This window comes from Cervus canadensis, chromosome 5, assembly GCF_019320065.1.
Source record: "Cervus canadensis isolate Bull #8, Minnesota chromosome 5, ASM1932006v1, whole genome shotgun sequence".
NCBI classification, from domain to species: Eukaryota; Metazoa; Chordata; class Mammalia; order Artiodactyla; family Cervidae; genus Cervus; species Cervus canadensis.
In genome coordinates, this window is record NC_057390.1 from 43,407,154 (window position 1) to 43,479,242 (window position 72,089).

At 41.5% G+C, this 72,089-nt stretch overlaps 1 protein-coding gene and 1 pseudogene across 1 annotated transcript; both read left to right on the plus strand.

The window, feature by feature from the left end:
• The first annotated feature begins 20,279 nt into the window (after nucleotides 1–20,279).
• SUCLG1 (succinate-CoA ligase GDP/ADP-forming subunit alpha) lies at nucleotides 20,280–58,599 on the plus strand. The gene is made up of 9 exons (XM_043468688.1): nucleotides 20,280–20,427; nucleotides 30,586–30,689; nucleotides 35,623–35,739; nucleotides 38,964–39,176; nucleotides 39,320–39,377; nucleotides 46,663–46,746; nucleotides 48,818–48,969; nucleotides 56,702–56,890; nucleotides 58,348–58,599. The coding sequence occupies exons 1-9, from the start codon at nucleotides 20,331–20,333 to the stop codon at nucleotides 58,372–58,374; spliced, it is 1,041 nt and encodes a 346-aa protein (XP_043324623.1). The 5' UTR covers nucleotides 20,280–20,330; the 3' UTR covers nucleotides 58,375–58,599.
• On the plus strand, nucleotides 41,340–46,621 carry LOC122441303 (annotated as a pseudogene).
• Nucleotides 58,600–72,089: the final 13,490 nt, after the last annotated feature.

A 72,089-nucleotide genomic window follows, 5' to 3' on the forward strand; every position in this document is an offset into this window, starting at 1 on the left:
ACAAGCAGAAATGTATGTAAACTCAGCAAACTATATGGAAGAAAAATATAGTAGTTTATGAGATTTGTGGGTATTTTATACTCTTTGCTCTTCTGTATATTTAAAAATAAAAGCTGTATACTGCTTTTGTATACAAAAAAGCAGACGGTGGCTCAGTTGGGAGACCCAGGTTTGATCCCTGGGTCGGGAAGATCCCCTGAAGAAGGGAATGGTTACCCACTCCAGTATTCTTGTCTAGAAAAGTGAGTTATTTTTAAGTTAACAAAGAAAATGTATGAGAGCATAAAATAGAGGGACCATGAATTTGGTGGAGGCCAGGGTGAATGGAGCAGGGACACAGGTGGAGGATTTAGCCATCAGTGTAAACAAGACACACTTTCCTCCATGTGGAGGGAAGGAAGGTGGAAGTAGATTAGACGGATTGGTAGATTCGGGCCAGATTCCTTCTTTTTCCTCTGTGAAGCAGGAAGTAAGCTCAGCCGCAGATAAGGATGGACATGGGGGTGGTCAGGCTCCTTATAATTTATATGGTGTGGTGGGATAACCCATCTTTAATCTTGACTGTTCACAGTTTAGTTTCAGGGTCTGTAAAACTGCTTAAAATTGTGTTCATGGGTGGGAGGAATTGAGAGATTGGGATTGATGTGAATGATACTGTGTATAAAATAGATAACTAATAAGGACCTACTGTATAGCACAGGGGAACGCTACTTAATGCGCTGTGGTGACCGGAACAGGAAGGAAATCAGGAGAGGGGAGATCAGTGTTCAGGTGATTCACTTTGCTAAACAGTAGAAAGTGACACAACTTTGTGTTGCAACTATATTCCAATATAAACTAATTTTAAAAATACCTACAAAAAAATTGTAATCATGTTTTGTTCCCAGCTGTTTGATTTTCAAAGGAGTCTGCGCTCAATCCTGGCTCCGAGTTGGGAACTCTGCCCACTCTAAGTGGTGATGGGGTGGCGGCGGTGATGGTATCATATTCTGTTGCTCTATCGCCACCCTGTGGTCAATTGGATGTACTGCCAAAGGTGGATTTGAAGCCCAGCGTTTGAACTTCCCACGTGGCTCAGGGACAAAGAATCCACCGGCAGGAGTTTGATTTCTGGGTCCCGAAGATCACCTGGAGTAGGAAACGGCAACCCACTGCAATATTCTTGCCTGGGCAATCCCATGGGCAGAGAAGCCTCGTGAGCTACGGGCCATGGGGCTGCAAAGAATCAGACACGACTTTGCCACTAAACAGTAACAGCAGCAACAAAAATAGCTTTTCTTCTTAGATTTGGAAGGGACTTGGGGCATTCTACGATCTAATGTCCCACACATTATGAGATCTAATAATAATAACTACAAAGTTTTCCTCCAAAATGTTGAACCAATGTTAATTATTCATGAATGAGAAGTCCCGCCCAAGCCCAGATAATTATATTCCAATTAAAGATTTTTATAGAAGTGATCTCTGAGCCAGTGTTGAATGTTTCTGAAAGGCCAAAAACATTATGTGTGTGTTGAGACTGACTAAGAGAGTTTTTAAACACCCTGATGCCCAAGCCAGATGCCATGCTAATTAAACTCTCTAAGAGAGAGAGACCCAAGCATCAGGGTTTTATCTAATGACCTCTTCCCTGTGTGATTCCAATGTCCAACCAAGTCCAAGGGCCTCAGTCACAAGTCCTTGCTGTTCAAGGTGTGCTCCACCATGAGCCAGCAGCATTGCCATCCCCCCACACCCCAGGAGCTTGTTAAATTGTGGGATCTCAGGTCCTGCCCCAGATCGCCTGAATCAGTCTGTATTTTAATAATTCTCAGGTGACTCACTGCATATCAAATTAAATTCTGTTAAAGAGATCAGAATGGTTGTCCAGTAGGTCTGCTGGATACACAAGGCAGGAATGGTGTTTAAAAGGTGGGCTTTTCATCTCTGATCACTTCCAGCTACAGAAAATGTGTGACTTCTATGCCACTGCTGAACAGTTCTAGTTGTCTGAAAGATTCTTTTCTTTTGGTAGATGTCAAAATATACTTTCTAGCCAGTTCTTTAAATTGCCCCCATGATCTCTTCTAAAATATTTGAAGGACTTCCCTGGTGGTCTAGTGGTTAAGAATATACTTCCCAATGCAGGGGACACAGATTCTATCTCTGGTCCGGGAAGATTCCACAGGCTAAGGGACAATTAAACCCATGTACCACGACTAGTGAGCCTGAGAGTTGCAACTACTGAAGCTCATGCGCCCTAGAATCCTTGCCCTGAAACAAGAGAAGCCTCTGCAATGAGAAACCTGTGCACCGTTAACTTGAGAGTAGCCACTCACTAGAGATAGCCCACATGCAGCAACAAAGGCCCAGCACAGCCAAAAATAAGTAAATAAAATAGACAAACACCTTGCAAGATTACAAATCTCTCAAATTTAGAATGAAAGCAGTGACACACTTAGATTAAAAAATAAAATTATTTGAGAGCAGAAATGTCTTGCCTTTAATCTTTCTTCTTTGAAACCCCCCCTTTCAACCATCCAGTTTCTTTGGTATGGTATTAATATTTTTGCAGAACTCCTAGTAATTCTACCCTAAAACTGGCTCCCAGAAGTGAAAGTGAGAATGTAGATGAGGTGTGACATAACAAGAATAGTAGGAAAATGACTTTGGTTTCTCAGGAAATTTTACTAAAGCCTCCTTTTTCTTCCTCAAAATAGATATTAGGATCTTTGTCAAATGCGACATTATAAAGAACATGGATTCAGTAAACAAATCAATGCTGATGGTCCCAGAGAGCCTCAGGTCATTCACATGTGACCACTGCTGGTCCCTTGAGCTCAGAGAGACCATAGGAACCTCCAATCTGGGCTTCCCCAGTGGCTCAGCATTTGCACTGCAGGAGACACAGGAGATGTGGGTTTGATCCCTGGGTTGGGAAGATCCCCTGGAGGAGGGCGTGGCAACCCACTCCAGTATTTTTGCCTGACAATCCCATGGACAGAGCAGCCTGCGGTCTACAACCCATAGGGTTACTAAGAGTCAGACACGACTAAAGCAACTTAGCATGTACCCACCAGTGGGCAGAGTGGCAGAGAGGGGGCAGGTTTGTGGGACTGAGCCCTTAACCTGTGGTGTCCAACACTGTCTCCAGGTAAATCTTTGTCAGAACTGAGTTGGATTGTGGAGACTTAGCTGGTGTCTAAGAATTTTCTGTTGGCATGAGAACCACCCCTCCTCCTGCCACATGTTGGATATGAGGTCAGAATCTTAAGAGCATAGAGCAGGGGTTAGCAAGTACCACCCCATGAGGCAAATCCAGACTGTTGCCTGTTTTTGTACACCAAGTTTTACTGGAATACAGCCATGATCATTTACTGACATATTTGTTGTTCAGTCACTCAGTCGCATTTGACTCTTTGCGACCCCATGGACTGCTGCAGCACGCCAGGCTTCCCTGTCCTTTACCATCTCCTGGAGCTTGCTCAAACTCATGTCCATTGAGTCAGTGATGCCATCCAACCACCTTGTCCTCTGTCATCATATTTACATATTTACTATAGCTATTTTTGCACTATACCAGCAGAGTCATATAGTTGTGACAGAGACTATCTGACCCACAAATATTTACTATCTGGTCCTTTAAAGACAAAGTTTGCTGACTCCTGCTACAGTGAATAAATATAATGTAGTAAATAAAAATATAAAAAAGGACTCACCAAGTCAGGACAAACTACAATTCTAACTTCAGTTAGATTAAATCTCCTGGGAAATGTCTCATTGCTGTCAATTTTTTGCCTCTGTAGACATTTTATAGTTTATATCATCATTTTCGGTCTTTAGACAAGTTGGAAATAGGTGAGCTAATACCAGAGTCTAGTAATTGTGTTTGCAAATGGTAAGAAGACAGTGAGTGACATGTAGTAGACAATAGCAGGAAGTTCTGAAACTTACACTTGCCCAAGGCACTGAGATATTTGACTAAAAATTGTTTGAAAAGATTATTCTTATAGACTCTTGGGCAAATGTGGCATTTTGAATATACCCAACTACTTTCATCCCTCCCTACAACTGTACAAAAGATTTTTTAAAGTTATAAACTCAGAGAAATTAGGAGAATGCGAGAAGAGACAATAGGTATAAAAATCTGGATTCTAGAAAGCAGAAATATGAGTGGTAAGTGGTTTTAAACAAACACAAAAATGATAGTCTAAGCTGTTGTGGAGAAGGATAATGTCCAACCTGATGGGCACTAGAGAATCCCCAAAGCCTCTGAAATCAGTGGTATCAGATATCTCTGGAAATAGGGCCTTTAAATAAGGATGTTGGCTGACTGACAAGGAAGTGGTCAGGTCTTCAAATCTGGTCCACCCTCCCCAAACCCAGCAGAAGACTGAAAACTTATACTCTGGAGTGAGTAAAATAGCCTCTAGACTGATATATAATATGCACATTTGAGGGTGGGTCACTATCCATGGGGACACAGGATCCATCGGACACAAATGGAGCGACTTAGCACACACACATGCACACAATACTGAAAATAGTGAGACGACCTGAATATGTGCATACCAAATGAGGAGATCACCCAACCCTCTTTTCCCACTTAATTCCCAGAATAATGGCCTAGGGTGTCCAACCATCTCAGTTTTCTGGGACTGCAGGTGTTTCCAGGGTGGAGACTTGGCGTTTCAAAACCAATGCAGTCCTGAGCAAACCAAGATGTCACCCTAGTCTCAAAACATTAGCAGTTATACCCTTCCGTTCAGGAGACTGGGAGAATCTTCTTTGGGGAATTTTACCAGCCCAAGGGGAACAACCTGAACATATGGGGAGTGGAGGTTCTACATCTTAGTGGTCCAGTCAGATAAACCTTGTAGGGATGGTCTTTGAACACGCTCCAAATGGGCGCGCGGAGGTTCCAGTTGTGTTTTTAGATCCTCTTTCAGAAATAAGCATACAACTAAGAATTATTAGACAATTCAGGGAAAGTCTCACACAAAAGACAGAAGCTAGAACATCCAAACAGGATAAACAACAAGGAGAGGTAAGTACCTGATTCAAGTTGGGATGTCAGAGTCTTTCTCTTGGATCTCAAAAGGTGCACCTGGAGGGAGAATCTTCTCTTCCTCTTTAGCCATGTGCTGTTAGGATGTGTCTGGAGCTCCTGGAGGCCCTATTCTCCTCTGAAAAGGGAAGGCCACAGTTGGCCACACAGAGATGCACTAATGGGACGTGAACTCAGCCTAGCATCTCTGTGGCTTTTCATGTCAAGATCATTATCTCTAAAGCTGTCTTTCTTTTTCCAAAGTTTGGTTGTATGAGTCAATAAATTCCAAGACTTTTCCAAAAAGGCATAAGTTTGAACAGATTTTTTTGTTCTGGTCCTGGTATGCCTCATGAATGGCATTGCCCACTCTACACATCTGCCTTTTTAATCCGTACTCTATATCCAGAAAGTTTCCCAGTCAGCTTTTGCCCCTATTTATTTATTTATTTTTTACCTTTTATTTTTTATTTTTTTTGGGGGGGGGGCTTCTTTTTTTTTTATTTATATTAGTTGGAGGCTAATTACTTTATTTTGCCCCTATTTAAAATAAAGATTGTCCAACTCATGAAGGTAAAAATACATGAGATTTCAGTGAGCACTGGATGCGTTTAGCAAACCCAACACGCACTAACTTTTCATTATCTCTCACGATGACGTCCTCCCCCCCACAAAAACCTAGATAAATGACTGAAATATAGATATCTGGACCGTAAATCAAAAATGAAGAGAAGAAAGAAAACTGCATTAACTCTGCTAGTCTTCCTTGTAGTAGTGAAGGGAAAACGTGGTATCCATAAGAATTGTGTTCAACAGCAAGTAGCAGAACACCCAATTAACAGTGACTTAATTGAACAGGCTTGTTGGGAGTTATTAATGCCATGTGTTCCTATGATTCTCGGCCTTTTCATTACGATGGCAATAGGGTTATTGCAGTCCCAGCCATCATGTGCACATACAAGAGAGAAATAAGGGAATAAAGTCAAAGGATGTATTTACCTCTTTACAGAGGAAGAGCAAAAGCTCTTCCAGAAGCCTCTACATCAGTTTAGATTTCCCCTTTGGGCTTCCCTAGTGGCTCAGATGGTAAAGAATCTGCCTGCAATGCAGGGGACCTGAGTTCAGCCCCTGGGTTGGGAAGATCCCCTGGAGAAGAGAAAGGCAATCCACTCTAACATTCTTGCCTGGAGAATTCCACAGACAGAGGAGCCTGGCCAGCTACAGTCCATGGGGTCACAAAAGAGTTGGACGTGACTAAGTGACTAACAATTTCGCTGTCTATGTGTCTTTGGCTGGAACAGGGTCCAAAGTTTACATCTAGCTGAAAACGAGGCTGAGAAGGAAGGAAACAAGATTGTTGCAAATGACTTGGTACCGTCATGATTCATTACCTAGGGCTAGACACACGTGCCCTCCTCCATGAGGCGGTATTGACACAGAAGGACAGGCAAAGTGATGCTGTGAAGGCATGCCTACCACAGGAACCAAAGTAAGCAGGTTACAGTGTTAAAAATACTGCTGAAACTGAAACTCTCACATATGGAGGGTGGGACTTCAGAATCACTTTGAAAAGCAATTTGGCAGTTTTTTTACCTGCCTAGATGAATTTCACAAATGTGATTAAAGATCTTGAGATGGGGGAAATTATCCTGGATTATCCAGATGGGCCCAATGTAAACTTAAGGGTCTTTACAGGAGGGAGGCAAGAGAATCAAAGGAAAAAAGAAGTGAGAGGAAGGAAGCAGAGTTTGGAGAGATGCACTTTGAAGATGAGGGAAGGGGCCATATGCCAAGGAATGGGGATGGCCTCTAGAAGTTGGAAAAGAAAAGGTTTCTCTTCTAGAGCCTCCAGGAGTGATGCAGCTGTGCCAACTTTGGTTTTAGATTTCTGATCACTTAGAGTCAACTGTATAATATACACACTACCATATATAAAACATGGGCTTCCCCGGCAGCTCACACAGTAAAGAATCTGCCTGCAATGCAGGAGACCCAGGCTCCACCCTGAGTGGGGAAGATTCCCCTGGGGAAGGGAATGGCTACCCACTCCAGTATTCTTTCCTGGAGAATTCCATGGACAGAGGAGTCTGGTGGGCTACAGTTCATGGGGTTGCAATGTCAGATATGACTGAGTGACTAACACTATCTACAGCACTATCTATCTACCCATATATAAAATAGATAATTAGCAAGGACCCACTGTATAGCCCAGAGAACTCTACTCGATATTCTGTAATAATCTATATGGAAAAAGAATCTGAAAAAGAATGGAGATATATATATATATACACATATATATATAACTGAATCACTTTGCTATATATACACCTGAAACTAACACAGCACTGTAAATCAACTATACTTCAATATAAAAATTTATTTTTACAGAGTCAAGCTGTAAATGTAAAACATAGCTTCTGTCCTATAATTAATTGGGAAGGCAGACTAACTTTTTAAAGAACTGTTTAAATAACTAGTCATAGTCACCTGAATTATTTACTTAGGATACTTCTCCTTTCATATCTAAGAATAGAGTACCCAATTTATACTTGCAAATCTGAGTATAAAGGTAGGCTGGAGTCTTAATTATTGCTGGTTGTTCAGTAATTCAGTCAAGTCTGACTCTTTTTGACCCCATGGACTACAGCACACCAGTCTTCCCTGTCCTTCACTGTCTCCCAGAGTTTGTTCAAACTCATGTCCATTGAGTCTATGATGCACCCAACCATCTCTTCCTCTGTCATCCCCTTCTCCTCCTGTCCTCCATATTTCCCAGCATCAAGGTCTTTTTCAATGAGTCAGCTCTTCCATCAGGTGGCCAAAGTATTGGAACTTCAGCTTCAACATCGGTCCTTCCAAAGGATATTCAGGGCTGATTTCCTTTAGGATTGACTGGTTGGATCTCCTTGCTGTCCGAGAGACGCTGAAGAGTCTTCCCCAGCACCACAGTTTGAAAGCAGTGTGTCAATTAATTTAGAAGACAAGAGACAGAACCCTTTAAAAAGACAGCTTCGCCCCACACAAATGTCCCACAGGGTCATGATGTGCCAGAATGGGGTGTTTGTCCCCAGGGATGTTCTTTCCTTTCTTTGGAGCTTTCCTCATAGACAGGGACTTGAGACGAGGTCCAAAGAGTGTTGTCAGCAACTCAGCAAGAGGCTGGCAGTGCTGACTTAGTTCTCCTGTGATCTGGGAAAGTGGACCAGTCCTTGCACTCTGACTGCTTCTTCCACTGGGCCCAAATCATGTTTGCCAAAGTCTAGCTAGTGGTAAATAACCCGCCTGCCAATGTAGGAGACATAAGAGATGCCAGTTCGATCCCTGGGTCAGGAAGATCCCTGAAGAAGGAAATGGCAACCCACTCCAGTATTCTTGCCTGGAGAATCCCATGGACAGAGAAGCCTGTCGATGGGATTGGAAAGAGACAGATACGACTGAAGTGACTTAGCCCTCAGCACAGCAGGAATTTGCCAAGGGCAGGCCCTGAAGGCTCCTAATTCGTAGTCAGCTTCTTTACCATTGCTGACAATCTGCAAGGGCTTGGAATTTAGCAATAAATCTTTCCCATGTCGGGGCTTCCCAGGTGGCGCTACTGCTAAAGAATCTTCCTGCCAGTGAAGGAGATGCAAGACTCATGGGTTCGATCCCTGGGTCAGAAAGACCTCCTGGAGAAGGAAATGGCAACTGACTCCATATTCTTGCCTGGAAAATTCCATGGACAGAGAAGCCTGGTGGGCAACAGTTCATGGACTTGCAGAAAGTCAGGCACGATTCAACACATACACACACAAATAAGTGGATGACACCAAAAGCCAGACTTGGGGACTAGCTGTTCCCTGGCACCCCAGTTGAAGGCCTCTCAGCATCAGGAAGCTTCCTTTGCTCAACACCTTGGGCTGGTCCAGATACATAGGCAATCCTGAATCAATATTTGCTGAGTTGACATGTGATCTATTGGTTCTAATCATTAAATTCCTTCTTAACCACTGAGTGCAGGGAACACTGCAGATAGCCTTGAAGATCAGGTTTCCTTGGGCATCTTTGTCTGTTGCAGATTTTGTTCTTCTATTGCCTTTGCAGTGAAAGCAAGCTCCTCTTTTCTTGCCATGGGAAAGGTCAACAGCTATGCAAACCTGGGCAATAAAGTTAGCTCTTAACCAGTTAGCTATTAACCAGCAGGCAAGATAACTTAACTCCTTATCAAACTCCAGGCACCTCCCTTTCCTAACTTTTTCCAGCCCCAAGTGGAAAAGCAGATTAAGGCCTTGGGCAATCACAGTGTGCGTTTGCCATCAGTTCCTCCCCAAGTTGTATCCGGGTGGCAACAGGTCAGAATCAATAGCTGGCAGCTGAGGGCTTCCCTGGTGGCTCAGACCCCACTCCAGTATTCTTGCCTGGAGAGTCCCATGGACAGAAGAGCCTGGTGGGCTACAGTCCACGGGGTCACAAAGAATCAGACATGACTGAGTGACTAGGTGCACACAGGCTGAGGTGGAGGAAGGCACCGATTGGCAGGCAGTCTGCAGGCTGAGGGGTGGTGAAGCTGCAAAGGGGCAGTGGCCTCAGGAGTTGATGATGGGGTTGGGGGGTGACTTAATAACTTTTTATACTTTCCTGGAACTTTGAATTTATTTTGGACCCATTTAAGTCTTCTTCCCCACTGGGGGCCCCACAAGGCATTGAATCCTTATATTTTATAATTAAAGCAAAGATACAGAATTGTGGAAAATGTTAAGCTATGTTTGAGAAAGCAGTAGTGTAAGGATGTGTGTAGAAAAAGCTAATATCTCTAATAGGAAGTGAGTCAGAAAAGAAGTTTGGGAAGAAGTCCCAGAAGACTTCAGGGATAAGTATTAATGAGCGCGTGTTAAGCTGTGTCCGACTCTTCGCGACCCTATGGACTGTAACCTACCAGGCTCCTCTGGTCATGGGATTCTCCAGGCAAAAATACTGGAGTGGGTTGCCATGTCTCTGCCAGAGGATCTTCCCCACCCAGGGATTAAACTAGCATCTCTTATGTCTCCTGCATTGGCAGGTGGGTTGTTTACCACTAGCACCACATGGGAGAACTAAGTATTAGTAGCCATTAAGATAAAATTCTTTCCACCAGGTCTCACAAAGTTAATATTACTGTGTAAAGTCACAGTTTAACCTCTTTTTATTTTTAAATTAATTAATCTATTTATTTATTATTTTTGGCTGTGCTGGGTCTTCATTGCTCTTTTGAATGAGCAGGGGGATTCTTATTCACTGTATCACCAGGGAAGTCTTAATCTTTTTTTCAAAACTTAGTATCTTGCAAGCATTTATCCTAGGGTGATTGAAGGTTTTTGAACATGAAGACACCTCAGTCTGTGAACCAGGAAGTCTGGATGCACATCAAATACTGAAACTGCCAGTGCCTTGATCTTGGACTTCCCAGCCTCTAGAACTGCAAAAAAGACATTTTTCTTCTTTATAAGCCACCCAGTCTATAGTATTCTTTGGTAGCAGCCTGAATGGACTAAGACACCACCCTACTCCTTCCAAACATCATGGGAAAAACATGACCCTAGCCCCACCCCTGTCAACCATGGTCAGGTGGGTAACCACAACTTCCATCCTTGCTCAGGATGTCTCATCTTCCCCCAGAAGACCTATGGGAAGCTGGCACTGTCCTCTCTACTCGTTAATAAGAAAACCCTCTCACAAGGGTATCAGTGGAGGCCATGTGGGATGCTAAACATCCACCCCCACCCAGTAGTAATGAAGCACACTGCTTTTTCTCCTGGGTGGAGTCAGAGGTGGCCAAATGAGAAGCAGAACTTTCACCATCACCCAATATAACAAGGCATCCTCCACTGCCTGAATCATCATTATATTTCCTGTAAATCTATAATTCTTAATAAAAATAAAAATTTTGTTGTCTTCTTTCTCATCTCCTCATGGTTGTGCTAGGTGATTGTAAGTTACCAACCTGGGGGCAAGGTGAAGGGAGCAGATAAAGACAGAGAGGGCAGCCCAACATGACTGAGCTCATTTCTAATTGTTTCCCAACTGTTAAATAGTGTGAAACACTGTCTGCAACATTCATTTATTCTCAATACCTGCTGGCAGGACTGGCATGTATGTAAAGAGGATAAGCAAATGCCAAATGCTGAGGCTACCTGAGGATCAGCTGGAAAGCTTTTTGAAAATGCAAATTCCTGAGATGCTTCCCTTGGGAGGTACTGAGTCCTTAGACCCTGCAGAAGCATCACTAAGCCAACGACACGGAGGTTCCCATTGGCTCCAGCTGTTGCTCTGACTCAGTTGCTGAACTTTGGTGTTAAGGGGTGTGGGTGATAATGCTTGATCTAAATAGATGACCAAGGACATATCATTTTTCTTTTCTCTTATGAGTGTATTGGTTTTGAATGAGAGATGGGCTTAACTTCCCCAGTTTTTGGATTATCAGAATAAAATAAAATTCAAGAAAAACCTGGAGTTAAACATGATGTGCTGGCCTCAATGCTGTCTCCACCCGTGTGACATCTGTGTTTTTGATGGCCTCCTTCTGGGAGCCTGAATCCTGCTGGCAGGAAAGCAAGCCAGGGAGACTTGGAAGGCCTCCTGAGTCCCCTCTATGGAAATCATGCTCAGAAACATGATTGCCTCCAAACAATCAAGAACACATTGACTGCAAAACCTAGAGTGTCATTCAGAACCATGGCTACCAGGTGTTGGTAAGTGAGGTCAAGTCTGCCCTGAGGAGCTGCCTCCTGAAGAAAATAAAACTGTGAGTCTGGGGTTGCTGCTTGTCATGTGTGAGATAGCGAACATTGTACTGGTCAGAGCCCCTAGACTGGTTTAAGCCTCCAGGAGGACAACCTGCTCTCAGCTCCTCACTTAAGGTGATGCTATTTAATACCTTGATACATAAAGTGCCTGCCTGGTTTATTTTACTTTCAGGAAGATTCAAAACTTTTAACCTTCTATTTAACCCGGAGGTATTTGTACTTAAATGTCAGCTGCAATATCGCAGTAAAAATAAACTAGTCGGATCAGAGGGAAGGTGAACTAACTAACCACGGACCTTCCACGTGATCAGAGAGAAATTGACCTGACATTGATCAAGGACCTTTCATGTGACCAGAGGGAAGGTGAACTAACATTGATCAAAGATCTTCCATGTGCCAGGAAGTGTGCAATGTAATACTTTGTGTGAGTGTTGGTCTTTCCATTCTTTATAATAACCCTGTGAGGCAGATGTTATGATCTACATTTTATATATAGATATAAAATTATATGTCTTGTGAAAGCCATACAAGAGGGGTACTCTCTGGAGATTAAATTTGTGAAGGTGTACGTGTGTGTGTTGGAGGGAGGTTTCCTCTTCTTTAGGAAAAGAAATTGCCACCTATGTCACAACATAGGAAATCGCCTGGGATCCTTTGAAAACAGCTGGGACAGAGATCTGAGCTCTGCGCAGTCTAATGGTAAAGTCCATGTGTATTCTGTTCTATATATTTGTGAGCTTTGTCCCTTTCACTGGCACTGGATGGGCATGTAGAGGATATTTTCATTTGCTTTTTCAATTTAAATTGTGTCTCTTTCCTATTTACTATGTCATTCTGTGTCTCCTTGAGCTAAACTCTTCGGGAAGCATTTTTAAGGAAAGATATCATGCTAATTGTTATTGGTTAAGCATTTGAAAGTCTCAGGCTAAAATCACAAAGTAGGAGTAAGCAGGGATATTTGGAGCAGTGTATGACTTTAGGACCTTGAGCCGTGAGAGCAGGACACAGATTCCAAGGGCACAGAGTCACTGTTGTGACTTTGCCTCTATCAGGGATGCCTGCTGCCCACCTTTGCCCACTCCACTGACACCTATACCTTCAAGTGCATGCAAGTCTTTCCAATCACCTAGCCCCAGTGTGATTTCTAGAGAAACCAAGACAGAAGTATTCTCACTGAAGGATTTGGTTGGAGTTCTGAAGATGTATGTCTGGAGGGAGGCAGGTCCTCATGACTTGAGTTACGCCTGAAGGCTATGTCCCAGAGTCTTCAGTTAAATGAGACTGTGAGCCTGTGATAATAATGGGCAACATTTACCAAAGGTTTTCTTAGTGTTTTACATGGAGTATCTCATTTCCTCCACACAAAAACTCTATTACTTTTTTTAAAAAATTAATTTTTATTGGGGAATAGTTGCTTTGCAATGTTGTGTTAGTTCCTACTGCACAGTATGTATACATATATCCCTTCTTTTTGGATTTCCTTCCCATTTAGATCACCATAGAGCACTGAGTGGAGTTCCCTGTGCTATATGGTAGGTTCTTATTAGTTACCTATTTTATATGTAGTATCAGTAGTGTATATGCATCAATCCCAATCTCTCAATTCATTCCACCACCCCACCCTGATCCCCCTTGGTGTCCATATGTTTGTTCTCTACATTTGTGTCTCTGTATCTGTTTTGCAAATAAGATCATCTATACCATTTTTATAGATTTCACACATATGCATCAATATGTGATATTTGTTTTTCTCTTTCTGATTTCACTCTTCATGACAGTCTCTAGCTCTATCCACATCTCTACAAATGACCTAATTTCATTTCTTTCTATGACTGAGTAATATTCCATTGTATATACATACCACATCTTCTTTATCCATTCCTCTGCTGATGAACATTTAGGTTGCTTCTGTGCCCTGATTGCTGTAGACTCTGTGGTGCATATAACACCACTATTATTATTTATAAGTGAGACAACCAGGGCACAGAGATTCCCAAGTGACATAATAAAAGTAGGAAATACTCAGCAGGGCAAGAAAACTTGGGGGGAAGTGGGTTCAAAACTTTGGAGTTACTTTTTCTGCTGGGAAGAGACAATTTGTATCTCTGGCAGACAAAAAGCTATAAGCTAACATAGAGGATCACAGATCATCCATAAAAACCCAAACTACTGATTATTCTTTCTGGTTAGAGAAGTAATGTGTTTAATGTTGGAGGATATTTAGAAGACACTGAAAAGAATGAATCTCAAAATAGAAATTATCTGTAAAATGTATAGTGAGTGAGTTTATTACCTTTGTATGAGACATGAAGCAAAGCTAAATATACGTTCATCCCTCTAGGTAATAAAATAACAATCCAGTGGCCATGTGAGACAATGTCCCAGAATGAAATTGCATCCTCTTGGGTCCATGAAGATCCTTTCAACTTCTGTTAGGTGATACCATTCTTCAAAGCCCAATACCCTCATTTATTTCACTAACATGTAAAGCCTCGATGAAAAAGGCAATTTTCAGAGCCCCAGGCTATGAAAATACTGTACACAGAGGAGTTAGGGACCTGAGACAGAGGCTTCATGACCTGGTAGCCTTTGGAGTTGCTTTTTGAGGAGTCCATAGTCTTCCAAGAACATGGGTTACTCTCTTCCCCTTGGAGTACTCTTTCAGCCCATACCTGACTTCTCCCGTCTCTCTTCCTTCCTCTCCATAGGCCTCAAGACCTTGCTTTTCTCTCCTTTCAGTACTAATTCTCAGCACTCTTCTTTGCAGTCCACTAGATTGCAGAGTGGGACACAATGTTACATCTTCAGCTACATGCCAGAATTTCAAGGAAAGTTGCTCTTTCCTGGTGTCTTGATTTTCATCTGCTACAAAAAATAAAAAAGTAAACACACACACACATAGATGCACATCTAGAGAGATAAATGAATAATACATACACACACATATATAAAGATACATGAATATGTGTATATATAGGCACACATATATGTGTATATATAGGCACACAGATATATGAATATGTATATATATATATATATATATATATATATACACACAAAAAAAAAAGAGAGAGAGAGAAAGACAGAAAACTTTTAAAGCTGTACTTGATGAAGAAGGAAAATTATCCTAGAAGGATCAGAGAGGGGTGCAAAACAAGGTCTCCTGGCTCTAATTCCAGAAATTCTCAACATGAATCACTTATTTGTGAAGATGTTGGCAATAGCTGTTAATATATGAATGCATAACTTGGGAGGGACCGTCTATTAAACTGGGCCAATAGCATTGTTCCATTTCTCAAGGCAATGAGAAACTTTGTGAGAGAATGACTGGTCCAACTGGACATCATGGGAAAGCACTGATTACCCTGAGAAAGGAAAGGACTTGGACTTCAGGTTCTAGATTTCCCAACAGACTTTCTCCTGGAAGGGACATCTGGTTGATACTGTGATGGGTCTCCCATATGCTCCTACACTGACGGATATGCTGCCTTCCTACTGGGGACCACTGTTGGCAGAGAATCTTCAGTTATCTCCCCAGCCACCACCACACTTTCAGGAATTTCATGGGTCCATTATCATGCCCCTCCCAGGGCTGCTCACGCATGTTGATGACCCGTATTGCCTTGCTGTTGTTTAGTCACTAAGTCTGACTCTTTGCAACCCCTTGAACTGCAGCATGCCAGGCTTCCCTGTCCTTCGCTATCTCCCAGAGTTTGCTCAAACTCATGTCCGTTGAGTCAGTGATGCCATCCAACCATCTCATCCTCTGTTGTCCCCTTCTCCTCCTGCTCTCAGTCTTTTCCAGCATCATGGTCTTTTCCCGTAAGTCCACTCTTTGCATCAGGTGGCCAAAATATCGGAGCTTCAGCTTCATCATCAGCATCTTGCCTGGTTCAGGGCAATTGTTATGGGCACTGGCCAAGACTGGCATTGGGCCTGCACTCTCTCTTGGACCTCTCTCTCTTTTCCCAGTCTTGCTCTCTTCCCTTCAGCAAGAGTTGGTCCCTAGAGTATTCTTGCACGGGGTATTCAGAGTTTCCTTCCTAGGGGATCAAATTTGCAATAGGGTTCAAGTACGGGGAAAAGAAATTATATTTGGAAGCCATTTCTTCCAAAGGAAAGATCAAAGCTCTTGACATTTCTGTAAGGGTACAATGCAGATGAAACCTCCCCTTCAGAGGTGCTATAATCCTTCAAAGAAGTGTAACAGGCTTTGAGAAAGGCTCTTTAAGTCAAAAGTCATTTGTCCTCACTCTTAGGCAAAGGTAGCTAAACTAGCAGTACCAGTTCCCGTAAGGGGAGAGGGAAAGAGCCTGCCTCTGCTCACATCAGTTAATGATGTTAAGCTGGTTCTTTCTCAAAATTGCGCTGTGTGATTCTGCCTCTGTAGCTGTACTTGAGATAAAAATAATCCCCAACCCTTCTCCCAATTTTCCAAAAGCTGAAGCTATTCTGAGGTTAAGTGTTTCTGATTTGTGTTGTACCATCTCCCATAAACAAGGCCAAGAACACATGCTCCCAATTCTCAACATTGTTTTATGAAGGGATTAATGATACCTACTGAGGGTTTAGGCTGTCTCATCAGCCCCGAAGACCTAGCCTCTCTTGTTTACAACACAGTTCTCTCTAAGTGTACTTTTATTATGAAGGATAAGGCAGCTATTTTTCCCTTTAAAAGGTAATTTTTTTCCCAGAAAGAAGTGGGCAAAACTGGGCTTAGGTACAATGTTCTGAATGTTTGCATCTCCCTCAAATTTGTATGTTGAAACCCCAAACTCCAATGTGATGTTTTAGGAGGTGGGACTTTTGGGAGGTAATTAGGTCATGAGGGTGATACCTTCTTAAATGGGGTTAGTGCCTTCATAGAGGGGACCCCAGAGGGCTCTCTCACACTCTTTCTGCCATGTGAGGCTATAAGAAATAGGTGGTAGAAAGACAGGTGGAAGGAAGTTTTCTCACTATATAAATTTTTTGTACTTTTTGAATTTTGACCCATGGAGATAAATAACCTATATTTAAAATGAATAATGGTGCCCCATTAGATCCAATTTAAAACTTCAATTGTATACCTAGTTCAAAGCTTCTTCCCCCTTTCAGGTCTGGCATGAACTATGGACCCCCAACCTGCAGCTAGATGGAGTAAGGTCTCTTTTCTTCTCTATTTACTCCTCCCCCCTTCACTCCCTTGCTCTTGGCCTGCAGGGGTGGGGTGCAGTTTGGATAAAATCTCTTTGAATGTGCTGTTTGTGGTTCTCTCCTGATGGTCCACATGCTCTAGGTTTCTGGCTCTTTGTGGATTTTTCAGTAGTTCCTCTCCTCCTTTCCTGACTAGTGAATTCCATCTGGACAGCATCCTGATGTGGGTTTTATGCTCTTTGGCTGAACTCTGATAACTCCCTCTGCCCCCTCTTGCTCCTGGGGGTGGGGAGAGGGGAGTCTTCCATGGTCTTTTATCCTAAGGTTCTTTGTTCTAGTAGATCCTCTTAGGGGGAAGCTCAGCTTTCTTTCCCAACATCCATTTCACTGATGGGACTATTATGCATTTTGCCACACCAAATACTTCCCTGCCTGCCAACGAGGGCTGCTCCAGCTGGCCCCCTGTCTGGAATTCTCCAATCAGGATGCAGACATTAGTCTCTAGGTTAGTCTCAACCAAACTCAAGTTTTCCTGAGCATTCTTTTCCCAGATCTACTCTAAGGCACTGTGAAGGGTGCATGAATTTCTGCCTTGGATTTAATCTCGTATTTTTGTCAGTTTGCTTGTTTAGGAGCCCTCTCCCACTAATTTGCCTGGGAGTGGGGGGGAAAAAAAACATATCAAACTGACAACTCATGACTCAGAAGAATTCCCTCACTGAATGAATTCCTGTCTTTTGCTTATTGGAGCTGCTGGACAGTGACGGTGAAAATCCGAAGACAAGTTTGGCCACTTCTTATTGAAGTCAGGAGAGAGGTAGCCTCTAGGCTCCCCTTCTTAGAATGTGGAGGTCTTTATGACTTGTTGCCAAATGGAAATGTCTTGTTCCACATCCAGTTACTAATATTAGTAAAAACCTCATAATATCATCCTACCGTGTGAAGAAGAAAGTTCCTATCTTTAATAACTACCATTTATCGGAAAATCCCATGGACGGAGGAGCCTGGTAGGCTGCAGTCCATTGAGTTGCTATGAGTCGGACATGACTGAGCGACTTCACTTTCACTTTTCACTTTCACACATTGGAGGAGGAAATGGCAACCCACTCCAGTGTTCTTGCCTTGAGAATCCCAGGGACGGGGGAGCCTGGTGGGCTGCCGTCTATGGGGTCGCACAGGGTCGGACACGACTGAAGTGACTTAGCAGCAGCATTGAAGGTTTCAGTTCAGTTCAGTTCAATCGCTCAGTCGTGTCCGACTCTTTGGGACCTCATGAATAGAGGTTTGCTGCTAAGTCACTTCAGTCGTATCCGACTCTGTGCGACCCCATCCCTGGGATTCTCCAGGCAAGAACACTGGAGTGGGTGGCCATTTCCTTCTCCAATGCATAAAAGTGAAAAGTGAAAGTGAAGTCGCTCAGTCATGTCCGACTCTTCGGGACCCCATGGACTGCAGCCTACCAGGCTCCTCTGTCCATGGGATTTTCCAGGCAAGAGTACTGGAGTGGGTTGCCATTACCTTCTGCAGAATTGAGGTTTACAAGGTACTAAAAACTTTACATACTAATACATCAACTGGTCATAACCCTATGATGAGTTAGGGAGTTTCATCCCCTTCTTGGTGAGAAAACCTGAGACCCAGAGGTCATATAGTCAGTGGCAGAGTTGGAATTTGAATCCAGATCTGTCTGACTCCAAAACAATCTGCATACAAAAATAAACGGTACAGATCATGTCTAGTGCAGTAGCTTCTCATTAATGAGCTGTGGACTTGGGGTGGTGGTATAGTTACTAGCAGGGATTGAAATATGTTTAGGAACATCAACCACTGTGGGTGAACTCAATAAATAATGTAAATGGTATTTCTCTTACATGTTAAGTCAGTAAATAATGAGTTCTCTCTTTGTGCCAGACATTGTTCTAGGTGCTGGAGATACATAAGTTTCCAAAATAAAAAAAAAAAAAAAAGAAAAGCCCTTTCTTTGTGGAGATGAAAATTCATTAAAATCATACCAAAGTTATATATTTCATCATCATCCATTTTAGTAATTAAATGAAACAAAAATATAAGTATTACCATGTAAAACTTTGCTCTTTAAAATGAGTCTTTATTCTGGACCTATCTGGAAACCACTGGTAATATTTAAATGATAGCAAGGACATGATCCATTAGATTGGAGGAATTTTGGGTACTGTCAAATCCAAGCAGGGATTTGCAATATCTGGGTCACAGAGCAAATACTGGGCAATCTCCATGGGCAATCCCACTCCTACCTTACATGTATCTCTGTGTAGATTATGATGATTACTTAAGTAAGTTAGGGTTATAATTTCATTGATGATAAAGATGAGGACTAACGATCAAGGTCAAAGGCAGGGAGGTGGGTTACTTTATTTCTTGCTAACCCTTTGACTCTTAAGACTCTAGGAGGTCCCTTCTAAAGCTCTTACAGAGGAGTGACCGCTTTGTTCAAACAAGGAGCGGTCTCATTTGATCTAGGGCTTCCCTATTGGCTCAGATGGTAAAGAATCTGCCCGCAAAGCCGGAGACCCGGGTTTGATCCCTGGGTCGGGAAGATCCGCTGGAGAAGGAAATGGCTACCCATTCCAGTATTCTTGCCTGGAGAATTCCATGGATTGGGGAGCCTGGCGGGCTACAGTCCATGTGGTCCTAAAGAGTCGAACACGACTGAGTAACTAATACTCATTTGATCTTTAACTTCAGTCCTCCGGGATCTCCAGGAGAGGCACTCTATAGGCTTCACAATAGCTTGTTTAACCAAAAGCTTCATATTCCAAGAAGTTAGGTGCCAGGAAGGTAGCGTTTGGTCTTTCTCGTCACATCCTCGTCTTCACTGCACGAATTCATATTCATCGTTCCCTTTGGTAATTCTTCCCGGTCCTCGCAAGGGTATCACCCTCTCCATATGGCAGATGGGGAAATGAAGGAAGTCTGCACCTTGGCCTTGGAAGGGCCTTGAAAAGTTCTGCATTGCTCTTTGCACCTCGCTTCACTGTTTCCTCACTCCTTTTGACACCGTGCCGGTGGCTTTGACTCCCCCTTTTCTCTGACGCTTCCCTTTCCGCAGGCCCCCACCCAAACTTCCCACAAATTGTGGCCATTGAACTACATTTCCCATAATGCCCCGCGCCGACCGGCGTCGGTGGGGTGTCCCCTGAGCTGCCAGTTGTAATTATTGTCGGGGTAAAGCCACGTTTCCGGGGAAAAGCCAAGCTATTGTCCACTTCTTCGTTAAGAAGCCTTTTTCTTCTCTACCTGCGAGGACCAATGTTGGGTGAAGAGGCCTCTGTGGAGGTAAATTCATACCGGCGAACGCTCTGGCCACGCGTTTCCTCCTCGCGCCTCGGCCCCCGCCAGGTTCCCCGGGGGCCTGGGAGTGTCATTGGCGGATGACCGCAGCCCTCGCCGCTGCCTGTGCCGCTGCGACCATGGCCTCTGGCAGCAGCGGCCTCGCCGCCGCCCGCCTCCTGTCCCGCGCCTTCCTCTGTGAGTCCGGCCGGGACTCTGTCCTCCAAGCCCCCGCGAGTTCCCGGCCTCACCTGGCCCAGCACCCCGGTCCAGGCCGCGGCTGGGCCCGCCGGGGCGGGATCTCTGCGGGGGCCCCAAGCTTGGGACCCCCGGGGACGGAGGAAGCTTTGCTCGTTAAGTGGGGCGGGAACCTGTTGGGCTGCTGGCGAGTGGGGAAGTAGAGCGACTCAGCCAGGATTCGGGTCTGGGAGCACTGCAGACGTGGTGTCTGGATCTTGCACGCCCTTGATCCTGCGTTGATGAGTGGGGGATGGGGGCGGCATCTGGACAGGATCTTCAGGAAAGTGACAAGTGATGTGGCCCAGGATGAAGTCTCTGGGAGGGTGAGTGGGTTGAGAAGTACGGGCAGGAAATCGGTAGGAAATTGGAGAGTCAGGCTGAGCCTTGTACAGGACGGTCCTATACTTTAAATTGTCCTTTCCTTAGATTGTAAGGTGAATCTTCAGGAGGATGCATTTAGAGTCAGCACAGACCAGAAAACTGCAAGCTTAGGGTTGGCTAGGGTCTTAACCAACTTACTTGTAGTGTCTCCACCAGGCAGTGTGAATTCTTCAGTTCCTGAAAACTTAACACCCAAGGTTGATAATAACGCTGACTGTTGAAAATTCTTGCTATGTTCAAAGTCTCTGTGTTTGTTAGGTAGGTTGTGTAGGAAAAGACTTTGGAATCAGCCACATCAGCGTTTGAAGTCTGCCTGGTTCTGTACAGGCTAGGTAATAACTCTGGGGGGTGTTTCTACATCTGTTTCTCAATTTCTGTTCACATTCCATGAAATCATTACCATATTTTAATCAATCTGAGACACTGTCACTTCTAAGATGTACTGCTGTTTTGTCTGCCACTAACAGTGGGAAATGATTGCTAATTAAAACTGACACACCATTGGTTGTCAGTCTCATCCTGATTTAAGAAATGTAAAAAAAGAAAAATTGAAAAAAAATGCATTCTAAAAATGATGAAGTCCAGGGTTCACCATGCAGAATAAAGGGAACAATTTATATAAAGCATCTTGGATGAAATAGGTACTCAACCAAAGTTAGTTTTTTTCTAACTTCCTTTTTTCTGCTTTGCTCCTAGTTCTGCTTCTGGTACTGAATATTGGATGAGATGATTCATTTCTTGAGAAAATTACATTTTAAAAGTGTACAACAATGATTGTACACTCTGTTGCTGCAGTTAGCTACCAGATCACCTAAGAACAAACCTTGGCAAGTAGGAAGAAGTTGGGTTTCTTTGGAAGAGTTTTCTGGAGATTTTTATTACATGATTTAAAGGATAATCAAGGATATTGTAGGCAGAAAGAAGAAAGGAATTAGTTATACCCATGTCTTTCTTGCTTTTCTGAGTTTCTGAAAAATCCTTGCTTCAGATAGGTTTGCTGTCTTAGGAGCAGAGTCTATAGAAGAAAGTGTCTGAAAGATTAAGATCTTGAATCCACCCTTAGTGATACCTAATGAACCTGTTCTCACAGAGCTTGAGCTTCTTTATTCTTTATTCCTAGACTTTGGGATCCTGAGGCCTTAAGAGGTCATCTAGTTTAGCTTCCTGTTGCTGGCGTGGCCTTGAATTATCCTAGTCATGTGATTACCTTGTCACTAAAGGTCTGAGATCTAAACCAAGGTATCTTTTATATTAGAGAGGTTACAAATAACGGGGTTGATGTTTAAGAACCTCTGAATCTCCCACATCTTTTCTCATGTCACATTCCTAAGCCCATTTCCGCTCTCACTAGAAAAATCACAGCCACAACAATAGCACCTTGCAAACTTTTTTTTAAAGACAGTCACAAATTATTTAGGCTCTGAGGTTAGTAGTAGAACTAGAGTTACTGTGGAGTTTTGTCCCCTTTATTCTCTTAAGTTTTAATGCACATTTTGTGCTGAAGGTTGTAAGTGTTGCAATGTTGATTTGAGTTAGGAAAAAACCCCGCAAACGCTTTTCGATGCCTCTGGGAGACCTGATGAGGGCAGCCTAGAATATTTAGAAATTCTTGAGCCAATAGAACAGTCCTTAGGAAAAGAGAGAAAGAACTCAGTTGAAATGGGGAGAGAAAATAAAATGAAAAATAATAAGGATTTCTTCCATGAGAATGCTTAAGGATTTTATTAGCACCTTTGATATTGAAATAGTGAAAGATTTCAAGAAGTATAAGGTAGTGCAAAATTGTTTTAAACACAAGCCAGTAGTTCCTATAAGTTGGGTCTTTGAGAAGTAAATAGAGAACAAGAGGTAGTATTTTTTATCTTTATTGCAGTATAATTGACATGAAACATATTAGTTTTAGGTATACAACCTAATATTTTGATATTTGTATATATTGTGATATCTGTCTACTGTGATATGTGTCTATCACCATGCATAATTTCCCGTTTTTGTTTCTTGTGATGAGAACTTTTTAGCTACTTTCAAATGTGCAATATACTATTATCAACTGTGGTCACCATGCTGTACATTACATTTCATGACTTATTTTTAAGTGGAAATGTGTGTCTTTCCTCACTTGCCCTTTCACCTTCCAACTCTGGCAGCACCTGTCTGTTTACCTGTGAACTCAGGTTTTGTGTCTCTGTTTTTTTTTTTTTTTTAAGATTCCGCATATAAGTGAGATCATCTGGTATTTGTCTTTCTCTGACTTATTTTACTTCGTGTAATACCCCCCAGGTCCATGTGTGTTGTCACAAATGGCAAGATTTTCTTTTTTATGGCTGAGTAATATTACATATTGTGTATCTGTGTGTGCAAATTAACATATATACCACGTTTTCTTTATCCACTCTTCTGTCGATGGACACTGAGGCTGTTTCCATATCCTGGTAATTGTAAACAGTACTGCAGTGAATATGGGGCTTCCTTTCAGTTTAGTGTTTTTGTTTCCTTCAGGTAAATACTTGGAAGTGGAATTGCTGGGTCATAGGACAGTTCTGTTTTTAATATTTTGAGGAGCCTCGATTGTGTTTTCCATAGTGTCTGCACCAATATCCTTCCTGCTAAAGGCACCCAAAGGTTCCTTTTCTCCAGATTCTCTTCAACACTTTCTTCTTGTCTTTTTGGTGATAGCCACTGTAACAGGGGTGAGGTGAAATCTCACTATGGTTTTGATTTGTGTGTTTCCCAGACAGTTAGTGATGTTGAACTCCTCTTCACGTTACCTGTTGGCCATCTGTATATATTCTTTGGAAAAATGTCTGTTTAAGAGCCAGTATTTTTGAACTTCAGAAGTAAGGCGTTTTGATGCCTAAAAGTGAACCTTACAGCCAAACTGGTCCCATTCCTTTGTTTGGCAAATATGGAAATAAACCCCAAATGTTTCCTCGCCAGTATCAGAATGGGTACTAGAGCTGAGGTCTTCTGACTTTGCAGCATCCTTTCTACTACATGCTTGCTGGGTGATACACTGAGCCTCCCTTTTTTTAAGTTCTGATTTTTCTTTTTCTTTGGCAGCCTCACTGGTTTGTTGAGAAGGTTACTACTCTGCTCAGAGGCGTCATCTGCCTTTTCCACGTGTTTGCCAAGTTGTATAGTCCTGTTTTGGGAATTGGGAAGATATTTAGAAGTGTAGTTTGGAAAAGGGGACCCTCAACAGTGGTGTTTCTGATAACTAGTACCTGTTGTCATTGCATCTAAGAACCAAATCTTTATTTCAGAAATACAAAACGGCCTTGATCTCAATGTATCAATGTAGCCATGAGAAGGTGACTTGATCATCTGACCTCAAACTTGTTTTTCCATAAAAACTTCGTTGGGGATATTAAAAGTAATTTCTCCAAATATAGGGGAAGAATATAATTTCCACCAAAGGCAGGCATTTTGTTGCCATAAACCCACATTTTTTAATATTAATAACATTCCTAAAATTGGAATGTCTTATAATTGATGTATTTTACAGTAAATTGGCAGCATTTTCTTCACACTAGTTCTTAATAGTGCTTCTTAAAATCAGTAGTGTTTTAGATTTGATGAAATATAGTACTTAGAGCCCATTATGCTTCATCTGTAAGTAGATACTAAATGAATATATAATTTCACATCTGAATAGTAGATTGGGGCTTAGAAGTAAGTGGCTGCTGAGCTACTCTGCTATACTTTAAGGCCCTCTAGGTAGGGACCCTCATAGTCTGCACATTATAGATGCATAATACATATGATTAGTAAGTATACATTTGTTAAAATCAGGAATACAAACCTGATTAAATGAGCAACAAGAGCATAGTTTGAGAGAGCAGTTGGAGTGGGAGTATTTCATGAATAGTCTCTGGCTACTGGTTAGGAGCACAGTACTGGTCACACACCAGTGACCAGCGCCATCTGTGGTCTTAGTCCAATGTGGGCAGCTGCTTTTGGCCACACTTGTGTGCACACTGCAGCCATCTTGTGGCTGGGGTGGTGACTCTGAGGGGGAGAGAACTCGCCTGTGGCTGGCTGATACACATTTTTTTCGGATTATTTAGTCTCTTTCGTTCATAGCCTTTATTACAGTTGGCACTGTTGGGGTTTTGTGTTTCTTTGTTTAATGTTTATATCTCAGGAAGCTTCATGTGGGCCTCAGTCTGTCTTGTTACCCCTGAATCTCTAGTGTCTGGGAGAGAGCCTGGCACAATGAATATCTCAAAGCAGTCTGGTCTTTTCATTCTATGTCAGTAATAAATAGCTAGTAGTGAAATCACACTTTATCTACCCTAGTTATTATGCTGCATGCTCTCTATATTATTATCTCATCTATTCGCATGTTGCCTGTGAGGTGCATAATATTATCCCCATTTTTACAGTATGGCTGCATCTTTAAAAATATTTCAGATGCTAAAAATTTGCTAGTACATGTCTGCCTACTGAATGTTTTATGTAGACATGGATTAATATATTTACATATAAGCATATAATGGTTATGCATGAGAATGTAAAACCCTTCTGACTTATTTGATTTTAAAATATGAATTGTATGTTCTCTCTTTTTAGAAAATGATTGGCCTTTGTGCTCATGTAGGATGTGAACCCAGTTCAGGGAGGACCAGGCACTTCACAGTTTACAGGTGTCATCTCCCATCAGCATCACAGCCTCGTGAACAGCTGTTGTTCCACTTACAGAAGGGAAGACTGAGGCCAGGGGAGGTCAAAAGACCTGCCTCAGGTCACCGAGTTGGTGAGCGGCAGGCCATAAATTCAAGCCCAGGCCTGTCTGATTCCTGGCTGTGCTTTTCAGCTGCTCTGAGAGGCAGTCCCAAGGTTAGGTTGGCCCATTTCTGAGAACCTGGAGAGAAGGCAACTCCCCCACATTCCCTGGAGATGTCCCAAGGCCTTCACCACTGGGAAATTCTGCCTGGTGGCCGACTTCAGGCCTTCCTGCTGCCCTAATACTTAATTAAAAATACTCACTTCCATAATATTAGTTGAGTCATTATCTTCTCATAGGTTGATTTATGATTTGTTTGTCACCAGTTGTGTTTCTTGTTTATGGCCTTTGTCCATTTTTCTGTTGGGCTTTCATCCCCTCCTTCCTCTTGGTCCCTGGGTTGCTCAGGTTGCTATGATCTTCCTCCTTGCCTGTCACGTGTTACGAAACCACTCTCCTGGTGGGTCATTGCCTTTAAGTCTGCCTGTGCTATATTTTGCTTTAGGATTTTTCTTTTCTCCTGTAGTAGAATAGTCAATTTGTATTACATTACTGCTTCCTGGATTTCATTTGTTAAAAACAAAACTGCTTAGCATGGAATTTGTACTAGATTGTAGCAGCATTGAGGACTGCTAGTAGTATTTAGGACTGGATTTTTTATACAAATTATTGGGAAACCAATGATCTTTGCATGTACAAAATTAGATATAGGACTTTTTCCCCCTCTTTTCCTGGTAATGGATTGACATTTTTCCAGTTCACACAAAAAGAGATGGAACTTTTGATATTTAGTTCTATATGTCTTTCTTTTCATAGATCCCATCTCTTGTCCTGAAATTAAAACATTTTCTGTACATGTGCTTTGTAAGCCCTGTACCATATGCCATGGGAGATGCCAGGTACAAGCCATGGTCCTTATACTCATGGAATTTACAGGTAGAAGTTCTGAAAATATTTAGATGATACTAAAAAAAACTTGTGCATGTGCTCAGTCACTCAGTCGTGTCCGACTCTTTGCAACCCAAGGATTGTAGACTGCCAGGCTCCTCTGTCCATGGAGTTTTCCAGGCAAGAATACTGGAGTGGGTTGCTATTTCCTACTCCAGGGGCTCTTCCTGACTCAGAATTTGAACCCGCATCTCCTGTTTCTCCTGCATTGGCAGGCAGATTCTTTACCATTGTGCTACTTGGAAAGCCCCAAAAGAAATGTAGCCAGAAATACTTTCTTTACTGCATTATTTCTAAGTAAAATTAACAAAATGTGTGCACCCTTTAGTCTGCAGGTGTGGTGCTTATAATTAGACACCACATGAAAGTATTTTGTTTCCATTCTCTCTAATCTCAGATCCCCTCCAAACACCCGATTGTATTCACAAGTCACAAATGTCATATGAAAATTCAGGTTCCTCACCACATGACATTTTATTTAAACGTGAACTCACATGAGTCAATGCATGTGAAATTCTCAGGAGAATGAGTACATTGACTCGTTGAAAGGTGAGAAATACTTGTCAGACGGTTTGACTAAAGTATGCCCTATGTTCTAGATTTATTTTTAGGAAATAGGGTACTCTTATTATAGAGATCAGGTTTGTATTTAAAACCAAAATATGATTAGGCCTCTTGAAGCAATGGACAGACCATTGAAGACAGCAGAAGTAGAATAAACTTTTTTTAAAAAAAATGTCATTACGTAGGACATTTGATTGATAATTTGGATGGAGAAGTAATCAAGTAGGGAAAGAAAATGACCAGTCTGACAGGTTTAGTGTTTCTAGCAGCTGGTAGCTTGCACTCGCTACCAGTCCAAATTAGAGAACTGTGGAATTGTTGGGAGGAAAGGTGAAGAGGTATAGTAGTGGTGAGAAAAAGGAGAAGCTGCTTTCCTTGGGGAGCCTGCAGCCTGTGATTCTGAGCTTGGACTGTCTATGGTGGGGAAGAATTAGGAAAATGACATTGTTGTTCAGTCCCTAAGTCATGTCTGACTCTTTTGCGATCCCATGGACTGTAGCCTGCCAGGCTCCTCTGTCCATGGGATTTCCCAGGTAAGAATACTGGAGTGGGTTCTCCAAGTTTCCTTCTCCAAGGAAAATTACATATGCGACTTAAAATTTGGTGAGATTTACTAGGAATATAAGTATATTTTGCATTATGTCCATCTGAATGCAGACAAATGGCAAAAGCAGAAGAATTTCCTTGATTCTCTGATGTCACCAGTGGTAAGATTTATCATTGATTTGATTATGATTCTGCCTTAAATAGAGCCACCTATCTTTACCTGTGTCATGGTGGCTTGGGGTGGCAGAAGTCTGGGGTCCTCCTTAAAACTGTGGCAGTTGGGTGAGCACGACTAGTGTAAAGGGCCAGAGAAGGGGCAGATTCATCTTCTGTTTTCTCAACTTAAAAAGGCCTTTTTGATGATTATGGAACACCATGGCTTGTTGGGCAACACAAGGTTTTCCTTTGAGTTTCATAAGTGCTTGATTATTCTCGCTTCCTCTCATTTCAGTATGAGTGATACCTTGTCTGGCATCGTACAGGTTTCTTTTTGGGACAGATTGTGGTCAGAATTTCATTTCCTTATCTTTGAACATGTACTTTGGGGTTGGCTCAAGGGTGACGATAGTCTGTTGGTTCCAGCTTACCTGAAGCCTTGGTATCAGCTCATACAGTGGAAGGGGAGAGTTCATGTACCCACATGTACATGATCTCCCAAGATCCACTTCTCTAGATGGTGTAGAATGGTAGGGTCGTCACATAGGCTGAGCAATACTAAAGGGCTCCGAGGTTATTTAGGAGGTGAGCTGCTGTTCATCACACTTGCAGATGTAGTTTTTATAAGCACCAGAGGTCTGGTGGTGTGAATTCTTGGGCTCCATAAAGCTGATCTTGGAGATTTGGAGTAGAAGAAAATGGGAGAGGGTCATGATCGGAGTTGTACTGATACTGAAGCCGTGCTTTACAAATGTAGGCAGGCCTGTCCTTTCTCAGGGTGACAGGGCCACTCCTGCCCCATGGAAGGAGAAGTGAACTGTCTGCTGTAGGCTTTGTTAAGGTGGAGTGTAAGAGTACTTGTAGAGGACAAAACTGTACCTTCGGAAAGCAAGTGTGGGCTCCAGATATCCTCATCTTATTTGCTCTTGCAATCAGATCTTGTACTTTTCCTCACTGGAAACTCCTGACAGATGGGCTGTGTGTTGAATATTCCAGGAGTGGGAGGGACTGTTGGGCAAGTTCTGCCAGCATAGCAGAGGGGAGGAAAGCTCTAATACGAGTTTTGTGGTTCTGCGTCTCCAGCTGGGAGAATGGGGAACCGAGGGCAAGCGCTGGTGAGGGTGGGGTCTCAGGCCACAGTTCCTGTTCACTGTCCCTGGTTCAGGTGCTTAGCCATGCTCACTGGGCCGGGACTGACCCTCAGCGCTCCCTCAGGGCCTCTTGTTCAGCTTAGTCTAGTCCAAGAATGCAGCTCATCTGTGTGCATACTGAATACTTCTCTCCGGGTTGGTCAGGGTGAATTCCAGCCCTCTCTCTTCCCTTGAGATTCAGGGGACTCCAGAATTCAAAGTTGTTGGAAGCTGAGGTCAGTGTGGGCTTCCCAGTTGGCTCAGTGGTAAAGAATCTGCCTGCCGATGCAGGAGACACAGGTTTGATCCCTGGGTCAGGAAGATCCTCTGGAGGAGGGCATAGTAACCCACTCCAGTATTCTTGCCTGGGAAATCCCATGGACAGAGGAGCCTGGTGGGCTACATGTGAGGTCAGTGAAGACGAATCAAGGGGTGCTCAAAGGGCCAGAAGCAGATCAGTTGTGGAATCTGAGGTCTGAGGGCTTAGGAGGATATAAGCTGTGATTCAGGACAAAAAGTGTTGAGTCGACTCTGGACAAATTTATGATGAGATAGATGTCCTTTTCTAGACCTGACTTTCATGGGCTGCCTCAGTGGTAGGTGTTAGCAATTGAAAAGGGCCAGGATGGGCCACAGAGACAGCATTTTGGGGCCCTGGTGGGGATTTAGAAGATAGCCCACAATTTTTAATTCATCTCTGCTCTGCTCCCTACTGATTTTTGAAATACAGGGAGCTGGCTCTGGGAGCTACTTAGGTTTCTCAGTTTCACTGAGGTGTAAGTTGGTGAAAATAACTCAGGTGTTTTTTACATGTTTCTCCCTCATCTCCTTTTCCTATTTATTTTATTTTCCCAGTTTCTTTTAGATGTGAGATCTTCAGTCTTACATCAGAAGAGACCAAATTTAAGTAATTTTTGGATTATGTTTTAGACACGTTTTATCCTATGAAGGTGAAAGTCAGTCAGTCATGTCTGACTCTTTGCGACCCCATGGACTATACAGTCCATGGAATTCTCCAGGCCAGGATACTGGAGTGGGTAGCCTTTCCCTTCGCCAGGGGATCTTCCCAACCTAGGGATCGAACCCAGGTCTCCTGCATTGCAGGCAGTTTCTTTACCAGCTGAGCCACAAGGGAAGCCCTTATTCTATGACTTAACATTTAATGTTAATATTATTACCAGGGAATGAGTTGCAGAGTAGTTCTTAGTAGTTCTGACAAAGCTGGCCTGTTAGTTCATCTTTTGTTGAGAGATGTTGGGCTTAAAAATGGGGGGTCAAATAGGGAAAGCATATGGCTGTTTAGTAAAGAGTATTAGAGTGATACCTCATTTTTAATTTGAGCTATTTATCTGAGCACTGGATTTCTTTCTGAGGAATAAAAATTATGAACTTAACCTCTCCTTTCTTCATTCAGAAAAAGCTACAAGATTGGGGTTCTCAGTAGAAAGGGGATTCTGAAGAACAGAACAGTATCTCTTTTTTTTGTTTCTTTAATCAATTTTTATCTTTAATATGTCTTATTTAAAAAGTGACATTGAAAGCTGCCACCATTACGTGATAGCTTCCTCTTTATAGGGGATTTTTTTTTTTTTTGCCACTAGGTTAAGTCCGTAGTCCAAAAGTTTGGAAAAAATTGTAATGTGTCATATTTTCTTTACTTTTCAGTGCAACAGAATGGAATTCGGCATTGCTCTTATACAACTTCCAGGAAGCATCTCTATGTTGATAAAAATACGAAGATTATTTGCCAGGGTTTCACTGGTAAGCAGGTATGTGTATTAAGATTTTTGTTTATTTAAATGTATATTAGAGATACAGAAATATTGAAGTATTGTCCGGTTTTTGTTTTTTAATATCACAAAAGTCATAATACATGTTTGTAGCAGAAAGGTGTACACTGCAGCATTGGGGTTGTATCTCAGGAGGGGGTTAGGTGCCACAGTCAGGTAAAAATTGTATTTGTTGCCTCGAAAATCCGCCCCCTAGGAGTATAGTATTTTGTTGGAAACCCACATGTTTTCTTTCAGCAAGTATAACACAACTGATTTTTCTCCAACATTGGAACAGGTCACTGTTCTTTAATTAAGCACTCAGTAAGGTAGATGGACATGAACTTGAGCAAACTCCGGGAGATAGTGGAGGACAGGGAAGCCAGGCGTCCTATAGCCCATGGGGTCACAAAGAGACATGACTTAGTGACTGGACAACAACAACAAGGTAGATGGCTTGTGTTTAGGCCTTGCTGTCTCCCTATCCTCTGCCTACATCATAGAATTTGCGTAAGTTTAAATATATCTGTGATGTGATTCCACATTAAAGTGTGACCTAAGACTCTCCTTTCTCTCCTTCCTACCATTCTACTCCCCTGGAAGTCTTTCTGATAACAAGTTAACATGTATCCTTCTAGGTACTTTTCTTACTCATATAAAACACTTAGATAATAGGCATTCTACAAAGTTTATTTTATAGGATGTGCTCTCTTTCTCTGTGTATATGTGTATATATATATTTAAAACATATTATACAGTATATAATATATATCATACATATAGCTGGTTTTAGAAAAGGCAGAGGAACCAGAGATCAAATTGCCAACATCTGCTGGATCATCAAAAAAACAGGAGAGTTCCAGAAAAACATCTATTTCTGCTTTATTGACTATGCCAAAGCCTTTGACTGTGTGGATCACAATAAACTGTGGAAAATTCTGAAAGAGATGGGAATACCAGACCACCTGACCTGCCTCTTGAGAAACCTGTGTGCAGGTCAGGAAGCAACAGTTAGAACTGGACGTGGAACAACAGACTGGTTCCCAATAGGAAAAGGAGAATGTCAAGGCTGTATATTGTCACCCTGCTTATTTAACTTATATGCAGAGCACATCATGAGAAGCGCTGGGCTGGAAGAAGCACAAGCTGGAATCAAGATTGCCGGGAGAAATATCAATAACCTCGGATATGCAGATGACACCACCCTTACGGCGAAAGTGAAGAGGAACTAAAGAGCCTCTTGATGAAAGTGAAAGAGGAGAGTGAAAAAGTTGGCTTCAAGCTCAATATTCAGAAAACTAAGATCATGGCATCTGGTCCCATCACTTCATGGGAAATAGATGGGGAAACAGTGGAAGCAGTGTCAGACTTTATTTTTTGGGCTCCAAAATCACTGCAGATGGTGATTGCAGCCATGAAGTTAAAAGACGCTTACTCCTTGGAAGGAAAGTTATGATCAACCTAGATAGCATATTAAAAAGCAGAGACATTACTTTGCCAACAAAGGTCCGTCTGGTCAAGGCTATGGTTTTTCTAGTGGTCATGTATGGATGTGAGACTTGGACTGTGAAGAAAGCTGAGTGCCAAAAAATTGATGCTTTTGAACTGTGGTGTTGGAGAAGACTCTTGAGAGTCCCTTGGATTGCAAGGAGATCCAACCAGTCCATCCTAAAGGAGATCAGTCCTGTGTGTTCATTGGAAGGACTGATGCTGAAGCTGAAACTCCAATACTTTGGCCACCTCATGCAAAGAGTTGACTGATTGGAAAAGACCCTGATGCTAGGAGGGATTGGGGGCAGGAGGAGAAGGGGACGACAGAGAATGAGATGGCTGGATGGCATCACCGACTCAATGGACATGAGTTTGAGTAAACTCTGGGAGTTGGTGATGGACAGGGAGGCATGGCGTGCTGCGATTCATGGGGTCGCAAAGAGTTGGACACGACTGAGCGACTGAACTGAACTGAACTGAACTGAATACATATATATCTGTTAAATAAATTCCTGAAAGTAAAATTGGGTGTCAAAGGTTCTGTGTATTTAAAATTTTAGCAGCTGCTACCAAGTTGCACTTTAAAACATTTGTACACATTTATAGTTTACTGTAGTAGATACGCAGATTTTTTTTAAATACCAAGGAATGCTACCAAATCTATTAGAAAATAATCCCTAACCTTAACTCAAAGTGTCCCTTCCTCAGTTATTAAGGGAGACATGGCAGAATAGAAGTGATGAATGATTTTTGTGTAATTTAAAGTTAATGATTTTTCTGTGATTAAAAGAACTATAATATTCATTCTGTGATATTTTGGTGATCTAGCATTGGCAAGTTTATTCTGTAAAGACCAATTTGTAAACATTTTAGGCTTAGTAGGCCATGCAGTCTCTGTTACAACTGCTCCATAGCATTGGAACAGCAAAAGCAGCCACAGATAATACGTCAGTGAGTGGACATGGTTGTATGCCAGTGAAACTTAATTCTTGAAACCAGCGGCTGGCCAGATCCCTCAGGCCATACTTTACCAACTCCTGATCTAGAGGAGGATACCCAAATATCCAAACTTCTATAACTTTTTTTTTTTAAGTACTTAGGAATTGCTTTAACCTTATTTCTTTTTTTTGAAAAATAAATTTTGATTTGAAGTTGTTTCATGTGAAATGTTGTTCTGCTTTTTGACTTTTCTGAAATAATTGGGCACAGAAATGTGAATTGCAGTGGACTGTTCTTCTTTTTCTCCCATTCTTCTACTATTTTTAAAAAATAGCCACTGCCAACGAAAAAAGAAACAACCAAAACCTTGAAATTTTGTTCATAGATAAAATTGGTTTACTTATTCTGAGAGCCATATATTTTATGAATACCACTTCCACATACATACTCTTTATAGAAAGTTGAGGCTTCATGCTCATGAAATACAGTTTACCATTCTTCTGCCAATTAAAATCATATTCAGTTTCTTTTGGGATATATATTGATTTTATTAGCATATAATTAAATATTTGATTAACCCAAATTCCACACATAAATTTATTATATAGAATGTTGTTTTTCTATTTGCTAAGCTTTATACGACCCTATGACATTTTCCCTGGAGGACGGCATGGCAGCCATCTCCAGTATTCTTGCCTGGAGAATCCCCATGGACGGAGGAGCCTAGTGGGCTGCAGTCCATGGTGTTGCAAGTTGCAAAGAGTCGAACACAGCTGAGCAACTAAACAGAGCACATGACATTTTAACATCTCCCTTTTTTAAAGAACCATTGTCTGTGCTGTAAGCACTATTTGTAACTGTCTCTGCTTCTTAAATTAGATGATGATTTGCCTAAATATTGAAATCCAAGGTTGGTTTCAGTGTCTTAGTTACTGGCAAATACATTCTCATTCACTGTTTTTTAAAGTCATTGGGAACCATAATTGTCTATTTGTTGGTTAAGTTTCTGCTTCTAGAGAATGATGAAGTCTGAAATTTAGAGTTTATCTCTATAGAAAATGTAAATTTTGTCTCATTAGTTCTTTTTTTTTCACTGTGCACATTGTTGCACATATGAATGAGGAATATTTGTATTTCAGAGCAGATTCCAACAATGCCGTTTTCCCAAGGCATTGTTATGAGCCAGTAAAACTATTCTTATTTTAACTGTACACTGGATGGTAATAATGAGAAAACTAACAGAAACAAGGACATTAATAGGAAATGTCATCACTGTTCAGCACTACATTAGGACTAAAAAATGTGAGCATTTAAATTTATTTAGCAGTGTAGTAGTCTAGCGCAGTGCTTCTTTAACTGTCTGGAGTGAAGGACCAGTTTGGGTGTGTGTTTTTATTTCCACTCTATTGCAGAGCAGTACTTTTTACAAAATACAGTAAGTCATAGCAATATCATATTGCTATAAAATTTGCAGACATTTTCACTTATTTTTTTTATTAGACTTTTCTTGTTTTTTGTTCTTTCTTTTTTTTTGTCATTTCCCCCCACTCTTTTTGCATTTACCTCACTGCACACCCATAAGAGTCTACAGATAACACTTTGAATGGTACTGCTTTAATGAGAGCACTGGCCTGTGGTCCTTTACAAAACTCCATCATTGACTTTTAGATAAGTCAGTTAATGTGCTTGGGATTAGGTTTCCTGTTTTGAAGAATGAAGACTTTGAAATCAGGAAATTTCTGAAGTCCCTCTTAAAGCCCCAATTTTTATGCCTTTAACAGAACTTTAGTAGTCGAGTCAGCATTTTTTGGTCCTTGCAGAATGACCGCGTAGATCCACTTGGTTTTCAACAACTACTTATTGAGTGCCTACTGTATGTAACTGCTTTGGGTGCCATCTCTCAGTGAACAAAGTAGATAGAAATCATTGCTTTAATGGAGTGGTGAGTAGAAGAGGGATGTGAGGACATCAGGGGTTGAGGAACAGTGAGAAGGAGGTGTTCTTTTCAGATCAACACCAGGGAGTTTCTGATCACCAGCTAAATTTGAAAGCAGAGTGAAAAGAGACTTCCTGTTAAAAAAACAAAAAACACAAAACAGTGATTTTGGCTCTGTAGAGACCTGTTTTACTTCAGGGTTGAAAGCTGTGTTCAGAAAGTTGATGAGGATGCTTGGAAATATGACTGTTCCTACCAGGTGGCTCAGTGGTAAAGAATCCTCCCAACGCAGGGGACGTGGGTTTGACTCCTGGATTGGGAAGATCCCTGGAGAAGGGCATGATACCCCACTCCAGTGTTCTTGCCTGGGAGATTCCATGGACAGAGGAGCCTGGTGTGTTGCAGTCCCTGGGGTTGCAAAAGTTGGACACGGCTTAGTGACTGAACAACAACAACAACAAACAACAGATACTTAACATATTTGTTTTTCTTTTCCAAGTTGCTGAAGATTGCCTTTAGGCTTCCCAGCCAGCCTTTTCTCACTGCTCTTGTGCTTTTCCCTCTCAGGGCACCTTTCATAGCCAGCAGGCACTGGAATATGGCACCAAACTAGTTGGAGGAACCACTCCAGGGAAAGGAGGCAAGACGCACCTGGGCTTACCAGTCTTTAACACCGTGAAGGAGGTAATTAATGGTACCTGAGTTTGGCAAGAAGAAAAAACCAAGGGAAGAGTTAGCGCACTTTGGCTCAAGATTTTAACTGTGCCCCTTTTGGAAGTGTCACTTGCCTTCTAAAATTCCAGTAATCTAGAGAAATTTGAAACGTGGTAAAAACGATCGGGTTCACTTTAGTCACGTAGGCTCAGGATGTACTATCCGCAGCCTGGGTCATTTTTGCTTATAGGCGTACATCAGTTCTTCAGGGAAGAAGTGCCGTGGCTTGGCTTCTATTTGGCTTATTTTTCTTTCCTTACCATTTCTTCTTCCGGGCGGTTAGAAGTGCACCTGTCAGCGTCCACGCTTGACCCTAACACACAGTGTTAGTGGGAGCTCTGCCAGGCACTGTGCCAGGCGCTTCATCTTCATGGCCTCATTCAAGCCTCACCACAAGCCCCCAGGTAGGGGCTGTTAGCATCCCTATTTTAAAGACAAGGATACGACAGGTACAGAGGGTGAGGGTGTACATAGCCTCACAGCTGATCAGTGGCAGACTTAGCTTGGCTCAGAGTAAGTAAGTAGTGGGTGGTGTTCCTGTGTGGAATAGAGTCCAACGGGCAACTCACAGAGTCCTGGTCTCTTCCTCAGCTTGCTGATTTCTCAATACTTTCAGAATGACTTTAAGCTAAACTTTCTTTGTTACAAGGCTAATACGTGCTTATGGTACAAAGTCAGATGATACGAAGGTATGTAAAGTTAAGTTTTATATGGTGTTTTCCACGTCTTGGATTTTGCCTTCATAGAGAGCTTATTTCAGCTCAGTGTATACTCTTCATTCTGTTTCTACACTTACGTGAATATGTACAAAAATAATAGTATTATGAAAGAAGTCGTAGTACATGTTCTTGGCTATTTAATTTTTAAAAAATCAAAGAAATAAACTTAGTACTTGGGATTGATGTATTGAGGTTAAAAAATAAAAATGTAGCACTCCCCCTCTTCTTAAATATACTTTTAAGGCATGTTTTAAAGAATTTCATTTTTTTTTTAAGTACAAATTTATAGATTTACTCTGTTTTTGGAATACTAACTTCAAATTGAGGTAATTTGAATTCTTAATGTAATTAAGATAAAGGGTAAAACAAATTTTCAAATTTGGAATTTTCATTTTACTTTAAACTTGAAAATAGGGTATACTGTATATATGTGTATGTGTGTTTTGAGTGTATCATACTTTAGAGAGTAAAAAATTCATAAATTCTGTGGAATAATCATTTAAAGTTTTGCTTTGCATTTTTTAAAACTTCCTAGTTAAATTTGACTTTTGCCATGAGCCTTTTTTTTGCTTTCCTTTTAAAAGAAAGTTTTTGTTCCTAGCAGTTCATTTATTATTCATTTTGATACAAATAGATACGGCTTTTGGAAGATGCTGTTTATTTCTCCCCTGTTTTGCTCTTACAAAGAGATTTCTGAGTGAGTGGAATGGTTTCCTTTCATGTAGTATTACTTGCCGACACAGACCCTGTGGTCATAGTCCAGCTTCTGAAAAGACTTCTGAAAGTCTTTGTATCCTTAAGAGGTAGGAACCCATGGGATATATTTTCCATAAAATACCTGCACCATCTATGATCTCATTTCTGTTTGTTCCAACCTAGTTTGGTGCCCACTTCCCTATTATCACTTAGAACATCATTTTTAAAAACATTGATTTCAATTATTTTTAACCCTTGGCAAGTCAACATTCTTTGACTTGTTCATCTGTGACTGTCAAGATACCTCTCTTTATTAGGGATGCAGTAGAGAAAGCTCCTCGACCTCTGGGAACGTGGGCAGTCAGTTTGGAATGATTCTCAAAGACATCGTCTTTTACTTCTGCCCCTTCCAGCTATACCTGCATGTTCTGTAGCTTGGTATTTGTATCCACTTAAAATCTCATGGCTCAGCCTTCTAAAATGTTTTGGTTTATATCTTAATTAAGCTTCATTTTGACATTTATAGGGAGGTAGCCTGCTGTAGCTGAAAAGAACTGACGCTGTGGAATCAGATATCCTTAGGTTTGAATCTTGGCTCTGCCACTTCCCAGCTCTGTGACCTCATGCGAGTTATTTAGTATTTCTTGGCCTCTACATCTTGATTTGTAGATAGGGTAGTAAGCAGGCAGGGTTGCATAGTCTTTCTCAGGGCCTCTCACAGAATAGGTGCTGCCTGTCTTGGAGAGTCAGAGACACTGACTATCTCTGTCTTCAAGGAGCTTCCGTTATAGGAAAAGGGTCATGGCCACATGTGGAAGTAGGTGGAAGGCTACATCTGTATTGATACATGTACAAAATGTATAGAAGATCACAGAGAGAACAGTGGCCACAGTGGTGGTCTTTAAGTGCCTTGCATTGTGAGGGGTGATGTAGCGTAGACTCTTAACCTTATATGACCGATGCTTGTTCTGTGGTGTACGCATGTGTATTTTATCTTATTTCTAGTCAGCATGTATTAGAGTAAAAATTGGCAGCTAGGAATAAAACTACTTCATTTTGCTTCCTCTTGATAATATTTATTCTTTGATCTATTTTTATTTTTTTAATTAAAAAATTTTTATCTATTTTGGCTGCATTGGGCCTTAGTTGCAGCCTGCAGACTCCGTGGTTTTGGTGTGTGGGCTCAGAGGCTGCAGCACATGGGCTTAGTTCTAGCCCCGTGGCATGTGGGATCTTAGTTCTCTGACCAGAGATTGGACCTGAGTCCCCTGCACTGAAAGGCAGATTCTTAACTACTGGGCCAGCATAGAAGTTCCATGGTTTGATAATATTTTTAAAAACATGTTTGAGAGCTGAGTTCTGAAGTTTGGGGCTCACTAGTCCTTTTCTCCTGAGGAGATGCAGGGCCTTTTGTACTGAATGGGTGATAAGTGCCTTGCTGAAGAACAGAAATAAACGTGGCCGAGGAATGAGGGGACCTAAACGCCAGTCACTGCTTTCGTGTGTGCTGACATGCTGTCACATCGCCTGAAGGACGGGGAGGTCACAGAACCTTCCAGTTTCGAGGGGTGTCCCAGTGGGGCGGAGAGGAGGCCACACTTAACTCTGCTGTTTTCTGACAGCAGAGTGAGCTAGTTAATGGGAAGAATGAAGCCATCCCAGTGTCTCCTGGTGATGTCCTTTCCTGATCCCATGATATCATTAAAGCCATGGTATTGAGTTTGTTTTACAAAGTGTCTGACTGAACCTATAGTAAAGTGCTTTGTATTAATGTTTCAGGCCAAAGAACAGACTGGGGCGACAGCGTCTGTCATTTATGTCCCGCCTCCCTTTGCTGCTGCTGCCATTGATGAAGCTATCGAGGCGGAGGTGCCCCTGGTCGTGTGCATCACCGAAGGTATCCCGCAGCAGGACATGGTGCGGGTCAAGCACAAGCTGCTGCGCCAGGGAAAGACCAGGCTGGTCGGGCCGAACTGCCCCGGGGTCATCAATGTGAGTGCGCGAAACGAAATGAGCCCAGGTTCAGCCTCCACAGGCTGGCTAACTTTGAGTCAGTCCAAGTATATTTGTGTGTATGATCTTGGAGTTAAAGTTTTTTTTTCACTTTTCTGATACTGTGAATTACTTTCCTTTAGCCTGGAGAATGCAAAATTGGCATCATGCCTGGCCATATTCACAAGAAAGGAAGAGTCGGTGAGTATGTATTTCTTACAGATTATAAAACAAAATTTCTTGCCCCTATTCTCAAAATTCACAAAGAGATTTGATGGTGCAAATCAAATTCATTTTAATTCTTTCAACTTTAAGAGAGTTTACCTTGAAAGTTCTATAGTGAATTGATTCTGTGTCCTGAATTAATGTTTGAGGAACACTGATTCTATAGAATCAAGATATTTTTGAGTTTTTTTAAGATTCTTTTCCTGCTCAAGCACACTATGGATTTTTCCATGTATTTGCATGTATCCATAATTTTATCACTTAGTAATATTTTATTGAGTGATTATATCACAGTTTGTTTGCCCATTCTCCCATTGATGAACATTTCTGTTACTTCCACGTTTGAGTCATTATGAATAAGGTTAAAGTAAGCTTTTGTGTACAGGCCTTTTTGTGGGTACGTTTTCCTTTCTTGTGGGTAAAATGCTTGAAGTAGAATTGCTAAGTCATAGGGTCAAAGTGTGTTCAACTTTTTAAGAAGTTACCAAATAGATCTGCAAAGACACTGTGTTCTAAACTCCCACCATCAATGTCTGAATGTTCCAGGCATTCTGTACTTAGGCTTTATGGGCCTGTACTGAGTTGCCTTTCTGATCACAACCCTGCTTTTTGAGGGGCCCATAAGCCTCAAAAACAACTAAGAGAAGTTTAGGAAAGTTCTTTAGACCTTGGTTCTTGAGATGGCCATAACACATTGATGAAGAAGTCCTCTGGGAGACTGCCTTTAATTTAAAGGACTTTAAAAAAAATTCACCTGAAAGGAATACATGACACTACAAGATTTTCAAGGAGGTGGTGGAGAAAAGATGACCTTTTTTGTACTAATTATTCCTATTTTGATACCAGTGCTAATATTCTCAGAAGCCTCATTAACTTCCAGTCCTTAAATTAAGTGTTTAGGGAAAGGAAGGAATTTTCAGTCTCTTGGGTATTTCTGAAGGGGACATCATGTAATATAATAGCAGTGCAACAGTATAGTGGCTTTCTAGTTTGTGTTAATGATAACTAAAATTGTATAACAGCTAATTGAGTGTAATTGAAGAAAGTGATTAGATTCCAAATTGATATTTAATGATGCAGTATTTTTGCATTTATGTTAGACTTTTTACTCTCAACCTCATGTTACATACTTGACTCCTACATCTTTTTAAAATTTTTATTTTAATTAAACTTTTCATATTTAGATAATTATAAATTCACATGTAATCATAATACGGACAGATCTCTGTGTACCCTTTATTCACTGTCCCCCAATGATAACATCTTGCAAAACTATAATGCCATGTCACAGCTAGTATATTGACATTATGACAGACATAAAGAATTTTTCCATCACTACAGGAATCCCTCATCTTAACATTTTATAGCTATATCCACTTCCTTCCTGCTGCTACTCCCTTCTTAATCCTTGGAATCTAATAATCCTCTTATTTTTTTTCCTAAATTTTTTAAATTTCAGGAATGCTATATAAATGAGAGCATATAGTATGTAGCCTTTGGAGATTGGCTATTTATACTCGGTATAATTCTCTGGAGATTCATTCCTTTTTATGACTGAGTAGTATTCTAGGGTACAAATGTTTGTTGAACCAATCACATGTTGAAAGATACTGGAATTATTTCCAGTTTGGGGCTATTAAAAGTAAGTCTGTTGTATACATCTGTGTACTAGTTTTTGTATATCACAAAAAATCTTCATTTCTTTGGGATGAATGCTCAGGAGTGCAGTTGCTGGGTTGGATAATAGTTGTGTGTTATTTAAGAAACTGCCAAATTATTACCCATCGTGGCTATACTGTTTTACCTTTCCATCACCAGTGTACCTGTGATCCAGTTTTTCTAAATCCGTGCCAGCATTTGTAGTCACTGTTTTTATATTAGCCATTCTGATAAGTGTTCAGTGATAACCTCATGGTGGTTTTAATGTACATTCCCCTAATGGCTAATGATCTTGAACATCTTTTCGGGTACTTGTTTGTCATCTGTATATCTTCTTCTGTGGTGGCAGACGGTAAAGTGTCTGCCTACAATGCAGGAGACCCAGGTTCAATCCCTGGGTAGGGAAGATCTCCTGGAGAAGGAAATGGCAACCCACTCCAGTATTCTTGCCTGGAAAATCCTATGGATGGAGGAACCTGGTAGGCTACAGTCCGTGGGGTCATAAAGAGTCGGGCAAGACTGAGCGACTTCACTGTATCTTCTTCAGTGAAATGTTTCTTTGTGTTTTTTTGTCCCTCGTCTAATTGATTACTGTTGAGTTTTGAGAGTTCTTTCTGTATTCTAGATACTAGTACTTTTTTGGATATGTGGCTTGCCAGTATTTTCTCCCAATCTGTAGCTTGTGTTTTCATGCTTTTAACAGGATCTTTCAGAGAGCAAAAGTTTTTTCATTTTGATGAAATCTTACTTATTGACTTTTTTCTTTTGTGAAATATGCTTTTGACTTCAAGTCTAATAACTCTTTGCTTTGCCTTAAGTACCTATTTTTTCCTGAAAGTTTTGTAGTTTTATGTATTTTTATTTGCTTGCCTGTGCTGCACGGCAGCTTGTGGGATTTTATTAATAGTTCCCTGACTAGGGATTGAACCCAGGCCCTCAGCATTGAGACTGCAGAGTCCTAACCACTGGACTGCCAGTGAATTCCTGAAAGTTCTGTAGTTTTACACTTAAATCCCATAGTCCAATTCAAGTAATTTTTCTAGGCGTGAGATTTAGATCAGAATTCTTTTTGTCTATTTGTGTTTAGTTGCTTCAGCACCATTTATTAAAAAGATCATCTTTCTTTCATTGAATTGCTTTTGTATTTTTGTCAGTAAGCTTCTTATTTGTGTTGATCTAATTCTGGGTTTCATCAATACTGCACAAATTTAATGCTATGTTGAAATAATAACTCTTAAAATTGGATAGATTGCTTCTTTGTACTTTTTAAAAAATTATTTTAACTTTTCTAGTTTACTTTTTCATATAATTTCAAGGTAATCTTGTCTCTATCTACAGAAATTATTGCTGGGATTTTTATGTAAATTGTGTTAAATCTATATGTCAGTCTCAGGTGAATAGACATGTTTATTCTGTTTAATATTCCAGTCCATGAATGCAGTATATCTTCATTTACTTAGATTGCCTTTGATTTCCTTCATGAGCATTGTATAATTTTTAACATGAAAGTCCACTGTGTGTTTTGTTAGATTTACACTAAGTATTTCTTTTTATTAAAAAAAAAATTTTAATTTTATTGTATTTTAATTCTGGTGTCCATGTGCCTGTGGCTAATGTACAGAAATACAACTAATTTTTGTTTATCTTATATCTTGCCGTATTGCTGTAGACCTTAGGGGTTTCTTGGTAGACTCCTTAGCATTTTCTATGTTAGACAACCCATGTTATCTACAAATAGGGATAGTTTTATTTCTTCCTTTTAGGACACTCCAGAGAAAGTCTTTTCAACTATCCATGTTTTGCTTGTTACTGTGTTCTTCGTTCTTGAGGCTCCAGGGTTCCTTCTTTTATCACTTCTCTTCTTTCCAGAGACCTTATTAATATATTAGCCATTCTTTTATGATGGAACTGTTGGCAACAAATTCTTTACTTTCCCCTTTTGAAAATGTTTTTATTCCCCCTTCATTCATAAAGACTAACATCACTGGGTACAGGATTTAGGGTTGACAGTTCTTTTAGTAGTTAAAAAATGTTGACCCATTTCTTGATCCCATGGGTTCTGATGAGAAAACTGATATCATTTGAGTGGTTTTTTCATGTATAGGAAGGTGTTATTTTTCTCTTGCTGCTTTCAAGATTTTTTTTTTTTTTTTGCGGGGGGAGTCCTATTTTGATTTTCTGAAGTATATTAGAGGTTTTGGTGTGAATTTCATTGGATTTATCCTGTTTTTAGTTTGCTCACCTTCTCACATGTAGATTTAAGTTTCATAAAATTTTGAATTTGGTAAAACATTATTTCTTCAAGCACTGTTTCAGCCCCATGTTCTTTTTTCTCTCCTTCCAGGACTGTCATACAGGAATATTCAATCTTTTATTATAGTTCCATAGGTCCCTGAGGTTCTGCTCATTGTTTTTTCCTAGTCTGTTCTTTCTGCCATTCAGGTGGGATAATTTCCATTGTTTTATCTTTCATTTCACTGATTTTTTTCCTCTCTGCTCTCCATTATTCTATTTAACTCATCCACTGAGCTTTTAGCTTTGGTTATAGTATTTTTCAGTTCTAAAATTTCCATTTGGTCCCTATATGTCTTCTTTTTCTTTCTTTTTTTTTTTTGAACTGAGACTTCCTTCATATTTCTTTGATAAAGCTTGTTTTTTTATTTATTTCAAGCATGTTCATAATTATTGAAAGTGTTTTTATCATGACTTCTTCAAATTTCTTGTCAGATAATTCTAACATCCCTTCATCTTGGGATTAGCATCTATTGATTGTTTTGTTGTTGTTGTTGTTTTAATTCAGTTTGAGATCTTCCTGATTTTTGGTAGGTCAGATGATCTTTGGTTGAAACCTGAAAGTGTGGGCTACTATATAATGAGGTCTGGGTTTTATGTGAACCTTCTGTTTTAGCTGACTTAATTCACACTGCTTCAGCAGGGAATGTGGGGGAGGTACCTTGTTCCTGCCAGGTGGAGGCAGAAGTCCAAGTTCTCTTCTTGTTTCTATTGCCAGAGTGGGTGGGCTCCTGCTCACTGGGGAGAACAGTTCCAGCTCCTTACTTGGTCTCCCCTGACACTAGTGAGGATGGAGTTGTTATTGCTGGGCAGTAGTAAAAGCCGTGATTCTCCACTAGGCCTTTTCTGATCCCAGGAAAAGGAAAGAGGCCTCAGTGCTGCCAGATGAGGATGACATCCAGGCTTTTCACCTGGTTTTCACCTGACCCTGTGGGAGTGGGGCGGGACTCAGTACCAGCTTGTGTAGATGAAGAGCCTGGTTGTGTACATGCTGGTGGGCGTGCTGCCAGGGTGCCTTATTACAGCCTTGTAAATGTAAAGTCTGGGTTTCTTTTTTGGCCTTTGCTTATGGAGAAGGAAATGGCAACCCACTCCAGTACCCTTGCCTGGAAAATCCCATGAATGGAGGGGCCTGGTAGGCCCCTGGTAGGTCCATGGGGTCGCAAAAAGTCAGACACAACTGAGCAACTTCACTATGTGAGTACAGGTGGAGCCAGTTTTTCTGTAGTGCATAGTTGGTATGGAGTGGTTATTGTCTGAAAGTTTTCTGTTTTGCTAGGCTGTCCTTCTCTTGGTTCTTTCGCTAAAGAGAGCTGCTGTTTGGGTAGGGAGTTCTGTGCCTTTGTGTGTTTCTAGGATGCGAGCTTCTTTATCTTTGTATCTGGGACACGTGAGGCAAAAGGCAACTTGGAAACACTTCATTGTTTTACTGGAGTCTCAAGGTCTCTAGGACTCTACCTTCTATCTAACTTTCAGCGATTTCTTGTATTTGTTTTATATGTAGTGTTCAGGATTTTTATTTGTATTTAGCAGCAAGAATACAGGAAAATACCTCTGCTCTTTGGAAGCAGAAGTATCCCTATGGTAGATATTTTTAAGTGATAGTCTCTCTTACTATATATATACTTCAAGGATGGCAGGAGTAATCTACCCTAAAAACATTGCTTTCATTACCTTAAATGTGTGTACTTTGCATTTATATAAATTATATATCACTTTCATTTTAGATGAAATTCCCTTAAAAGAATGATAAAATCCTAGTACTGCTATTCACTGATTATTATACTGATCATCAAAAAAGAAAGGCTGGAATAAATAAAATAGTTGTGCTTCCCAGTAATCTAGGGTGTTTGTTACATGAACAGGAACATAATTCTGTCTTAAGAATCAAGTAGGAATGTAAAGGAGACTAGGTAATTACATACAAAGAAATACAACTAAGTTACTTATTGTCTTTGATTTGAAAGCTAAATGCACCAAATATACATAGGTGTTACCTACCTATCTACCCTTCTCATTTATGAAAGGTCTTATAAAGGAAGGACTATGTTGAGGAGAGAGGTTATAGACAGGAAGCTCCTGAGAGTGGGGAAAAACTGATGAGTGAGACACATGGGGTATGGTGTTATTGGTTGTCATTTGTCGTGGGATAGGGTCCAACCAGTGATTGGTCTTATAACTATCACCAGTTAGATTTTGTTTAAGAGGGTAATTGTACTCCATCAGTTTTCAGTTTTTACCTATTCGGTACATATTTACTGAATTCCTTTTGTGCCTGAACTGTACTCTATATGGGGAACGCAGGGGTGGGGAAAACAGTCTCGTTTACTAACCCCTGGAAGTTATAAGTCCAACAGAAAAGACAATCACTGCAGAATCTCCAACAGCATTGGTGGTCTCTACTGATCAATGTAGGAAAGCAGGGTTCTGACTTGAGGAATCTGTGTGGTAAGGAGACAGGAAGCCTAACTATGAATGTATTTTCTGAAACTGGGGTTATTAACCAAAGGTTAATACTGGAAATTTATGCCTTCTTTTTTTCCATATGGACCTTTATATAGATTTATTGTTCCATTTTACACTAGAAGGTCATTTTTTGTGGAAGACTTCAGATATCTCTTAACTGCTTTTGTAGTCATAAAACAACCCTAACTAGCTGGATTGCGTGCGTACAGATGGCATCACTTGAAACTTGAGAAGCCACACAAGGGTCTTTCTTGGAGGCCTGGTGAAGGACAACTGCCAGGAACAAACTAAGAGGGCAGAGGTCCAGGAATGTATTCCACATAGCCAGCCAAAAAAACTTCAGGGTTAAAAATAAAGCGAAACCAGTTACCACTAATCTTAAGAAGATAAACATTGTGAATGATTAAAAAGTTAAAAGAGTGAATCAAACTCTTGTAGATATACAGAAGAAACTTGCAAACTACCCAAAAAGCCTTTCCATTGAATCTCTGAAGAAACAGTTCATTTCTCAGCAGTGTCATGAAAATGTACCACAGTTAATGTTGATGAGGCTACAAAACAAGTGGCTCAGTTGTAATACACTGGTGATGCATCAAAAAAAACCAATAAATTAAATGTTTTATATTAAAAAAAAACCCTAATTAATAAAATCCTTTCTTGTTCTAACTTTTAAAACCTCCCTGCTGTAATTTAGGCCTTTTTTCCTTATTCCATGACCTGATGGTCGTGTTTGTTTGGAGGACAAATTGTGGGATGGGTTCTTTATATATGTGTGTTTGTGATTTATTTTACTATATGAGAGTCACATGAGCACTCTAATATTTCTGAGTTCTCCTTCTTTAAGGTATCGTGTCTAGATCCGGCACCCTGACTTATGAAGCGGTTCACCAGACAACACAAGTTGGATTGGGGCAGTCTTTGTGTGTTGGTAAGGACTTTTTCTAAACTCATTTTATTAGAGTTCAGTGTCTTCACTGAATAGGTGTAATAATAATTATTGGTTTGATTATTTGTGAGAGATTTTGATGTCATTTTATGAAAAAGATGTTATGATCTTGAGTTTAATTTGCTTATACATGAAGCTGGCTGTTACATTTTCAGGATTCATGGTCCAGGATTTAACTCCCACATTTCAGATCAAACGTCCTGGGGTGTATGGCTCCTGGAGAGCCTTTGTCCCTGAAAACAGGACTCACTTTGGTTGTCGTGAAGCAGTGGTCCTTCAAGACAGGACTTTGGTCAGTGTAATTGGCACTGTGTTACCATTGCCAGCTGTCAGTCAGCGCTTCACAGGCACCGACTTCTCTGCCAATCATTGTCTCACTCTGCAGAGGCACCCCTGTTAGGCCCTGCCAAGCTGGCACAGAGTCCTGTGGTCACTTGATTGGTATGGAGGAGGGTGAGCTCTTTGCCCCATCATACTGCCTCCCATTTACAAAAGAGTTTTTACATTTTAAAATAATTTTGATATTTTTTGCCAAAAGCCAGGCAAATTTCTTATTTTTATATCAATTCCTTCATGTTTGTAGACCATCTTTTAAAAGCTTTTCAAAGGCAACTTTTGATGATAAAAAAAATTTTGAAATATAACCCTGGAGTATTTTTATTGACTCAAATTGATAAAATCAGTATTAGACATTAAATGAGCTTTTCTATGTGCAAAAGCACAATCTTCAAGACAAGATAACTTAACGTGATAGAAAATAAAAGGTTTTGCAATAGTGTGGTAAGTTCCATCTTCTCTAGCTCTGTTTTTAATCTGTAAGTTGAGAGTAGTAATTCCTCTCTCACAGAGAGTATGATGATGAGGAAATGGCAGGTCTGATGTGTGCTAAGGCACAGACCTGACACGTGGTTTGAACTCAGTCGATGCTGCTCCCCTTCCTCAGCTTCATTCTTGAGCCATGCCTTCAAGAGTAGGAAGCCAATCCTGCCTTCAGTAAGTTTATAACTTAAAAATTTAGAAAGTGGCCCCCAGTGGAGGGAATCTTGACTTGAATCCCATCTAATACTTGTGCTGAAAAGCCGTGTGTTTGTGGTAGAGCCCCTGTGTGTGGTCTCTGTCATCTCCCATTCCAGGTTAGAGGGAAGAGGGATCAGGACACCTACCCCACCCACTGCAGGGACATGTGTCTTAACTTGGGGGTGGTTCCTCTGCAGTGTCCCTCATCAGACAGTTACTTAGTGCAAAGAAATTTATTTATTTTTTCTTTTTTTACTGTAGAAGAATTACAGATATCCAGTATTTCTAATATGGCATTAAGTCTCCAGTATGGTAATAAGGTTTGCGGTTCATGTGAACAATAACAAATCACAACAAACTACCACAGTGAGGGTAATAACATATAGACACCCACACCCACACACCAGGTGAGGGTAATAGCATACAGATACACCCCCCACCCCGTGAGCTAATTAAGATACTATTATACTTCATTAACCTTTTGTGCTAGGAGATGATAAAGGAAACTTTTTGATTATAATATTAAGTAGTATAATTATTTTTATTATAATATTAAATAGTATAATTATTTTTAATTTCAGAATTAATTGCCTATTATATACAAAGTACTGATACTGAGCTACTCACCAGAAGTCAGTGATTAAAAGTTATAACTTACTAAAGAGTAACTGTATTCCTGAAAAAGCTAATGTGTTTTCAAAAGTAACATTCTTCTAATTAGGGAAACTATATAGAATGCTTATTATTAAAGAGCTATGTAGGAGTAATTTTGGGAGGGGGGAAGAGTCTTGATAAGGAGACAAAGAAAAAGATGGCTCTTTTTGTGACTAGCAAGACCCAACCACCATTTAACATTCATGTAGTATTATAAGCAGAAATAAGTTTAGCATTTTATGATTTTTTAAATGTTAAATGCAAGAGTGATAACACATTTAAAAATACTTGTAAGAAGGGCGTAGGCAAAATAAGAAACCTGTTGAAACAATATTTCCTGACTTAATTTTCAGAGGGTGTTGATATTCTTTGACTTTTCCAGGCATTGGAGGCGATCCTTTCAATGGAACAGACTTTACAGACTGCCTTGAAATCTTTCTGAATGATCCGGCCACAGAAGGCATCATATTGATTGGTGAAATTGGCGGTAATGCTGAAGAAAATGCTGCAGAATTTTTGAAGCAACATAATTCAGTAAGTTTGGCTATGGAAAGATACAGCTCTTTGCTCTTGAATAATATCACAGGTTTGCTTTAGAAGTTGTTTTTGTTTAAAGATGAATTTTTTAAGCAAACATGAAAGGTAAAATTAAATCTTATTGAGCTGAGCCTGGAACACTGGCCACTCAGGAAATGTGGGACTCTTTCTGGGTTGATTCTCCTCCCCATTTCCCTTGATGCCTGTTCTTGGCTTCTCTAATCAATCCTCCCTCTAGGAATCTCCTTTTACTTCCTGGTAGGTCGTCTGCTAAATGGAGAACTTTCAGGCCATCAGCCTGAAAGCTCTCACTTGACCTGCGCGTTTCCATTTTCACCTGTCATTGATGTCCTTTCTCCTGACCTCGGGGGATGTGTGTTCTTTCTCTTTGTCAAGGCTGGCTGTCTAGTGATCCTGTCCTTTATACCCTTTTCCAGGATCTTGTCTCCCTCTAGCTTCAGTCTTTCCTCATAGAGTAGCACTTTGCTTCAAAGGTCAAGTGGAAAAGCTTTATTGACTGTCCTGTGAAGGCTTTCCTTGTTGCCTCTCCCTTTGAATTAAACAAAAAAGAACAGTGTGGTGTTGTATCATAATTGCATTTAACTTAACAGAATTAAGCTCTGTTTCTGGAGCGAAGGAGGGTGGTAGGAAGAGAGCGGGGGGCATGGTAAAGACAGGAGCAGCTTGGTGCCCGACAGTCCCCTCCCCCCATCACTGAGTGTGTGTGCTCTGAATTACTGTGGTCAGGGCCTGGGGAGAGCATGCAGATGGTTTCCAGGGTGTCCCTGACACTGACGAATGAGTGAAGAGTGAAGGTGAATCTTCAGGGGGCCGGGCAAGAGGACAGAGAGAACTTGTGTCTGTGCTTGTGAAAGAAATTGAGAGTAAGTGTGTCAAAATTAAATGCCACAGAAAAATAATGAGTACCGGAGTTAAAGGAAAAGATGCTATCACCTGCAGAATAGCCTATGCAAAACGATGCATGTTTATGTATTGTTGTTGTTTAGTTGCTCAGTTGTGTCTGACTCTGTGCAACCCCATGGACTATAGCCCCCCTACCAGGCTCCTTTGTCCATGGAGTTTTCCAGGCAAGAGTACTAGAGCAGGTTGCCATTTCCTTCTCCATATTTATATGTAATTGAAGGAATTTTCAAAGGCTCTTTTGAATCTACATGTTTTTCTTCAGTGGTAATTTTAAGAGTTCCTTTTATTCTGGTAAACTTTCCTGGTGGTTCAGATGGAAAAGAATCTGCCTGTAGTGCAGGAGACCCGGGTTCAATCCCTGGGTCGGGAAGATCCCTCGGAGAAGGGAATGGCTACCCACTCCAGTATTCCTGCCTGGAGAATTACATGGGCAGAGAGGCCTAGCGGGCTATAGTCCATGGGGTTGCAAAGAGCCAGACATGACAGAGCGACTGATGCTTTTACTTTACTCTCTGGGTCTCTTTCTTTATTTTCTAATCCTCAGCGGTTAGGTTTTGTCTGCCGCTTAGAAGCTGTGTGACCTAGGGCATGTTCCTTAACTTCACTGTGCCTCAGTTTCCTCGTTGGCTAAAGAGGGGCACAGTCGAGCTTCCCTCGGTGCTCTTGTAGGGCTGTGGAGATACATGGTGCAGAGCTGCCCCGGGCGTGTGGTGAGCACTGTTGGCGGGCTGCTGTGGGGTCTGCGCTCCACGCTGGCCCTGCTTTGGCTGAAGTCAGCAGCAGCCTCCATTCATCCTCCTGGCCCTTCTCGTCTTTATCCTTTCCCAGATTTACCCTTTGTGCTTATTCCCTAAGTGTAACTGTTCATGGTGTATAAACAACGTTGTACTTCTCTCTCAGCTCTTGCTTCCCTTCAGTTACCCGAGATCTTAGCAGTTTGTGGAGATTCAAAGTATCATCAGTAATTAGTCCCTCTGTTCCGGTTCAGTCTCTTATCTTATCTCACCTGGACCATCTCAGTAATTTTTTTCCTGATGTCTCTGCTCCTTTCCCTCCCACCTGGCCAACCTGCTGTTTGCCATCCATGTGGGTTAAAGGGCAGACAGCATGGCTTTCCAGCTGCCTACACACTACCCTGACGCTCCTTTTCAGATCCATGTCCCATCTCATGTGCTGCTTGTCTTCATCCTTGCTTGCCTTCGCTTGTTCCTTCTGCCAGGCATGCCGAACACCTGACTCTTGCTCTTGTGGACAGCAAGCAACTGCTATAGCCTTGCTGCCCAGCTCAGCCTCCGGCATGTTAGGAGACAATAAATGGTGTATAAGTGAAAGAGTAGGTAAATTGGTAGGAGACTAGAGTAAAATGTTATGAGTCTCTCAAATTTACAAAGGTGAAGTTTAAAATTTAAAAACTGACTTAATTTTACAAAAAAAACCACTTAGGGTAATATGACATAGTCATCCCTTCACTGTCCACGGGCAGTACCCCTGCTGACACCAAAATCTGTGGATGCTCAAGTCCCTTATATAAAACAGTGTAGAATTTGCATATAACCTTCATATACCCACCTGTACTGTAAATCATCTCTGGATTACCTACAATACCTAATAAAATGTAAATGCTGTGTACATAGTTGTTAGTTTGGCAGTTTTGCTTTTTTCTGGGATTCTTCCCCTGCCTCACCAGACGTTTCCTGTGTGCAGTTGGTTGAATTCTCCAATGCAGACCCCATGGATAACGGAGAATTTTAAAATGTGTTTAGAATACATGAATCCCTTGATGGGAAAAGCTAAACGTTAGGTTTTGTTCATTTGCCATGTTTTCCTATTACTGATTGGTCTCATGGAGCTAAATTTTACCGAGGACCTACTGTGTACAGGCTTCTAGGTTGAACAGTGCAGGTGACATACTAGACGCTTAGCATGGTAACTGACACAGAGTGAATACTCCGTAATCTTCTGTCCTCCGAGGACTGTATTATCATCATTGTAATGACAGTAGTTATCTGCAGGAGTAATGTTTTTTAACCTTTATCTTGATGCTTTGAGTAGATGTTTTTGTCCTTTTTTGAGTAAGGAAACTGGCAACTTGCCAGTGGTAAGTACTTCAGAGCTGAGGTTCCCTCTAGGTGTGCCTGACTTCTCCATTACACCGTCAGGGGTCAGGAGTCAGGTCGCAGGGCTCAGGGACATGATGCCACAGTCCTCGGCATCTATTTGATTCCACTCGTGCCATCCTAACTCATCTTTTTGTTTTTAGTCTTTCACATTTCTGTGTCCTGTTCCACACTACATTTCCTCATAGTCTTTTCTATTGTATTTTTCGGTCCTTAAAGAAAAAAATCTCAAGTGACTCTTCTTTGACAACAGGACGGAGTATACATTTGTCAGACATTCTAGGTTCACCCTAATCATGTTCCCTTCTAATATAATATTCTCACTATTTGAGTATGGGGACAGGGATCCAGCAGAAAGTGGTGCCACTCACATATCAGATGCTGACATTCTTTGCAAAGCACATAGTGAATAAATGATTTAGCTTTTTCTTTTTAAATCTCTCCTATAGTAGATGTTGGACATACAGAAGTAAATGAAAACATAGTCTCAGCATTCAGAGTCATCATTTAGGACAGGAGTATGTGGGGAATAAGTCACAGCCAGTGTGCTGTGGGTCATGATAGAAAAGTATCAAAGGCACAGCAGAGTCACTGAACAGAAGACGAGCAACTGAAGGGAATTTGTGGAGAGAGTGGGAGGAAGAGTCAGAAGGGTTAAAGAAGAGGCTTGAGCCACGTCTTTAAAGGTAAGTCAAGATTTGCCAGCTATCCAAGGAGGATGGAGAACTTTCTCAGCAGAGGCCCAGAGGCAGAGCAGTCTGGCATTACTGGAGGATAAAGAGCAGGGAAGATCTTCACGACCCAGATAATCACGATGGTGTGATCACTCACCTAGAGCCAGACATCCTGGAATGTGAAATCAAGTGGGCCTTAGGAAGCATCACTACAAACAAAGCTAGTAGAGGTGATGGAATTCCGGTTGAGCTATTTCAAATCCTGAAAGATGATGCTGTGAAAGTGATGCACTCAATATGTTAGCAAATTTGGAAAACTCAGCAGTGGCCACAGGACTGGAAAAAGTCAGTTTTCATTTCAATCCCTAAGAAAGGTAATGCCAAAGAATGCTCAAACTACTGCACAATTGCATTCATCTCACACGCTAGTAAAGTAATGCTCAAAATTCTCCAAGCCAGGCTTCAATAATACGTGAACCGTGAACTTCCAGATGTTCAAGCTGGTTTTAGAAAAGGCAGAGGAACCAGAGATCAAATTGCCAACATCTGCTGGATCATCGAAAAAGCAAGAGAGTTCCAGAAAAACATCTATTTCTGCTTTATTGACTATGCCAAAGCCTTTGATTGTGTGGATCACAATAAACTGTGGAAAATTCTGAAAGAGATGGGAATACCAGACCACCTGACCTGCTTCTTGAGAAACCTGTATGCAGGTCAGGAAGCAACAGTTAGAACTGGACATGAAACAACAGACTGGTTCCAAATAGAAAAAGGAGTACGTCAAGGCTTTATATTGTCACCCTGCTTGTTTAACTTCTATGCAGAGTACATCATGAGAAACACTGGGCTGGAGGAAGCACAAGCTGGAATCAAGATTGCCGGGAGAAATGTCAATAACCTCAGATATGCAGATGACACCACCCTTATGGCAGAAAGTGAAGAACTAAAGAGCCTCTTGATGAAAGTGAAAGAGGAGAGTGGAAAAGTTGGCTTAAAGCTCAACATTCAGAAAACTAAGATCATGGCATCCGGTCCCATCACTTCATGGCAAATAAATGGGGAAACAGTGGCTGACTTTATTTTGAGGGGGTTCCAAAATCACTGCAGATGGGGATTGCAGCCATGAAATTAAAAGACTGTTACTCCTTGGAAGGAAAGTTATGACCAACCTAGATAGCATATTAAAAAGCAGAGACATTACTTTGCCAACAAAGGTCTGTCTAGTCAAGGCTATGGTTTTTCTAGTAGTCATGTATAGATGTGAGAGTTGGACTTTAAAGAAAGCTGAATGTGGAAGAATTGATGCTTTTGAACTGTGGTGTTGGAGAAGACTCTTGAGAGTCCCTTGGACTGCAAGGAGATCCAACCAGTTCATCCTAAAGGAGATCAGTCCTGAGTGTTCATTGGAAGGACTGATGTTGAAATTGAAAGTCCAATACTTCGGCCATCTGATGGGAAGAGCTAACTCATTTGAAAAGACTCTGATGCTGGGCAAGTTTGAGGGCAGGAGGAGAAGGGGACAACAGAGGATGAGATGGCTAGATGGCATCACTGGCTCAATTGACATGGGTTTGGGTGAACTCCGGGAGTTGGTGATGGACAGGGAGGCCTGGAGTGCTGCGGTTCATGGGGTCGCGAAGAGTCGGACACAACTGAGCCACTGAACTGAACTGACAGAGCAGGGAGGAGGGATGAGGCTGAGGCTGGAGTCCGCAGTGTCAGAGCATGTAGAAGCTGTAGAATCTGGCATGCTGGTGCCTTCACGAGAGTCAAGTTAGTGGAAGCAAACTGTGCCAGTGAACTTGCACTGCCATGCACTTAAAAAAAGTCAATTTTATTTAAGAATGTCCTTAATGAAGTAGTGAAGATTACTAATTTTATAAAGTCTTGACCCTCAAGTCAGTAGTTTTGTGGTGAAATGGAAAGTAAAGCACTGTCCTAGTTGAATTGTGAGCTAAATTAGCTGCTTTTTTCATGGACCACCAGTTTTACTGGAAAGAGTGACTGCCAGGAACACTGGTTATTGAGTATTTATTTGGTGAATCTTTTCTCAACAATGAACAAAGCAGTCCTGCTGTGTTTGTGTGTATTGTCAAGGAAAACAACTCATTGCATTTGTTGACAATGATTAAGTTTGAGCTTTCAAATGAATATTCTTAGAATACTTGTTTCTGCTACCATGGACTTGACAACTTCCCCCTACTAAAGACTTCTCTAATGAGGCTGAAGGTGGTAATGAAGAATGATTTGTTGATATTGAATGATGAAATATTATCAGCATTTAGAATGTCTCCGTAACTCGGTGAACCTATATTTTCCTTCCGACCAACGAATGTTACAAAATCATGATAGGTAAAAGATCCAAAAAGATGAGTGGATTTTAAAGTAACAAAGGACTGTGGTTCCAGATTCCAGCATTGCATCATCATCATCTTTAGTCGTTCAGTTGTGTCTGACTCTTTGTGACCTCATGGACTATACAGCCCACCAGGCTTCTCTGTCCATGGGATTTCCCAGGCAAGAACACAGGAGTGGGTTTCCATTTCCTTCTCCAGGGAACATTGCATCTAACCTTTAAGAAATTACCACTTGAAGAGGTTCGTTTCAGTGTCAAAGAATATCCTCAGTTATCTGACAGATTAAAATATTTGTCTTTTTCTAGTACATATGTGTGTGAGGCCAGATTTTCTCTTGTACTTCAGCCAAAATAACATTTTTGCAGTAGATCTAATGAAAAGCAGATATCAGAATCCTTTTGCCTCTTATTAAATTAGACACTTAAGATTGACAAAAATGTAAAATAATGCCACTCTCCTCACTTAAATGTTTTTTTAAAAATAGTTTTAAAAAATTACTATTTTAAGAGAATAAATATTTATAAAATTTCGCAGCTTTAATTTCTAATACTGTAAATATCTGATATAATCTCCATTAAAAAAAAGTTCTTTGGGATCCACAGTCATTTTTGTAAGTATAAGCGGTCTCAAGACCAAATGATTTGAGAACTGCTGGTCTGGGAGAAGATAATAGTGCCTGAAGACACCCAGATTCTACTTGTGCTCAGGTTCTGCTTTCTGTAGGCAACTCTGTTTTACCTGGATATCTTATTGCCTCTGAATTACTATTGTGAACATGGTATTTTCACTCACTGTGAAACATAACTGTATATTCATATGTTGCTCCATGACATCTATTAAATGATTGAGATATATATATATTTTATATTATTTCTCCAACAACATTATGAGTCTAGAGCACAGGAATTCTTTTTTTTCCTCCCACAGGAATTCTTATATTTCCTGTGTGTTGGGTTTTTATTTTTATTCTCAGAATCTACTGTTATGCTGTGCTGTTTATGCATGTAGCAGTTGTGCATTAGAATGGATTTTTATTGAATAAAACCAGTCCTGATCTTCCTTCTTAGACATCCTATAATGTCAGAAGAAAGAACCCTCAGCTCCCAATCTAATTTAGCTATTTCGTTTCATAGATGAGGCAGCAGAGGTCTAGAGGTGATGGGCCTTGTCTAAGGTCCTGTCGCTTTAGTCAAGTGGAAATTGATCCTGGAGACTCCCACTCTTCAGTCCTTTCCAATATGCTATCTTTCTCTTTTAAACAAATTTATTAAAGGTAAACTAGTAATGAATTAAGACAAAACAGCCTGACCTGGGTCTTAATTTGTTATAATCACAAATCCTATAACTTACGTATTTTCAATTGTTTTTTTTCAAATGAAAGAGTCACATGTGTGTGTGGAAATCAGCTTATGCCAGTGAAGTTGAAGTTTAATATCTAAATAGTTAACAGTTTTGCTTCAGGATTGTTTTTGTGAGTTTGGAGGAAAAGTTGAGTCATCTCAAAGGAGAATGCAGTAGTTTCAGTCATAGCTCAGTATTTCTGTTGGTTTTCTTATAGTGACTGGCCCCAACCACTTGCCATTTTCTGGCAGTCATGAATTGGAGGTCCAGTTTTGATCAACTTCTTCATCAGTGTGTTTAAATTCCCACTTTCCAGGGTCCCAAGGCCAAGCCTGTGGTGTCCTTCATTGCTGGTTTAACTGCTCCTCCCGGCAGAAGAATGGGTCACGCAGGGGCAATCATTGCTGGAGGAAAAGGTGGAGCTAAAGAGAAGATCGCAGCCCTGCAGAGTGCTGGGGTTGTGGTCAGCATGTCCCCGGCACAGCTGGGAACCACCATCTACAAGGTGAGCTGGAGCAGTGGCCTGAATGCTCGGAGGTCATGGGCCTTACAGTGGGAGGCCACACGGGTGGCCTGGGAACTGTGGTCTTTTCTTCGGACTCTCCTGTTTCTTTCATTCTGGTCTGCTACTTAAGGGTCTGTAGCAACCCCACCAAGATCCTAATATCCTAATTGGGCATGACCAGGAATAATGTTCTGATTAAAAAACTTGATTCATAAACATTTCACTTTGCTGTTTTGTGAGTAGTGAGATAGGATTTACAAGAAAGGGTTTCAGAGTCCATAAGTTCTGTGAATTCCATTTTAGGAGTGGTGCAGAAAATTGCCTTGTGTTTTGTTTTTTTCCATGGAGAGCCTTTGAGGGTATAGTTGTGCTGACTCCATAGGTATTTTTCCAGGGAGAGAGGTTGAAAACTGACTAAGAAGAAATAAAAACTGGGAGTCAGGATGGATGGAGACTAAAGACAAGGATGGGGATTTTTAGTTGGGGTCTTCCATAATCTCTTTGCAGTGATTTTTGGCAGGCTATCTCTTTGATTGATCATTTAAGACTCTCTCTCTTTACTTTTATGATGATCATAGACATTACCAAAAAAAAAAAAAAAGCAAAAAACCCCCAAAATTTTGTACACATGCTGAAAACAGGCCCAGATAGTCTTCCCAGGAGGGAACATGTTTTGGCATATTCTTCTTTGGCACTGTCCTAGAGATAATAAAATAAACTCCTTGGTTTATTGAATCTCTGCATGATCCTGTTGTATGGAATATGCCACTGTGTGCCGTAGTGTTTAAAAGAAATCTGGGTAGTTAGTGAGTGTTGTGAGGAAGAATCTTCTTTATTTGAGAGAAGAGGAAGGGAAAAAGCAAATGCTTAAATTCTTATTGAAGGCATGTATTACCATTTTACTCCAGTAGGTGGCAGCAGGCACCTACACATCCTGTTGTATTCTAATTATCACAATGTAGAGAAACTGATTTTCAGTATTGTTGCCTTTTCATATATTTCTGAGGTTCTTGACGTTTTGTTTAAATCTGAACTGAATCTGTGTTTTATTCTCTGAGAAACTAAATAAACTTGTTTCCATTGCCTTATTAAAAGGGCTGTTGTGGCTCACAGATAGCATTACATGTTTGGATAAGCACAATCAAGTTTGTCAGCTCCTAACTGTAATACTGCAGTAGAAAATAAGCATAATTCCAAACCTCTCAGCCTCTGCATTTAGGAGACATAAAGTCTTAAGTTCTGAATCTAGCTTAGTGAAATCAGACTGACACGGACTCATTTGAAAGCTGTCATTTTGTGTTCAAGCACCTCATCCTGGTACATTTTACCTCTATAATTTTTGGTTGCTCAAGGGGTCCTAAAGACAAGAGGTTTCAGTATCACTTTGATCATGAATGTAATTTGAGGCTTTAATCTTTTTATCCCCTCTCCCTTCTCCTGTTCCTCTGTTCCTGAAGGAGTTTGAAAAGAGGAAGATGCTCTGAAAGAAAAACAAGACAGAAAATTCCTTAAGCCTATGGATGAATCATTGTAGCAATGGGAGTGGTGGCCGTTTGCTTCTGATGTCCACTGACCGTCCGCCCGCCCACCTGTCGCTGGTCTTTTCAGCACAACAGGAAGCCAAAACAAGGTTTAGAGTGTCCTACACTGAGGTGTTTTCACCTCACTAAATAAGAGAAGCAGCCAATAAATCTACCACTTGATTTGAATATGGTTTTGGAGACTTTTTATTGTTCCACCGTGGGCATGGGGGAGAGGGGGAGAGTTGGAGGAGGCTGTGTGTGCACATGTATGCCTGTGTGCGTGTGTGTGTCTTTCATTGGGCTCTGTAGAGGACTTTCTAACTAAAACTTTTGAGAGAATGAGTATAAACATTTCAGTTTGGCATTTATCATAGATACAGAGTGACTAAGTTTCTCTGAATTACAATTTTCTCATATCTACATATATAATAGTCTTCATCTTACCAGGATAGTTTTGAGGATTGGAGATAAATATATGAAGTCCTTGGCACGTGATAAGGCAACCTAATTTTTGCCAGTGCCGCCATCATTATCACTGGGATTATAGGCAGGAGCTCATCCAAGTTTCAGTTTTTGCCTAATTGGGAAGTGGAGAGTCTTCAATAATGCTTTGTTTTTCTGTGGTTCTGCAGAGGGCTGTTTCCTTCCCCACCCAGAGCCTACATTTCTTTGCTTGAGGTTTCAGACATTTCACTTTGAGAAAGCAGTTAGCCATCCTCTTGTTTGAAAGGGAGCTTGTTAACAAACAATTGCAGTGGAGAAGCAAGAAAATATTCTCACATTGTGTAGCTGCCCTGAAGGAAACAAGAGCTTCTGGAAATAGTAATAGAAGAAGACCTTGAAGAAGGCTGTTTGGGGAGGCCTTTCCAGGGAGGAGTGATGAGTAGGTACTTAAGGGCTGGGAAGGTACCAGTCATGCAAAAAGGAGGACACATATTCCGGCAAAGGCAGGGGGCAGGAAAGAGCTTGTTTTGGGGAGGTGCCTGGGGAAGTGATTCCAAGAGGGGCTGGAGGATGTTTGGAAGACTGGGAAAATAGGTGTTCCATGACTTTGCATAGGCTGCTGAGGGTGCAAAGAGCAGGTGTTGGGAGATGGATCCAGCCCAAATATTCTGCCTGGGCCAAGGACCATGTCTTGATGGGCTTTGGGTCAAGTAGACCTTAGTTCCTGTTCATTTGTTTCCTCATCTTGAAAGTGGGGCTCATGACCCCCATCCCACAGGCTACCTGGGTAGAATATACATTATGCATATGTGAAGGTGGGCTCTACCAGATCTTGATGTTGCTTCATAAAACTTTTGTGGGGGGGTTATTTTTTTTTTCTTATTTTTTTATTCCATAAATTCTTTAACTTGTCTCCTGCTTGTGCTCAGGGCAGCCCAGCTGAAATGGTGGCCAGGGAGGAAGTCCCTTCCAGTCTCTCTGATTGGCACCTCCAAGGTCCCTCCAGGGCAGACAAGTCCTCCTTTTGTCTGAGGCTTTGTGACAAGTACACAATCCAGATGAGAGGCCAGTGACCTCAACATCCTTTTGAGGGTCCCAGATTCCAGGCTCAGCCCCCTGTTCTGTCCCGCAAACACCCATCCCAAGATGACCCATCTCTCCTAACACCTCTGGTCCTAATCCGGGAAGTTCAGTGCCCTCTTGGCCCCTTCTCTCCCCCACCTGCCATCTTCCCTTTCTACTTGCCTTCATCTTTGCTTTCCATTTCCCCTCTCCAACCCCCGCAGCATCTTGAGAAGTCACCCACTCCTCATCTTTCACTTCTCTCCCTTCCTACAACTACTGCTCTTAGCAGCTCAAACATACCTGAGCAGGATATTTGGTTCTGGTTTTTCTGATTTCATATTTACAAGCAAAAGGTAAAAGTTTTAACTCATGACCCAAGTGCATTTTAAAAACTTTTATTACAGAAACTTTCAAACATTTACAAAATGATTGTGGTAATATAATGAACTCCTCTGCACCCATCACCCAGCTATGACATTGACCAATATTTTGCTATTACTGTATAATGTCTACCTCCAACCCATTCCTGCCAGTGTTTTTATTGTGATAGGTGTTTTGTCAGGGTAAAATTTATATTTGCTGAAATGCATAAATCTTAGCTGTGCGTATTTAACAAATGGACAAAGGTATGTAACCACACCCTAATGAGAATATGCAACATTTCCTTCATATGAGAAAGTTCCATCCTATTCCCCCAATAGATAATCTGTATTTTTATTCATCTTAAATTAGTTTTTGTCTGCTGTAGAAATGTATATAAAAGGATTGCTATAGTATGTAGTCTTTTTTTTTTTTTTAGTGGAGAATAATTGCTTTACAATGTTGTGTTGATTTCTGCTGTACAACGTGAATCAGCTCTAACTATCCATGTATCCTCTTCATCTTGGGCCTCCCTCCCCATCTCTCCACTCTAGGTTGTCACACAGTGCCAGTCTGAGCTCCCTGTGTTATATAGCAACTTTCCACTAGCTATCTATTTTACATATGGTAATGTATGTTTTTCAATGATATTTTCTCAGTTCATCCCACCCTCTCCCCCAGCTGTGTCTCTATTCCTACCCTGCAAAAAAGTTCATCAAGACACATGTACCCCAGTGTTCATTGCAACACTTTACAGTAGCTAGGACAGGGGAGCAGCCTAGATGTCCCTTGGCAGATGAATGGATAAAGAAGTCGTGGAACATACATATAATGGAATATTACTGCACCGTATGCTGCATGCTCAGTTGCTCAATCACGTATGATACCTTGTGACCCCATGGACTAGAGCCTGGCAGACTCCTGTCCGTGGGATTCTCCAGGCAAGAGTACTAGGGTGGGTTGCCATTTCCTTCTTCAGGGGATCTTCCCAACTCAGGAATCAAACCTGTGTCTCCTGCATCTCCTGCATTGGCAGGCAGATTCTTTCCCCACTGAGCCACCTGGGAAGCCCCTACAGTGGAATATTACCCATCCATAAAAAGGAATGAATTTGAGTTAGTTGAATTGAGGTGGCTAAACCCACAGCTAGTTAATACAGAGTGAAGTAAGAAAGAAAAGCAAATATATTAACATATATGTATGGAACCTAGAAAAAAAAGATAGTCTTTTATGTTTGGTTTCTTTCACTCAGCATGATTTCTATGATGGTCTTCTAAGCCAATGCTTGTATCAGAACTTATTCCTTTTTATTGTTCCATTGTATGGATATGCCACAATGTGTTTACCCATTCTCTAGTTGCTGGCCCTCTAGTTGTTTCTAGCTTTCTGCCGTGGTAGATTAAGCTGCTGTGATGCTTTATGTGCAAGTCTTTTTCTGAACATAGACTGTTTTTTCTTGGAGAGATACTGGGAGTGGAATTGCTAGAAGACATGTTCTCCCCAGCAAAATGAGTCTGGTTTTGTACGTCTTCATCAACATTTGGTATTTTTGATCTTTAAAATTTTTGCCATTTCTAATAAGAGGTGTGAGGGGTATCTCATTGTGTTTTAATTAGCATTTCCCTGGAGAGTAATGATGTTGAACATATTTTAATAAGTTTATGTTTCTTTCTTTATGAAGTATCTTTTCAAGTCTTTTGTCTATTTTCTATTTCATTGAATTTTTTATTTCTGAGTTCTGATAATTCTTTATATATCCTAGATAAAAGACCTTTCTCAGATATACACCAATAGCTTATGAATATTTTCTGACACTCTTTGGCTTGTTCACTCATTTTGTTGCTGGTATCTTGATGAATGAAAGTTTTTAATGAGCAGCGTGTCTTTTTTTTCCCTTTTAATTCACTGCTTTCTGATCCTAAGACATGTTTGACTACTTCAAATTTTGTAGCATCATAAAAATTTTAGAATAAATTTGTTCATTTCTATAGGATGATGGTTGGGATTGAGTTAAGTAAGTTTTATAAACTGTTTTGGAAAGAGTTGCCAGTTAACCTTATTGAACACTTTCATATTCCAGTTTTCTTTCTTGCAAAAATATACAAATGTAAATTGATTTTTGTACATTGACCTTCTACCCTAAAATGAATTTATTAGACCTAGCAGTTAAAAAAAAAATTTCTTTTGGTTTTTTTAATATAAAAATTCATGTTAACTCTGAGTAGAGTTTTGCTCCTGTTCCAGTTGTCATGCCTAGTTTCTCTTTTTCCTGATGTACTTACTCAGCTACAGTGTTGAATCAGTGTGAGAATGGATGCCTTTGTCTAGTTTTCAATCTTGAGGTTGTTTTTCCATATTTCACCGTTAAAGTGATGCTAGCTTGAGGATGTTCATAAATGTCTTTCCTGGGGAAAATTTCCCTCTATTCTAAGTTAGCTGAATGTTTTTGTTGTTGTTGTTTGTTTTTTAATTGTGAATGGGTGATGAAGTTTATCCACTGATTTTTCTGAATCTATTGAAATGACTATTTCCCACCTCCTTTATTTGATCATTTTAAATGTTTCTTTCTGGGGAATTCCTGGCAATCTAGTGGTTAAGACTCCATGCTCTCAAAGCTGAGGTCCCAGTTTCAATCCCTGGTCGGGAAACTAAAGTCCTACATCCTGTATGGCATGGCTAAAAAAATGTTTGATTTTTAGATGTTGACTTGTATTCCTGTTCACAAAGGCCACTTGATTATGAGCCTCCCCTTGTCACATGTTGCTGAAATATTTTGCTGATATTTTGTTAAGGATGTTTGTCAAAACTTTGTTTCCTTGTAATATCTTTGCCAGGCTTGGTATCAGGATAATATTGACTTTATACAGTAATTGGGAAAATTTCCTTTTTTTCCTCTATTTTCTGAAAGAGTTTAAGATTGGTACTATGTCTTCCTTAAATTTAATAAGATTCTCCTTGAATTCTTCATACCCTCTTCAGGAGGCTGGGTATGTGGTAGGCTCTTGCTGAGAGAAACAGCAGGGTGCTGTCAACCCAGGAGTAAGAATCAGTCACACCTTTTCTGGAGTCCTGCCAAAGCCTCAGAGAAATCCTCACCAGGAATCTTGTCTCTTCAGTTCCCACTCCAACCCTTCCCCCTCAGGCAGAGATGCGGCTTCTCCTGACCACCCAACACTCCTGCTGTAGTTCTTCTTCTTCTTTTTTTTTTTTAATTGGAAGATTCCATTCATACGAAATGTCCAGAAATGGCAAATTTATAGAAACAGAAAGTAGATTAGTGATTGCCTGGATCTAGGGCTGATAACTAAATGGGCATGAGGAGTCTTTTCCCCCCCATTCAAACATTTCAGTGTTTTTTGATTTATTTTTAATTGGAGGATAATTGCTTTAGTATATTGCATTGGTTTCTGCCATACATCAACATGAATCAGCCATCAGTATACATGTGTCCCCTCCCACCCACCTCCCACCCCGTGGAGATCGGAGCTCCTGGCTGAGCTCCCAGTGTCCTACGGCAAGTTGCCACTGGCTATTTTACATATGGTAATGAATGTGTTTTCATGCTAGTCAGCATGAGGGAGCTTATTCGAAGGATTAGAATGTTCTAAAGCCAGTTTATGGTGATGATTGCATCATTCGGTAAAGTTATTAACAAGCACTGAATAGTTACCAATATGAAAAATTCAAGTTAGGAGGAAAATAATGGGAGTAATGCAATGCATGCAAAGCATTTTGCACGATGTCAGGCATATAGTGAAAAGGTCATTAAACCTTCAGTTTAGTTTGGTTTAGTCACTCAGTCGTGTCCGACTCTTTGCGACCCCATGAATCGCAGCACGCCAGGCCTCCCTGTCCATCACCAACTCCCAGAGTTCACTCAAACTCATGCCCATCGAGTCGGTGATGCCATCCAGCCATCTCATCCTCTGTCGTCCCCTTCTCCTCCTGCCCCCAATCCCTCCCAGCATCAGGGTCTTTTCCAATGAGTCAACTCTTCGCATGAGGTGGCCAAAGTATTGGAGTTTCAGCTTCAGCATCAGTCCTTCCAATGAACACCCAGGACTGATCTCCTTTAGGATGGACTGGTTAGATCTCCTTGCAATGCAAGGGACTCTCAAGAGTCTTCTCCAACACCATAGTTCAAAAGCATCAATTTTTCGGTGCTCAGCTTTTCTCACAGTCCAACTCTCACATCCATACATGACCACTGGAAAAACCATAGCCTTGACCAGACAGACCTTTGTTAAACCTTAGGCAATGGTAAATATTTAAATAGTAATTTTTCAAAAATTCTTATCAGTCTTTGATTTCTGATCAGGTCACATTTGCCTTCCCACCTACAAGGTTTGTAATTATTTTTTTCTATATTTTCACAATGAAATGAGTGGTTTGAAACAATAAACAAAAACCCTTGGCTAATGGTAATTTTTAGATGTTTTTGATATTTATTTAAAATTTTTCTTTTATATTGGAGTATAGTTGATTTACAATATTGTGTTAGTTCAGATGTACAGCAAAGTGATTTAGTTATACATATACATATATCTGGGCTTCCCAGGTGGCGCTAGTGGCAAAGAACCTGCTTGCCAATACAGGAGACACAAGAGATATGGGTTCGATCCCTTTTGGGAAGACCCCCTGGAGGAGGGGATGACAATCCACTCCAATATTCTTACCTGGAGAATCCCTCAGACAGTGGAGTCTGGTAGGCTACAGTCCATAGGGTCGCAAAGAGTTGGACACAACTGAAGCGACTTAGCATGCATGCATGTATGTATTCTTTTTCAGATTCTTTCCCATATAGATTATTGCAGCATATTGAGTAGAGTTCCCTGTGATATAGTGTAGGCCCTTGTTGGGTACCTATTTTATATATAGTGGTGTGCACCCACTGCTGTAGTTCTGCTCTGCCCACTGCTCCCCCTCTAGCTGTTGCCAGCTCTGAAAGCTGCTCTGCATGGGCCCAGCACAACCCAGTTCTTCAGGGAAGGCCTGATCTTCTTAGTCACTCACATTAGCAACCTTCATATAATGTTCTAAACAGCCAAAATGACAACTGTCCCCATGGGAAGAATTCTGGGCTCAGTACAAAATGGGATTCTCTTTTTGCCCTGCTTCACGATTCCCAGCCTTTAATCTGGCTGATTCCGTTCCCACATTGCATTCCAAAATCAATTAGGTATTGAACAATTTAATTCAATTCTGACATATAGCTACTAGGAATTAACTCAGACCTCATGGGTTAGGGATCTCAGTCCCAAAAGACTGTCCCCACTTCAGAGACCAGCCACAAGTCCTGGCTGTCCCCAGGCCACTCATCCTTCTGTCCTATGTGGCTGCAAATTTGAAGCATCCCACAAAGCACTCAGGTTCAATAATTTGCTAGAATGAGTCACAGAATTCTCTAAAAGCAATATACTTGGCGCTGACATTTTTATAAAGGATGCAACTCAGGAACAGCCAAATGGAAGAGACAAATAGGAAGGTCTGGGTGTGGGGTGCGGGAGCTTCTGTCCCTATAATGTTGGGTTGCATCACCCTCTTGGTACATCAGTATGTTCCTTAGCCAGGAAATTCCCTGAATGCCACTGTTCAGAGTGGTACTGATATTTCATTACATAGGCATAATTGAGTCAATCGATAGCCATAAGATCGAACTCATGTCCAGTCCCCCTCCCCTCCCCAGAGATCTGCAGGGGACCCTGAAAATGTCAACCCTCTAACCACATGCTTCGTCTTTCTGGCCTGCCCAGCTTCTCCCTTGAAAGTATCGAAGATCTTACCATGAGTCATTTGTTGCCATCAACTCAGGTGTGATCTAAAAGGGCTCATTTTAAATACAGGCAGTCTGTAGTGAATTTGGTCCCAGAACACTGCAATAAAGTTAAAATCACAATAAAGGGAGTCACACAAATTTTTTGGTTTCCCGGTGCATATAAAAGCTATGTTACCCTATACTGTATTAAGTGGTAATAGAATTATGTGTTAAAAAATGTACATACCTAGATTGAAAAATACTTATTGCTAGAAATACTCACTGTCATCTAAGCTTTCAGGGAATAGCTGTAGCCTTTTTGCTGGTGGAGGGTCCTGCTTCAATGTTGGTGACTACTGACTGATCAGGGTGGTGGCTGCTGAACACTGGGGGCCGTTGCAGCAATTTCTTTAAATATGACAGCAACAAAATCTACCAGATGGATTGACTCTTCCTTTCAAGAATGATTTCTCTGTAGCATGCAATGCTATTTGGTAGCATTTACCCATAGCTAAAACTTCTTTCAAAACTGGAGTCGATTCTATTAAAACCTGTCCCTGCTTTATCAGCTGAATTGATGGAATATTCAAAATCATTTGTTGTCATTTCAGCAATCTTCACAGCATCTTCACCAGGAATGGATTTCATCTCAAGGAATCACTTTCTTTGTTCATCCATGAGAAGCAGCTCCTCACCCATTAAAGTTTTGTCATGAGTCTGCAGCAATTGAGTCACATCTAAAGGCTCCACTTCCAATTCTAGCTCCCTTGCTATTTCTACCACATCTGCAGTTACTTCCTCCACTGAAGTCTTCAATCCCTCCAAGCCATCCATGAGGGTTGGAATCATCTTCTTTCAAACTCCTGCTTGTGGTGCTATTCAGAACTCTTCCCATGCTTCCCATGAATCACAAGCATTAATGGCATCTAGAATGGTTCTTTCCCGTGGACTTGGGTGTGGACGTTCCATTGTCTTGCAGCATGCTGGGCCATCCCTTGTAGGTGTCTGACACTGTTCCTGAGATGAGGAACAGCGAGAAGCCCTCACCACCTTTGGCTCTAGGTTGGCAAGAGAAGGAGGCTTTTTCCAAAGCTGAGAGCAGAAGCTGTGCCAGGAGGAGGGGTTGGGGCTGACAGGAGCTGTGGTCCTGCCTAGAGGAGCACAAGCACTGGCCAAGTCAAGACCCGACATGGAGGAAGTGAGGGGAATCGATACTCTGACCTCACATCCCTCTGATCTTCTGATCTCCTGCCACAGGACTGGCAGAACCCAGCGGGAAGGCAGAGGGTGGGGAGCCCAGGGAATGCTGTGCATAGTGAAGCCTCCTGGGGACGGAGAGCAGAGCAGATCAGAACAGAGGCGGGTAGAGAAAGGATCCAGAGGGGTACATGGAGGGAGAGACACAATTCCATTCATCTTGACTCTCAACATTTGGGCAACACCCAGCCAGGAGGGCACAGGTCCCTTTGTGGGAGAAGCTGGGGAGAAGGCAGCTTTCAGGTAGGTCAGCATGGGCACATTCAGGGCAATACCTGATGACCTCCTTAGGGGAGTATTGCATTGAACCCTATGCTAAGTGGTATTCCCCAGGAAAAAGTAGTTAATTGTTGATGTGCTCTCTGGGCTTCCCAGGTGGCGCTAGTGGTAAAGAACTCACCTGCCAATGCAGGAGACATAAGAGACAGGGGTTTGATTCCTGGGTTGGGAAGATCCCCTGGGCCTGGCAACCCACTCCAGTATTCTTGCCTGGAGAATCCTGTGGACAGCTTGACAGGCTATAGTCCATGAAGTCACAAAGAGTCAGACCAACTGAAGTGACTTAGCATGCACGCACGCACATGATCTCTAAAGTGTTGAAAGATAAAAAGACCACTGTAGGTGAGTATAGTTTTGTATTAGTGTTTCATGGGATGATGAAGATGAATGGAGAATGTTAAGGGGATGAGGGCTGCAGCTACAGATGGGTACCCTGGGGTCCAGGAGGTGAAGGGCCTGAGACCCAGGAGGGGTGGGCTCAGGAGGCTGGGCGAACTTGATGTCTTTGGAGAGTCCAGGACCCACGCTCTGTAGTTTTTCAGAGTCTGGGTGGTGACTAGGCAGTTGTGAGCTCCACTCTCTGGCTGGCTTTTCAAAGTGGTTCTTGGAAAGTCACCCAGCCTTTTGCCCAGGGCACAGAGGGCAGGATGGACTTGTACCTGAGGCTCACACATGGGTAGCACTGGCCCAGGAATCTCTTTGTGTGATTTCTAGGCAGTTTGCCTTTGTCTCTTGCTTCTGGGATGGACACAGAAAAGCTGTAATGGAGATGATCTGAAGATTGATCTAACCTCACGTTTCAGGTTGGAGAGCTAAGACTCCTAGAGGTGAAGGCCAAGTTGGCTATAAAACTGAAATTTGAATCCAGGTTGCCTGTCCTCGCCCCCAGACCTGTGTCTCACTTGAGAGTCATAAGGAGGGCTTGGGATCTGGTCCTCACCAAGCAGTTTAGAAGTGATGGGAGGGGCGTGGAATAGACAGCTTTTTCAGGACTATTGAAGGCACAGAAAAATTACTCAAATATAGAGAACAAGCATACGGACACAAAAGGGGCAAGTGGAGGGTGGGATAAATTGGGAGATTGGGATTGACATATACAAACTACTTTGTGTAAAACAGACAACTAATGGGAACCTACTGTAGAGCATAGGCAACTTTACTCGGTGTGATGACCTAAATGGGAAGGAAATCCAGGAAAGAGGGGATGTGTGTATACATATAGCTGATTCACTCTGCTGTAGCTGATTCACTCTGCTGTACCGCAGAAGCTAACACAATACTGTAAAGCAATTAAACCTCAATTAAAAAACCACTTATGCAAACAGTGTGAATTATGACTGTGACGCACCCTCCTTGAATTTTGCAAACAAGAGAGATGGGCTTGCCCTGGTGGGAGGCATGGTCAGAGTAAGGTCTACATGAGACGTAGGGGAGCTGGAGGCCCAGACACAGTTCAGTTTCGTTCAGTCACCCAGTCGTGTCTGATTCTTTGCGACCCCATGGACTGCAGCATGCCAGGCTTCCTTGTCCATCATAAACTCCCAGAGCTTGCTCAAACTCATGTCCATTGAGTTGGTGATGCCATCCAACCATCTCATCCTCTGTCGTCCCCTTCTCCTCCTGCCTTCAATCTTTCCCAGCATCAGGGTCTTTTCAAATGAGTCAGTTCTTCACATCAGGTGGCCAAAGTATTTGAGTTTCAGCTTCAGCATCAGTCCTTCCAATGTATATTCAGGACTGATTTCCTTTAGGATGGACTGGTTGGATCTCCTTGCAGTCCGAGGGACTCTCAAGAGTCTTCTCCAACACCACAGTTCAAAAGCATCAATTCTTTGGTGCTTAGCTTTCTTAATAGTCCCAACTTTCACATCCATACATGCCTACCAGAAAAACCATAGCTTTGACTAAATGGACCTTTGTTGACAAAGTAATGTCTCTGCTTTTTAATATGCTCTTTAGGTTGGTCATAACTTTTCTTCCAAGGAGTAAGCATCTTTTAATTTCATGGCTGAAGTCACCTTCTGCAGTGATTTTGGAGCCCCCCAAAGTAAAGTCAGCCACTGTTTCCACTGTTTCCCCATCTATTTGCCATGAAATGATGGGACCAGATGCCATAATCTTAGTTTTAATGAATGTTGAGTTTTAAGCCAACTTTTTCACTCTCCTCTTTCATCAAGAAGCTCTTTAGTTCTTTGTTTTCTGCCATAAGGGTGGTGTCATCTGCATATCTGAGGTTACTGATATTTCTCCCAGCCATCTTGATTCCAGCTTGTGCTTCATCCTGTCCAGCATTTCTCATGATGTACTCTGAATATAAGTTAAATAAGCAGGGTGGCAATATATAGCCTTGACGTACTCCTTTTCCTATATGGAACCAGTCTGTTGTTCCTTGTCCAATTCTAACTGTTGCTTCCTGACCTGAACACAGATTCCTTAAGAGGCAGGTCAGGTGGTCTGGTATTCCCATCTCTTGAAGAATTTTCCACAGTGTGTTTTGATCCACACAAAGGCTTTGGCATAGTCAATAAAGCAGAAATAGATGTTTTTCTGGAACTTTCTTGCTTCCTCCTTTGATTCAAATAAAGATGTCATATCTTTTACTAATAACTTTTTAGATCATTAGGATTCTGAACTGTAAAGGAAAGCAGCTCAGCTGGTGAATTAATGGTGGTTCAATACGAGAGAACTTTAATTTTGACCCCAGGGTGGGTAGGGAGGCCTCTGGTATCCTAAAGGAAATCAGTCCTGAATATTCATTGGACGGACTGATGCTGAAGCTGAAGCCCCAATACTTTGGCTACCTGATGCAAAGAGCTGACTCACTGGAAAAGACCCTGATACTGAGAAAGATTGAGGGCAAGAGGAGAAGGGAGTGACAGAAGATGAGATGGCTGGATGGCATCATTGACTCAATGGACATGAGTTTGAGCAAACTCTGGGAGATAGTGAAGGACAGGGAAGCCTGGCATGGTGCAGTCCATGGGGTTGCAAAGAGTCAGACATGACTGAGCGACTGAACAACAACAATAAGATCAAAAGACTGGTTAGGTATGCTCTACCCTAAGGGGAAATTGAGCTGAGAATGTGAAGGTCAACACTCATGGCTTTTATTCAGATAAAGATGTCATACCTTTTAATAACTTTTTAGCTCATTAGGATTCTGAACTGGAAAGGAAAGCAGCTCAGCTGCTGAATTAATGGTGGTTCAATATGAGAGAACTTTAATTTTGACCCCAGGGTGGGTAGGGAGGCCTCTGTCGTGTTATCTGGTGGGCCTCTGGTGATTCCCAGCAGCTGGAGATGAAACACGCAGTGATCTAGAGAAGAGTGTGTCACTTTAGCAAGGCACTCTGTGACAAGCTTTCGGGGGTGAAGAGGAGGAGATGTTGAGTCCAAGAAAGTATCCAGGGAAGCAAGAATCATTCTCAAACACTACCCCCTCGTTGGTCACGTAAGAACTTTCCTCCTCTCTGGCTCCAATCCCAGAAGGGTGAGAATAGCAGCTGACAAGTGAGGAAAATGGTGATGGGGAATCTGACTCGGCCCCCACCACAGCAGCTGATTGACTTCTTTCCTAGAGCAGGCCCTGGACCTGGTGGGGAAGGGAAGTGAGGCTGGCGAGGGTCAGGAGCCTCACCTGTGAGTGGAAATGGTTGATTATAGCTTGGAATTGGAAATACTAAACTCTGACTCAAACTTCCCCTAGCTTTCAGGGAATGTTTTTCTCTTAAAAAAAAAAATTTTTTTTTTAAAAAATTTGTGGAAAATTGCTTTACAATGTTGTGTTGGCTTCTGCCACACAGCAATGCTGCTGCTGCTGCTGCTAAGTCACTTCAGTCGTGTCCGACTCTGTGCGACCCCATAGACGGCAGCCCACCAGGCAGCCCCGTCCCTGGGATTCTCCAGGCAAGAATATTGGAGTGGGTTGCCATTTCCTTCAATGCATGAAAGTGAAAAGTGAAAGTGAAGTCGCTCAGTCATGTCTGACTCTTAGTGATCCCATGGACTGCAGCCTACCAGGCTCTTCCGTCCATAGGATTTTCCGGGCAAGAGTACTGGACTGGGTTGCCATCACAGTAATGCTAATCTATCATAATTATATATATGTACATATTTACCCTCCTTCTTGAGCATCCCTCCCCCCGATTCCTCTCCTCTCATTCAATATGAAGGGCCAGGCTGGGCTCCCTGTGCTGTACAGCAACTTCCTGCTAGCTATTTCTTTTGCACATGATAGTGTATGTGTGTTAATGACACTTTCTCAATTCATCCCATCTTCACCTTCCCCTGCTGTGTCCACAAGAAAGGTTATTAAAGATAGGATGTGATTAGCGTGTGGACATGCTTCTGATTGGTTGGTGGTGAGGGAACCCCAGAGTCAACATCATCAAGCTGCTGGTTCCGATCATTCTGGGATCTACATGCTTGAGGGCAGCATACAGTTAGCTTCTACCTGGTGGGGATTTCTGTATCGGCAAAATAGCTCAAAGGATATGGCTCATCTAAAGATTCTCTG

Bases quoted from the DNA above. Each gene is read 5' to 3' on its own strand.
- SUCLG1 (XM_043468688.1), top strand. From the start codon at position 20,331: ATGACCGCAGCCCTCGCCGCTGCCTGTGCCGCTGCGACCATGGCCTCT. The intron at 35,740-38,963 runs GTAATTAATGGT...TTAATGTTTCAG, and splicing joins TCTTTAACACCGTGAAGGAG to GCCAAAGAACAGACTGGGGC. The intron at 56,891-58,347 runs GTGAGCTGGAGC...CTGTTCCTGAAG, and splicing joins TGGGAACCACCATCTACAAG to GAGTTTGAAAAGAGGAAGAT.